The 59,931-nt window shown below is 32.6% G+C and overlaps 4 protein-coding genes and 1 pseudogene across 6 annotated transcripts; 4 read left to right on the top strand and 1 right to left on the bottom strand.

Annotated features, from left to right (window-relative positions):
• The first annotated feature begins 339 nt into the window (after positions 1-339).
• On the top strand, positions 340-2,450 carry LOC114712069 (homeobox-leucine zipper protein ATHB-6-like; annotated as a pseudogene).
• A 17,019-nt stretch (positions 2,451-19,469) lies between these two features.
• On the bottom strand, positions 19,470-27,941 carry LOC114712056 (LMBR1 domain-containing protein 2 homolog A). Its single transcript, XM_028896507.1, has 15 exons — positions 27,620-27,941; positions 27,402-27,481; positions 26,785-26,943; positions 26,295-26,508; positions 25,509-25,595; positions 25,298-25,437; positions 24,564-24,644; positions 24,375-24,439; positions 23,574-23,746; positions 22,648-22,778; positions 22,216-22,303; positions 21,724-21,937; positions 21,480-21,580; positions 20,880-21,356; positions 19,470-19,809 (listed from the first exon to the last, which is right to left on the bottom strand). Exons 1-14 carry the CDS (start codon positions 27,785-27,787, stop codon positions 21,018-21,020), a joined length of 2,040 nt encoding a protein of 679 aa, XP_028752340.1. The 5' UTR covers positions 27,788-27,941; the 3' UTR covers positions 19,470-19,809; positions 20,880-21,017.
• Positions 27,942-42,671: 14,730 nt separating this feature from the next.
• Positions 42,672-48,377, top strand: LOC114712058 (protein SCAI). Of its 3 annotated transcripts, none has more exons than XM_028896508.1 (9): positions 42,674-43,337; positions 44,748-44,951; positions 45,044-45,286; positions 45,642-45,708; positions 45,791-45,982; positions 46,139-46,233; positions 47,010-47,189; positions 47,269-47,408; positions 47,549-48,377. In XM_028896508.1, exons 1-9 carry the CDS (start codon positions 42,840-42,842, stop codon positions 47,733-47,735), a joined length of 1,806 nt encoding a protein of 601 aa, XP_028752341.1. In that variant the 5' UTR covers positions 42,674-42,839; the 3' UTR covers positions 47,736-48,377. The 3 variants fall into 3 exon arrangements, 2 of the variants coding, with proteins under 2 accessions (XP_028752341.1, XP_028752342.1); XM_028896509.1 differs by having other exon boundaries at positions 42,675-43,337; positions 46,142-46,233; positions 47,549-48,315; XR_003737194.1 differs by lacking the exon at positions 47,549-48,377 and having other exon boundaries at positions 42,672-43,337; positions 46,139-46,237; positions 47,269-47,398.
• Positions 48,378-49,508: 1,131 nt separating this feature from the next.
• LOC114712059 (histone H3.3) lies at positions 49,509-51,336 on the top strand. Its single transcript, XM_028896510.1, has 5 exons — positions 49,509-49,611; positions 50,293-50,364; positions 50,460-50,536; positions 50,627-50,717; positions 50,800-51,336. The coding sequence occupies exons 2-5, from the start codon at positions 50,293-50,295 to the stop codon at positions 50,968-50,970; spliced, it is 411 nt and encodes a 136-aa protein (XP_028752343.1). The 5' UTR covers positions 49,509-49,611; the 3' UTR covers positions 50,971-51,336.
• Positions 51,337-55,087: 3,751 nt separating this feature from the next.
• LOC114712060 (histone H3.3) lies at positions 55,088-56,672 on the top strand. The gene is made up of 4 exons (XM_028896512.1): positions 55,088-55,177; positions 55,759-55,907; positions 56,029-56,119; positions 56,206-56,672. Exons 2-4 carry the CDS (start codon positions 55,759-55,761, stop codon positions 56,374-56,376), a joined length of 411 nt encoding a protein of 136 aa, XP_028752345.1. The 5' UTR covers positions 55,088-55,177; the 3' UTR covers positions 56,377-56,672.
• The last annotated feature ends 3,259 nt before the right edge of the window (positions 56,673-59,931 follow it).

Consider the following 59,931-nt stretch of genomic DNA (forward strand, 5'->3'; position numbering starts at 1 on the left):
GAAGGCTGTGAGAAAGCCAAGACAGCAGCCGGCTTAGACGCAGCCGAGCCGTTTTGCGAAATATCTGTGTTCCACGACGAAACGGTCTAAAAACCGGAAGCTCACGGGCTGGAACCGGTTACACTGAAACACAAGAGAAGTTGCATTTGGAGTGCATTTGGGTTCATTTCATTCCGAAACCCCCCAGCCCCTAACCCCAGTCAGTTTCTAACCCTACATCGCACCCCTTGCTTGTCTTATTTATATGCGCCTCGAATCCAAACCCACCAGTGGGCTCGCCTTCTTCCTCCTTCCCCCTCGCTCTCTTCACTCTCTCTCTCTCTCTCTGCTTTTCCGTTGTAACTCCATGGATTCCAAGTTTTGATTTCGTCTTCCTCTTCTTCTTCTTCTAGTTTGATGGGTAAAGAGGGGGAGGAAGTAGTAGTACTCACAGATAGGGAACAGCATGGAGTCTTCGGAGATGTTATTAAGCAGTACTGTATAGATTGGTGCTGTTTAACACAGAATTGTTCCTTTTCATTTTCAATGGCTCCATTTAAGTGAAACCCCTCCCCTGACATCTTTGAGAAGATCGAATTTTAACTCGTTAACCTGTAACTGGATCAAAACGGCCCGATCTTTGTTTAAAGATCTGTGTGCAGAGTTTGTTGTTTTCTTTATCATCATCCGGTCATGAAGAGATCACTTGAAAGCTCCGATTCTTTGGGTGCTTTGATGACTATGTGTCCATCCACAGGTCTAAAGAAACCCCTTTTAATCTTTTTTACTTGCTTTGTTTTATGATTCAGAGTTCAGACACACTCACGGGCTCGCTTGTTTTATTTATTGTCTCGACCTTTTTGTGATCAACCGCACCCACACACATACGAAGTTTTCAAAAGCTTTTATAATTATTCAATTATGTCTGATTCGGTCCGGGTTTTCTAGAATTAGAATTTCTCATGTTCACCTTTTAATTTTCTTTTCTGGGTATTGCAAGGTCATCACTGTTTTGCTGACTATATTTTGTCTGGGTATCTTTATCAGATGAACACAGTCCGAGGAACAATAATCATGTGTATGGGAGGGAGTTCCAAACCATGATGTTGGATGGACTAGACGAGGAAGGGTGTGTGGAAGAATCAGCCCATTTGATGATGTCGGAAAAGAAACGGCGTCTGAGTGTTGATCAAGTCAAGGCTTTAGAGAAGAACTTCGAGGTCGAAAACAAGCTTGAGCCTGAGAGGAAGTTGAAGCTTGCTCAAGAACTTGGGTTACAACCTCGACAAGTGGCAGTTTGGTTCCAAAACCGTCGTGCTCGATGGAAAACCAAGCAATTAGAGAGAGATTACGGCGTTCTCAAAGCCAATTATGAAGCCCTCAAAGTTAACTTCGACACCCTTCAACAGGACAACGAAGCATTGGTCAAAGAGGTAAGAGATTATCATTATCATCACCATCACAGAGCACTTTAAATTGTCAGTTTTTCACAGGAATCCATCATTATTATTACTTTCTGGTTTCTGATATTTGAATTTGGCTGGTATGTTGCAGATTAAGGAGTTGAAATCTAGACTAAAAGAGGAGCACACAGAGAGTGATATTTCAGTGAAGGAGGAGATAACGGGGTCTGATTCCGAGGAGAAAAAGGTGGAACGGAGCAACCCACCACCAGCTGAAGCCTCCATTCTTGAATCAGAGTGCAAGGACTTGAATTATGGGTGCTTCAATGGAGTCGGGGCTGCTTCACTCATAGCCCAGTGGATCATTTCAAAGATGGTGGTTCTGATAGCGACTCTAGCGCAATCTTGAACGAAGATAATAGCCCCAACGCCGCCATTTCGTCGCCCGCAGCTCTTCAGAGCCACCACGTTTTGATGTCTCCGTCGTCGCCGTCGTCCATGAACTGCTTTCAATTCCAGAAAGCATACCAGAGCCAGTATGTTAAGATGGAAGAACACAACTTCTTCAGCGCCGAAGAAGCCTGCAATTTCTTCTCGGAAGAACCAGCACCCACCCTCCAGTGGTACTGTTCTGATCACTGGAGTTAAAAATAATAATTGAAAAGAGGTTTATTTGAGACTAGTTCAGGAGAGTATAGATGAGAGCTCTAGAAAATGGCAGGAAATTGAACTAAGGAGTTTTTAAAAAAAGAAAAAAATTGCATTAGCTGGAGAGTTCTCATTTTTTAAGATCCAAGTTTGAAAAATCTGTGTAAAGCTGGGGAAGGAAGCTCGTACGTGGGGACTGTGAAGTTGGTGCGAAAACGCTGACGAATAAGTCGTCCGGGAAAGGAGGGACCTGTAATGTGAAGAATAATAATGATGAGGATGATGATGATGATTAGGGTGATAAGTGGTAATTGTGAAATATATTTCCTGTACAAATAAAATATATATATTTTAATATTCATGGGTAAAATAATGATGCTTTTATCTGTTAAACCATGAACAACTGCCACTTTATTATCATTTAGCATCATCTCAAATCCTCCAAATTTAATCTTGTTTACGTAAGTAAGGTGATGAATGGAAATAATTTGGCGAGGAGCTTGATGAGGCCAAGTACATTTTCGCTTCTGCTTTCTGGGTTTGTCTTGTAATGTTCCAAGAGGAAAGTTGCAAGAGAAGACAAAATAGTACTTATAATGGCCATATAGGTCCCCTTTCTCTCAAATTGCCCAAGAATTCTTCGCATGTAATTCCCAACTCCAACCAGACTTGGCTTCCTGCCAGTCAAGATTAAAGCAACACTCCATGTTGCAGATCCATTCTAAATTATGCTTGTTTCTTTCCTCCATTTCCACACAACCATGTCGTTTCTTGTATAACAACTTATTACTTATATTAGAAACAATTTAACAATTACTATTATTATAATAATTATACTACTTCTTGTTTTAATTATAAGAGTCAGTTGACTAATTTGAGGAGATTAAGGAAGTAAGTTGAGTTAGTTATTTGTCCTAAATAGGTGTTGTCTTTTCTAAAATATTCTTGCTAATTAAGTGTATTGACTAGAACTATCATTGTTAGAAGAGTTATTTTGCAAAAAAATGTATAAATATGAGAGATAAAGTGGATTAGAATATTATATTTAGAAATAAAATAAAAATCAAACGGGGTCTTATATTAGGGATCGGAGGTAGTATGTTGGAATCATATGTGAGTAACATGCGAGTCAGCACAAAGAAAGTATGTCTCCTACTCGTCTGTTGCTCTTTTTTATAATGCAGGGAGATGAATATTTTGTTATCCTACTAATAAGGCATGTCATCATTTTTTTCATCACTAGTTTCTCATTTTATTCCTCACTATATGGTGGTGTATTTATAGTGCATTTAGCACTTTAAATCATAAAAGAGATGCCCTTTAATTTTTAAATTATTTATGTTTAAATGGAGTAAAGTTGAAAACTTTTTAAATTTTTAGGTTAGGTTTGTGTTTAAGTTTTTTTCCTTTTTGAAAGTGCCTTGATATTATTATACTCCGGTCCTTAATGTAAGACCCATTTAACTAATTTGATTAGATTAAGGAAGTTAGGTAACTTAGTTAATTATAAGAAAAGTGACACATTTTTCCTAAAACACCATAATCATCTTTTTTAATACCTCCTCTCCCTCTTCTATTTGATTATGGTTGAGGGAGTATCTATAGGGGTAATTTAGAGAAAATTGATAAATATGATAAATGAGTCTTATATTTAGGACCAAAACCAACTCAAGAATTGGGTCCTATATTAAGGACCGAAGGAGTATTATAATATATGAATCTACTGGATCAAGGTTGTTGAAGTAGGAAGGTGAAAGGCGAGTGGGATGGTGTTATTTTTACGAGAGGGAGGTGTATGAGAGTGCATGGGGGGAATACTTATCAATTGCTGTTTTACACTTTTACTGATACTAATGGGGGAAGGGTGAAGGAGAAGAATGCATGAAACTTGGGGAACGAGGAAATGGGATTTGAGAAAGGAAACGGAAAGGGGAGAGGAGAGAGAGGAAGGGAGTGAGTTATGAACTTACGATTCATTTAGTAATTAGTACTGCTACACTATTTGATGTTTGCTTTAACCAAATCGGACGCTGGAAAAAGAAAAAGACAAAAGATGATTAAAGAGACCGCGAGATCCAGGGGCCCTCCAAAAGGCGCGCCACATGATTGGCTCATACGTGTCCCTTTGTTTTCCGCCTTTATCTCCTTCCCTTTTTGTTCTCACCCTTTCCCATTACCCCATGCATTTTTTAAGGAGAAAAACAAAAACAAAAACTATTACGAGTATTAATTTCTAAAATAGCTTTAAGACAACAAAAAAAAAATACTAGCATTATACTCTTTCGATCCTTAATATAAGATCTATTTAAATAATTTAATTAGATTAAAAAGTTAGGTAAGTTAGTTAATTATAAAAAATATGACACATTTTTTCTAAAATATCATAATCATCTTTCTTAATACCTTATGTTTCTCTTCTACTTGATTATGGTTGAGGGAGTATCCATAGAGATAATTTAGAGAAAATTGATAAATATGAGAAATGAGTCTTATATTTAGAACTAAAACCAATTTAATAATTGAGTTTTATATTAAGGACCAGAAGAGTACTAATATTAAATTATTTGTCTCTGTAAAAATTGTTCTCTTGACAAGAATAAAAAGAAGCACCATGGAATATTTTCGTTTTCTACGGATTGCTCCTGTCTGGTTCATAATATATAATACTGTTTTGATCTTAATTATAAAATATCATTTGTATTTTATAAACGAACTCTTATAAATATGATCAGAGGTAATATAAATTACTTTCCTACAACTCATTTTGGTCTGAAGTACTACAAGTCTAGTCAACTAATATTGAACTTGAGCTTTTAATTTTTTTTTTTTCCCTGTTTTGCCATTCTACAAGTTAATGAGCCCACCCTTACACCAGTAGTTTTCATTAACTTGACTTGAGTCTGATAAAATAAATTAATCCTCATAATATGATAAATCAAAGTTTAAATTTCTGCTGACAGAGATATCATATTTAATGTTTGATAATAACTCAAACAGAATTGTCTCTAATAACAAAAAATATATATTAGTAGTTTTCAAATATTAATAAAAATACATTTAAAAAGTGTGATGATTTTTTTTTTACTTTTTTTTTTTACAGAGTGAGTTATTCTTTTGCATGCGCATGAGTCAGGAAAACGGGGTGACAGTACATAAATATTTTTAGTTAAAAAATGAAAAGAGAAAAAAGAAAAGCAACCCCACGAACGAACGAAGAACCAGTAGGCCGCGTGTGAAGTCCGAACCTGTCTTAGAACTCCAGTGGTTGCTTTATGGAAAAGCAAATCCGAATCGGCTTTCGTTTCCTCCTATTTTTCTGAAAAAATATACTATTTATTTTTTCCATTTTGGAGTGTACGGCTTGCTTTGCCTTTGCCCAATGCCAGCTTCCCTCTGATAACGGTTGCAGAGCTGCACATGCTCAGTCTCTGCCAATCGGCTTCCACAATATCCACCCTACACGTGTACGTTCATGATGCGTTTCTCTTCTTAAGAGAAAACTCAAAATAAAATTTTAATACTAACTTTAATGCTTAATATAAAAACTAAATAATTAAAATAAAAATTAATTATTTATAATAAATATATTATTTTTTAAAATTGATTTTTATTTAATTATCATATATATTAAAATTATACTTAAATAAAAATATCTAATAACTGATGAGAATAATTTTTAGAACATGTTATAAAATTTGAGTGAAGTGAATAAGAGTATTATATTTATTAAAACAAATATAAAAAGGGAAAATGACAATAAAATACCACTTGAATTCCAAAAAAATAAATAAGGGATCTGAATAAACAAAATGACAAAGAAGGCATCAGGTACCAATATGGGATTTTGATTTTGAATTTTACAAAACACATAGTGGGATTTACAACTTTCATAGTGAGAGTTACTACTTCGTCAATGGGTTTTACAACCTGTTTTGAAGGGCCGAGTAAGTTTTGCCTAATTTTACAAACACATAGTGGGATTTACAACTTTCATAATGAGAATTACTACTTGGTCAATGGCTTTTGCAACCTGTTTTGATGGGTTAGGCAACTTTTCTGTAAAAAACAATACAATTCCACGCTGAATTTTACAAAACACATAGTGGGATTTACAACTTTCATAGTGAGAATTACTACTTTGTCAATGGGTTTTGTAACATGTTTTGACATCAAAAATCAAAATTTCAGATTGGTACCCAGTGTCCTATTTGTCATTTTACTTATTCAGGTCCCTTATTTGTCTTTTTGAAATTCAAGTGGTATTTTATTGTCATTCTCCCTATAAAAAATCGAAGGGAGACTTGGTAAACCCCCGAGGGGCTGAGAGAGGAACAGTAAGGGTGACGGTAGTAGGAAGGAGTAGGTGTGGACTGGGGGGGTGGGACCACAAAGACGACAGAGGGGTGGGGCCGGAGGGGAGGGAAGGGGGAATAGGTAGAGGCCAGCCATGTGAATGTGGGGCCCGGGGGAGTGAAAGGGACGGGAAACACGTCACCTTGGGGTCACGTTGAAATTCCAACAAACCCTCCAAGCAGCCTCGAAAGCGACAATCTCTACAGTTCCCTTCACCGCCCCGCGCTGCCCATTGTCCACAGCTCATGAGCTTGTTTATCCTCACAAAAAATCTCCTCTAATGGGACCCACTTTTTCCATTCCGCCACCTCAGCCTTAGCTCTCTCATACTTTACTTCTCAATATCATTTTCAAAGCTTGAATTTTTTTTTTAAAAAAATAAATTTATTTTATTGGGAAAATGATTTAAAAAAAGGACAACAAAATTTTAGATCAGGTATTCTCATAAAAATATGTCTATTATTTACAAATCAATTATGTTCAAAACCTGTTAAATTGTGATAATGAATCTTAAGTTTAAGATTTAGTAATTTTTACGGTATTTATTTATTATTTTTATTTATTTATTTATTTTGATCTAAATTTTCTCTCTCACGTGTATGATAATTTTTAAAATTATTTTTTTAATTACGTAATTTTTGTTATCTTTATATTTTATATTTTATACTTTTGTCAAAGAAAGAAAACTTTAAAATAGGTGACCCACATGTTTTACACAATAATTATAAAAAATCCACTTAATCATTTTTTTAAAAAATTAATTGACTAAATTTGATATTTAAAATAGAAGAAAATATATTTCTTCTTAATTAGGTATAGGACGTTTTATTTTACGATGATATACTACTCCTAACCTTTAATATAAGATTTAATCTCTAATTCAGTTTGAGTTACAAATTATACCTTATATTAAATATTAAAAGTAATAAATGTGTTTAATTTTAGGTTAGGAATGCTTAAAGCCATAGTTTTAGATTAGAATTTTAATAATTTTTTTATATAAAATCAAGCATGCCCTAAATTATAATTAGTTGGTCCCATTGTTCATAATTTACAAATAGTATAATTTATTTATTTATTTTATATTATAGATGGACATAAATTTATGATAAATAAATATATGAACATTTTTTAATCAACCATAGCGTGCTGTAAACTTAAATTCACTTTCAATTTCAGCCAAGTTTTACAAGAAAAATTTATATTAAATTCTAACATGTTATCTCTGCTCCTGAATATAAAATCTAATTTATAATATAATTTCTATTATAAATTAAATCTTACTAGTATATTTAAGACTCGAGGTATTTTTAATCTTAAAGTAACATTATTTGGTTCGATTTTCAAACCAAAATCGTTTTATTCAGTGTAGCAAGCAATGTGGCCAAACTACATATAACAAAAATAAAACAATATCTTAAACAAAATTAAACCGAAAGTTATGCCCATAACTGGCTTCTTTTTTCATCATGTTTTGTTAGATCAAGATGCACTTTCATACTGTCATTTTCTTTCCACTGATGAGATTCTCTTCTCTCTCTCTCTCTCTATATATAGTCGTTGGAGAATAGAGAAATAAAATTTAGTGAATAGGTATTAGCCTGGCTATTATAATCCCACTAAGTTCATAACCCTATGGAATTTTTGGGAATAAATTAATAAAAGGCCATTATGACGATCACCTTATAGATACTCTTTTTATATTTTTTGGGGATTTAATGTATGTAATCCCAGGCAGGTGGCATGCTCCACTTTCTTGTCACAGCAAATTAATATTATTTTCCTCTTCATGCAACTTCTTTTTTTAACTATAAATAATATATGCTCGTCACAAAGAACAAATCCTATATATCCTATGGTATTGCTCTACTCTCTCTTTTTATTTCCAGGTCTCTTATCAATCCAAATATTTTAACCATATAGCCCTAACCCTATACTCTATAACCTCTACACAATACACGCACCAAATCATATTGTTTTTATCATTTATATACATATGTATATGTATATGTATATTCTTTGCCTATAACATTATTTGGGGGTTATATATAACTACATCAAACCAAAAATTAAGTACATTTTTCATGTATTGCATGAAATTTAAGTGCTCGCTTGGTTAAATGAATCATATGAAATACTCCCTCCATCCCTTATTTTAAGATTAAATTTTTTTGAATAGGTTTGTCCTTTTTATAAGATTATTTTTGAGTTTGTCTAAACATTTAATGTATTATTACCTATTTTAGCCCTAGTTTAATCTATTTAATATATTCTCTTTCTTTATTTATCTCACTATTACTCTCTCACATCTACTCATTTATATATAGGGGTATATTTGAAAAAAAATTACATTTGCTACATATTAATTACTTTTAACTGTTTTCTTAAACCCCGTAATTTACTTAAAATGATCTTATAATAAAGGACGGAGTAGTACAATGGTAGAGAATTAAAATAACGTAATGAAGTGAAGATTATATATAGCATTCTTTTGGTATGTGGTGAAGAAATCATGAAATAAAATTTAGCAATAAGATATTAAATATTCTGAAAATATTCACAACTTAATACCTGAAAGTTTTTTTGACTCCTCTATGATATGAAAGTTTCATGTCGTAACATTTCTGTTATAAACTATTTTTTGCCGATAAGTTTGATCGTTAAATATACCCATCAAATCATATAATTTAATGATTAAACTTAACAATGACTACGAAAACAAACTTCTAAAGGTATAGATTAAAAAAAGCTTTCAAGTATTTGGTACTCTTTCAAATATGTTTCCGGGGCATTTAAGCACTTTATTTCTAAGATTTATATTTTATCTAGAACAAAATAAGGGTAAATATGAAATGATCTTTTAAACCTTATCAATGCAGAACCAGAGGGCATAAATATATAATGGTGATTAATGAAGGGTATGAATGGTCATATATTAATTCATGTATGCTTGAATATCTGAATTACACAGCAAAAGTTATTTAATGCATGTGACTTAATTTGTTGTAATGATAATTAATTACTTTACTGTCTTAACCAAAAACCTTGAACATAACCAAAATATATCATGATTATTGATAATTTTAATATACGGAATTAAACCAAACGTACCATGAAGAATCAGTCATATTGCTGATAAGCATTATTTCGCAATAAAAAAATTTATTAGTTGAAAAATAAAAAAATTATTTTTAAGGAAATTCAAATATAATTTGACCAAATGAGAGTTAGCATAATTTATTTATTTAAACCATACGTTTGTTGTCAATGAAATTTTATTTGAACGCATTAAATTAGCATATATATATTATCAGTATTACTTTGCCAAAAAACATATTAAAGTATTTAGAAAATTTTCTCGTTAAGCACTGACTGTTGTGTGTCGAGGCACATATACTCTCTTATTTTAAATAGTGCTGTCTTCTTTCATTTGAATCTAGATTAGTAGGTGTGTTTCACTCACCAATATTCAGAGAGGGGATTTTGATCAAATAACATTATATTTTTAGAAAAATTGTCCATAGGTCTAAAAAAAAAAATGTAAGTGATTTTCAGAAATATTTTTTCACAAGTTTGACTTATAAATTATGGAAGTTTAACTTGTGACTACGAATTTTCGAAAGTTCTTTATATTCAATTTTCTGATCGGGAACCTATAAGTAATTTGTGTGTCTTGGGGAAACGATAAATGTCACTACAACCTCGTCATAAGTTTAAATCCTAAAAACAACATTTTTACTTATAATAGATATCAATATGTTGAATATGTTGAATGAGACAGAGACGAATGAATTCTCAGTAGGAGAGGACAGTATGGTTTGAGATACACGCATCAATGAATATCAATATTCAATATTATCATTATATTCATCGTAAATCACAAGTAATTAAATTTTAAAATTGGCCATTATATATGTTTTTTCAAAGAAAGTCAATAATTATTTATAAATAGTTGTACTTCTCCGATCCTTAATATAAGACCCATTTAACTAATTTGATTAGATCAAGGAAGTTAGATAAGTTAGTTAATTATAAAAAATATGACACGTTTTTCCTAAAATACCATAATTATTTTTCTTAATACTTCCTCTTCCTCTTCTACTTGATTATGGTTAAAGGAATATCTATAGGGGTAATTTAAAGAAAATTGATAAATATGATGAATGTGTCTTATATTTAGGATCAAAACCAACTCAACAATTAGGTCTTATAAGTATATAATTTTATACGATAGGCGATAAGATGTGTCGTTTAATACTTATTATCCATCTATGGACTGATCAATGTCTTACCAAGAGCCTCATCAAGGGCCCGTTTGGATAACAAGCAAAATCATAGTTTGTGAGATAAAACCATAGTTTAGGAATCTAACCATCCAAATATGTCAATTTTTTGTAAAATAACTTTTTGATAAGAACCATGGTTTGAAAAAATGTAGCCAAACATTATGATTTTTGGCAAAATCACTTTTGAATTAAAAACCATAGTTTGGCGTCTAAAACCATAGTTTTTTATAACGTGAATTTTTTTTTGCTTTTGAAGATATAAAACCATGATTTGTGATATAAAAAATAGATAAATATAGGAAATAAAATAAATTAAGATCTTATATTCAGAATAAAATTAAATATCTAGTAAGCTCTTATATTAAGAACGAGAGATAATATTAATTAATTATATTTGTTATATACAATTTATTGTTTCAAACAAAAATATAATTAAAATCTATTTTTCTATAATTATCATATTATTTTATATCTTTTTTAGTAATTTATACATAAAAAATTATTATTATAACAACTATTCAAACATTTTCATTTTATTAAAATCATTTTTTTCATAAAATCTATTTTTCTAAAATCTATTTTTTTAAAAACTATTTGTCAAAAATTATTTTTTAAACTATGATTTGGCTTCATCTAAACTTGCTAAGTTCAGTTCATAAATGCCACTTAACGCCAACGCCGAAGTGATTTGTGAATTACTCATTTGTTTTGAAAGCTAAGATTAGATTGGCCTTCTAATTAACTCATCATTTCAAGTTCAACGCATGGGGATTTTGAGGTTCAGCCTTCAGACACTGAACTGGCACATGTCTGAAATAGACAAGACATAGCTGTATGGATGAGGGTTATGCATTGCATTCACAATTACTGCTGAATTTATGTTTCCTACAATAAATGTATTAGCATCGTGAATGACCATCTTTCATGGATAAATTAAAACAATAAATTACTCCTCTGATCTTATCCATAAAGTTGGAGTAGGGAAGAGTACTTTTTTTTTTTGTTGCCATTGTATTTTTTCTTAATACGAGTCATCGTATTAAATTTATATATTTATTATATAAATGTATTATTTTACTCTTATTTAATTATTATGTAAATTGTTTTTCTAAGCATAAATTGTACATTTACTTTTGATCTTATTTCTGATTTTTTAATGGTGCAATTTCTTTTTATTTGGTGCATTTGAAAAATAAGATAAAGGTAAAATTGCATTAAAAAAAAAAAGAACACGGATCAAATTATATTGCATTACCAAAAACATTGAAGTGCTGGGTGTATCTAAGAAATTTCAAGATAGGGTTAATGACATTAAAATTTCTCTTGGTTTTGATGAAACATATTGAAAGTATCTTATAAATAAACGTAAAAAATTATATTTTACATATTGAAAAATTCGATATCCTTGTATTATTATTTTTCCTTTAAAATCATCATGTGCATAAAATTTTAATTCACAACATTTTACAAGTCTTGTTGGTCATGGTATCTGTTTGTAAAGAATCAGTAAAATAAGAATTTGATTATTTTTAATGCAGAATTAAATACATGCTTAACCAACTTTTATTAGCATCATCATAATTCATAAGCCTTCTCTCTATTTCCAAAACTAACAAAATATCCTTAGAAATAAAAACTGCATCAAACAGATTTCACCTTGTGTGTAATTTAAGAAATTTAGTGAATGATTATGTAGCTTATTCTTTGTTCTTTTGAGAGAAATTTGAATATATTCCAAAAATTCAGGGGAAATTTTACGTAATCCTCCCTAAATCATTATTTCATGTGATTTGCTAGGTTTATTTTATCACGGATTTACTTAATTTTTAATAATAAAAATGATGTCCGTATAACATCAGCAAACTTGATCAGGTGTATAGTTTATAGACATAAAAATTTGAAGTCGACATTGCTATAAAATTGAAATAACTTGAAGCCAAGATAAATATAATTATTTATGTCATGACGATTAAACAATGTATATTTTCTGGCATTTAAAAATGTTTTTTTAATACATAATTATTACTTAGCTCTTAATATAAGAGTTATTTAATTAATTTAAGTACATTAAAAAAATAAATAAATTGTTTAATTCTAACAAATGTGATGGGATTTTCTTAAAATACCCCTATCATGTAATATTAGATTGGATATATTAGTTTATAAGTTAGATAAATTAGTTTGGATGCAAATTATAAATAACATAGATCAGATAGATTAAAATTTTATATTCAGGATCAAAATCTTTCACATTTATGACATGAGAATTATCATCTTTCTATGTGATGTTACAGCTTTGCTTATTAGCGTTGAGATCTGTTTCCCGCTAAACGTAATCATCATTAAGCGTTGGTAAAAAATGTAATAATTATAACAATTAAAAAACTACTTATAAGTTATAATCATTCTGAATGGGCTCTTAATTACCTTCATCAAATCAACTGAGGTATAAACAACCAAATGAAAAGTAACCATCAATCCGTCATTAAGTTGAATTGAAAGAGACTCAGGATCCCCTAAAACAAGGGCTTGAATTCATGATTTATAATTTGAAAAAGTTAAGGGGAAAAAACTTGATCCCATAAATCAATTATGACCTGAAGATCACTCTTGAACACGGCTTAATTGGCGATATTGGACAATTGACTGGGAGAATATGAGAATTCTAAAACGGTCCTTTAATTAAAATAACACAGCTCATATGAAATTCTGAGGAACTATTTTAGAATTAAGTTCTTTGTGAAATAACTTAATTGCCCTCAGTGAAATTAAGTGTCCCTGCCTTAATTGTTATATATTGTCATTTTATAAGCTGGTACTTGTTATCGTTCTTGATATTTAATACTTCCAATTCTTAATATAAAATCTATTTTGTAAAATTAGTTGTCATTTATCTTGAATCTTGAATTCTTGACTGGTGGCATCATTTGATAGGTTAAAATTGCTACTAAGTAAATTGATAGGTTCAGATTTCAAATCAAGGGCATTTGGGTAATTTGACTACAAAATTTAATCTCCAACAAGTTCTTTAGATTTCATAATGAACAAGTAATTTTGAGATCTGAATTGAGATTTGTAGATTTTGGGGAATATTTTTGTGTCTCTAATCTTCCTAGCTGATTCGTCACAAAAATGAAGCAAATTAAAAGATATGGCAAATAAATAAAAACAATTAAGGGAAGCAACAACCCGGATGCTTAGCTGTTGAGTCGCATGAAAATGCCATTTTAAATGTTCATACCATAAAGAACCGACATTACACGAATCCATGTCTTCCATTCCCAGTTTTGTTTTTACTGCCTCGGGTGCTAAATTTAAAAAAAAAATAGTCGAGTAATTTAAATAAATTAAAAAAATAAGTTAAGTTAGTTATTTGTTGTAAATAAGTGCTGTCTTTCTTAAAATATTTTTACTAATCAAGTGTACTGGTTAAAACTACCATTATTAGAAGGATCACCTTTAAAAAAAACGAATAAATATAACAGACAAAATGAATTAGAGTCTTATATTTAGGATCAAAATAAAAATCAAACGAGATTTTATATTAAGTACCGGAGGTAATATTTTCTTTTCTTTTCTTTTCTTTTTTTTCTTTTCTTCTTGTGTTTTTCTTTTAAATTTTTCTCAGTTATTTCCTCGTTTTCTTTGTTTTCCTCCTTTTAACCATCTTAACATAACATGTGCCTCATTGCTACTATGTCGGCAGGTTTCTTTGTTCAACTTCCTTGTCTTACTATGGATTCTCCAAATGATGTCAACAAACCAAATATCACTTTCTTATTTATTTTTTTACTCAAAAAAATATGCCAATAAAATCTGCCCACAAAGCATAAAATCTCCTATTTTATTCCGATCCACACAATATAAAATTAATTTTACAATATTTTAATGTTGGTATGATTGTTTTTATCTGTCTTGTTAACTTTGTCCATGCATTGTATCTCACCACACATGATTAATTTATTGTCTGTGGAATATCCACAATATTTATCATGTGAAGCTCCGGTTTCGCAGCCTATTTATTTACTTGATTATTTATTGTCATGATGATGACACACAACAACATTTTGACAAAAGTGCTTCCAAAGTCTGAGTATTGTGTTTTGGGGGCTTGTAAGAAGGAAATTTTTTTAAGCCTAAAATTAAATTATATAGTCATATAATTAATCCCCCATTATATTTTATTTTGAAATTTTAACTGAATTACATGTAATATCTTTTTTATTTAACATTATTTAATTATTAATAGAGCCAAATTGCAAATACAATTTTAATTTCATACTAACATTTAGTTGTAATTTATTTGCAATCATTGTCATTTTAAAACTAAAATCATTGTATTACTCTGTCGATAAGGGTGGGAGAGGATGTGGATAAAGGTAAACGGTTTAAACCTCGTGATGTATAAAAAAATTATTTTATCAATATAAACTTTATGGAAAATTACGCTATTTAAAATTCATTTAAAAAATGCAACATATATCAAAACCCTTGATATTGATCCATTTTATATCATACAAATTATCAATATCATCGGTATACACACAAACCAGCAGACGTCGATTCCAATGAAAGAGATTTTGGCCACTTAAGCATAAGGTTTTGAACTGTGTGAATGAAGGAGAGGCTTTTGGAATAAGAGGAAGATGTTGAAATGATAAGCGGTTTCGTTCCTATAAAAAAGAGAATACAAGTTTAAATTTTAAAAAACGTACTTGTTGGGAAGGCTTTAACCTTAACGCTCCCGGCCTGATAGATATTAATCTCAGGGCCAAAATAATTTAAAAATACTCTGAATTATACTTGAAAAAAAAGAGGGAGAGCTGCCCCATTGCACCTAAAAATAGCCAAGTCTAATTCAGTTGGATAATCATGTAAAAACAATAAATATATATATAACAAATCATACTATTAATAAAATTATGAAAATTGTAACTCATTTTGAAATTTTTCATGATGCATATTAAAAATTGAAAGATAAAAATAATAATTTGAAAAAGTGAATTCAAAAGCGGAAGAAAAGTTTTGAGTGTGATTCACTCTTTTGGATTGGTGGAGCCAGGGAAATGAAGTGAAAGTGATTTCGAGGTAAGAGTACTGGCAGTGCATGGATGACGTGGTAGTGAGGTAGTGGGCCAGGCCCAGTCATGAAAGATACCCTTAGAGTGGGGCCCATAAAGAAAGGCGTCTAAGGTAGGTGGGGGCCCAAGTACATAGAAATTGGGGCAAGAAAGGCCCATTGAAAGTAACGGCTAACTTGCCCACTGAAGCCATGTGAGATTCCATCCACTCGCGATTAGAAGCGCGTGCCCCCCATCTCTCAGCTGTACAGAAGGCCGGGGATATAACTAAAACTCCCTATATTGATTAACACACGCTGATAAACGATTAAACTCAATTAAAGTAACCAATAAGTATCTATATTTAGTATCCGATAATTTGAGTTTAATGGAGTTTTAAAGTTGGATTCAATAATTTGGAGTTTTTTTAACAGACCTTTTTGAAAAGCAATATTAAATATCATTGGGGCTGTGCAAAGGGTTGATAATAGAGAATGTTCCCAAAATGAGGCTTATATTTGATAAGTGAGAGAGTGTAAAAGAGAGAGTAGCACACAAGCAAAGTGAAGGGAGGGAAGGATGATGGGAAAGAAGAGAGTAGTGTCACATCAACTGATCAAAGCATTGCAATAAGGGGATGAAAGCGAAAAGTGAGAAAAGAAGTAAACAAAGACTTTGTTGGCTTTTGAAAGTCACCCAATTCTTTCACTCTCAATTTAATTACACTCAGTGTACACCATCTGTCTGAGCTTTAAAGAGAGAAGAAGAGAACTAACAACGAGACCTGCCTGCTATACTACCTCCGGTCCTAATTATAAGACCCAATTAACTAATTTGAGGAGATTAAGAAAGTAAGTTGAGTTAGTTATTTGTCTTAAATAGGTGTTGTCTTTCCTAAAATATCCTTGCTAATCAAGTGTATTGACTAAAACTATCATTGTTAGAAGGGTTACTTTGAAAAAAAATGTGTAAATATGATAGATAAAATGGATTGGGATCTTATATTTAGGACCAAAATAAAAGTCAAACAGGGTCTTATATTAAGGACCGGAGGTAGTACATCCCTATCTCTACTCCTTTTTTTTTTTCCATTTTTTCATGTAGAATTTTCTAATCAAATGTGATCTATGTAAAATATAAAATTTGTAACAAATTACAGTTTTTATCTTTTTCTTTAAAACTATGCAATGTATAAAACGTATATAACTTCTAAATAGTTTGAAAATGAATGTTAGGGTTCAAATCTAGTTACTACTAGTACTTTAATAACAATGTCTTCAAATCTTACAAGGATTCCACTTTTTATTTTACTCAGTGAGAGAAAGGAATCAAACAACCTAGTTGATTACGGAATTATGATTGTTCTACTGTTGATTCACAAACACACGCTTCAACTCCATATCTCATGGTTAATTATGTGATATCTTGTAATATTATCCTTTTTATAAACACTTTTTAACTTGTATAAAATGTAGATGCCATTTTGGAACCAGAAACATGTGAGGAAACTGTGCGCTATAAAGGATGGTTAGTGCTGTCCAAAAGGAGATTAAAAGCATTAGACTATATGATCACACATGGGAGTTGGTAGTATTATCCCATGAAAAGGGCTATAGGCTGTAAATGGATATTCAAAATTATAGATAGGTTTAAGGCCAGATTAGTTGTGAGAGGATATATCCGAAAAGAAGGAATAAACTAGTATGAGACATTTTCTCCAAAATGATAATAATAAGGTTGTCTTGACTTCGGATGTTATAAATAATTAGAGTATAATTCTTACAGAGAGACTTGAAAGCAGTGGTGAGAAAAAGGTATGTAGGCTTCTCAAGTCCTTATATGAGTTTAAGCAAGCATCAAGACAATGGAATGTTCAACTAACAAAAGCTTTAATCCAAGATGGTTTTTTGCAAAGCAAATATGATTATTCCTTGTTTAACAAAAGGAAAGGACACAGAGATAGCAATGATTCTAGCTTATGTAAATGATCTCATTATAACCGGTAATGATGGGGGAATAATTGCATCAACTAAGCAGTACTTACACAGCTGATTTAAGATAAATAAGTCGGGCACATTAAAATATCTTCTTGGGTTATAATTAACTAGGTCTAAGATTGTGATCAATCAACGGAAACTATACTCTGAATTTAACTGCTAATGTTGGCTTAGGAGATGCAGAGCCATACAGCATTCCTATGGAACAAAATAAGAAGCTGTCAGCAGCAGAAGAGGGTGAGGAAGAAAAAAGGATGAGTTGTCGAGAGACTCAGAGTAATAGAAGGTTGAGAGATTCAGTAAAAAGTTACTTCATTTTGTGGGTCGTTTGGTGTTTGGGATGCTAGCTTGTTTTTGTTTGCCAATGTACAAGTTTGTTTTCCTCTTACCTTGGGGCCTTTCGATGCTTCAGTTGTCTTGCCTGTGTAAAGGACAACTCTTGGCTGTGAAAAATTTCTGTCTTCTGTATTTATAATGTTTGTGATCCTGACTGGGATGGTCGTTGTGATGGCAAGATATGGGTTACAGGATGCTACTTTCGCTTGTTAATATAAAACCTAATTAATTAATTTGAAAAGATTAAGAAAATTACTAAATTACTTTAAAGTGTCTATATTTATTATTTTTCTTCAAACTAATTAGCCCCACTTATAAATTGATGTATAATCTAATGATACACCTAAATATTTTAGAGAGATCATGTAACATATGCTATAATTAAACGATTTAATAACCATTTTAATCTCTCAAATTAGTTAATTGGGTTTTATATTAATTACACGATGTAGTATTTGATAAAGATGGGCAGTTCATTGATCACTTGGAAATAATAAAATGCAATCCATGGTTGAGGTCGCTGAAGTCGAATACAGAGCACGAGCAACAGCTATTTCCGAAGTTGTATGGTTTGTGGGTATGCTTAAGGATTCACAGATCACAAATATAGAACACTAAGTGACGCATTGTGATAGCAAAGCAGTGATTTATACCGCAACCAATCAAATATTCCATGAGAAAACCAACCATATTGAGACTGATTGGAGAGAAGTTGAAGCAAGGACTGGCTGAACTTTAGAATGTTAGGCCTAAGTTGGAGAGGGAGATCATGAATAAATATTAATCAAGTCTGAGTGTTTCATTGGGATATGAAGTATTACCATTTACCAGGATGTCTGGATTAACTTTTTAGAAGTGATTTTACAGTATTCAAAATAAGCACATAGAAAATTTTTTATCTTGACTCACGTAAAAATGTTTTTTCTTAAGCTAAGGTTCCAAACTCGCCCGCATATATGAACTATTCGTTACTACGTAAACTGAACCCATTTACATGTACAGTGTTCATTTAACATGGACTCTCCACACTTACAAACTACAGTCATGTTGACACCAAGAGCTTCCCCTTTGGCAACTGCCCAAAACAGGAAAAGAAAAAATCGATTGATTTCGATGTGAAAATAACTACCACAGGCATTACCAATTTCTGTTTCTCCCATTTCCCCCACTTTCCCTCTACTTGACAGATTAGTGTTTACTGATGAACCCTTATATCCAGCATCCTTCCAAATTACAACCCACTCTCGTCTCGCCACAATTTGGATAAAAGCCAGTGCATTATGATAGCTTATTCCAATTATTGCTAAAGCGGTGACTCCAGTGTACTCAAAACAAAGAAAAGAGGGGGGGGGGGGGACATTGTAGTACATTTTCGTGCTTGCCTTCACTTAAGTGGCTAACAGAAAATAAGAATAGCCCACTAATGTATCTCTTTCTTCATTTTTACAATTACATTAAATCCCAAAAATATAATCTTGCACATTTTCATGAGAAAAGCGAGACTTGCCAAAAGGAATAGAAGTAAATGTACTCTTACAGAAGGTTATGCTAGAACTAGAAGCATCATCAATGGAACGGAAATAAGAATTCGTGGCAGGCAAAAGATCACCTCGCTGTCCTCGGCTGTTAGAATCTTCTCCTACGCAAGATTTACAATTTGTACAGACTGATTTATAGAGGACCATCTTTTCGTCTTTATCTTTAGGCTGCATTTGGTTCCAGAAGTAAGCTACTGAAGATTTGCCAGGCACAACAAATAGAGCCGGGAAAACGGGCCGAGCTCATCGGGCCGGCCCGTTTAAGCCTGTTTAAATCGAGGGCCGGGCTTATATTTTGGAGCCTTGAAAAGAAAGTCGGGCTTAAAAGGGCCAGCCCTGTAGGGCCGAAAAATAAACGGGCTGACCCTGTAAGGTCGCGGGCCGGCCCGTTTAGGCCCGCCAAATTATTTTTTTTAATTTCTATCTTTTTTTCTTAACTTAAAAAAAAAAACCCTAACATTTTAAACATATCATACTCTTAGTTTTACTTATCTTGGCAGCTCACATAAATAGCATTCACAAAAAGAAAAAAAGAATCACTATAGCTGTGGGAAAAATAACCAAAGAAACATGAAAATTGCAAAATTTAAAACTAGGTATATTCATAAAAATATATTGTTATTTATAAGTTGTCAAAACCTATTAAAATACTGTATCTATAATTTTTACAGTCTTTATTTATCATTCTCCCATATTTTTTATACTTGAAATATAATTGATCAAAAAATCTTTTAAACTAAAATAAAGATCTATATTATTTTTATAGTAGAAACAAATTTAGAACTAAGAATGATGGACTCTTTTCTTTTTGTCGGTATGATAAATGATTATTCTTTATGTATACTATGTTTGTTAGTTAAACTTTTTTGTTAATTATTTATAATCAAACTAGATCATCCGTATTGTAATTATCTACTGAACTTAATGCTTATTTAGTTGTTTATGTCTGTCCTCTATTTAGTTTGTTTATTCAATAGACTTTATTATACTGTAATATATGTTTAGACATGATAATGTTTATATTGTGACTCAATTTTATTTATATTTATACTTTTTATTAGTAATTTTTATTGTTTCATTTTTATTATTTTGATAAAATATACAAAAAAATAAAAATAATTATTTTAATTAAAAAGACCAGAAGCCCGCAGGCTAACCCGAACCCGTCATCTCAAGGGCCGGGCTTGAAAAAATGACTTATTTTTAAAACTCGGGCTTAAACAGGCCGGCCCGTTTAAGCCCGAGCCTGTCACGGGCCGGCCCGTTTTCCCAATACTCCGCACAACACGTCAAACATTCCCATTACCGTAGTAATCGTCTCCGTATCAATCATTACTACTGTGAATTGGCCAAGATAAGGCGGATTTCGTCTTCGAAATATCTCACCACAGACTCTCATACGGGTAATCACGAGATGTTACCTTCCTGTATCAGTAACGTTAGCCTTGAAACTCTCGAAGCCCGATTTCATAGTTTGCCATGTTGAAGCCAAACCTGAAGTTGACCCCCCTGAGGTATTGCCAGAATCAGTATTGCCTCTATCAAGCAACGGAACCTTAGTGGAGGCTATATTGTTGTCTTTGGGCCTAAATCTGGATGCTTGTCCACTTTTCTCTCTTACAGCAGCATACTTGTTGCTGATCGCTTCCTTGCTCAAACTATATTTTCTTATCTCATCCTTCCTGGTTCTGGATGGATTTCCATTCATTTTTTCAAGTAAATTGGAATTTACTCTCATTTCTGCAATATTGCTCTCCTGGAAACGAACAGTTATGAGTAAACTAAGCACTATGCTAGACATGTCACAAAGCGGATTAAAAATGTGAAAGCTCCAGTACCCTGAAAAAAAAAAAGAAAAAAAAGCGAAAGCTCCACGTACCATGAGACTGTTGCCAGATTCAATATCTATACCGTTGAGAGTCCTTGTCAATGGAACAATTTGCTCACCTACTTTGGACCCATGTTCAAGCAAAAACCTCTCTGAAAATAATAAAATTTAACAATCAAGCACGAATCAATACCTGAAATTACTAGAATGTTGATCGATTCATGCATGATGCGATTCTGACCAGGTAATATCATAAACCAAGTCAGCCGAGCTTGTAAAGTGTTGGCTTGAATACCTTTTTGTAAGATAAGTAATCCTGTTGGATTAAAACCATCCATATCTTCAGCTTCAGTTTCAAAAATATATCTCTTCCAGCTCCCCAGAAAATCAAGTACTCGATTGAAGAAATTGCTTGCAACCAAAAGGGTGTATATAACCATTATCAGTGGATAGATTTTGTTAAACTTATCCCCAAAGAAAGGCACAGCATTGTTGATGTTCCCCATTTGCTGCAATCATAAGTCCCATGACACAACAATTTAATATAAATAATTTTAAGACGAGAAAAGGTCATATTCTGATGAAAAATTTCCATGTTGAAATGTTGTGCTCAGAGTCAAGCAACCAGACATGAATGCATATAGAGACGACAAATAGACCCGTGACAATAAACCTTAAAGTGGGTAGAAAATAATGGACTATCTACTGCCTAGGACAATAAAATAAAAAAGAAACGAATAAAGAAAACCACTACATATGTGAACTGGGAAAAAAAAAAAAAAAAAACCTGTTCAAACACGGTGGTTTTATCAGAACCAAGGGAACTGAGATTGAGGAAGTTATATGAAACAGGGGGAGCATACCGAGCAACCATCCTGCAAGGAAGCAAAGATAAAATATAATACTTCCGGTCCTAATTATAAGAGCTAGTTGACTAATTTGAAGAGATTAAGGAAGTAAGTTGAGTTAGTTATTTGTCCTAAATAGGTGTTGTCTTTCCTAAAACATCCTTACTAATCAAATGTATTAACTAGAACTATAATTATTAGAAGGACTATCTTGAAAAAAATTGAGTAAATATGAGAGATAAAATGGATTGGGGTCTTATATTTAGAACCAAAATAAAAGTCAAACAGGGTCTTATATTAAGGATCGAAGGTAGTATATTTCATTCTCAAGATAGCATTAGTGATTCAAAAAGCAAAAAAGAAAAACTTACGAGCATATCATAAGCAAGCTAACTGAGCTGGTCTGTCTGGGTGTCAACGAGTAGAACATTAACCTCCCAATTCTGAATAAGGAGTAGTACGTGCAGATGCACATATACATGAGAGGGACAAACGAACATGCCTAGTGAAAAAAAAAGGATATTTTAGTACATGCACTATCTGTACCTTAATGTATGGATGCTGTATGGAAAGGGCAACATTAAAGTGAGATTCAAAGCGAGACTTGCATTTGTTCTAATTACATTCAAAGCAAATCATTTCATCCATCAAAGATGGATTATCTGAAATTTTAAGAGGAATTTGATGGAGTTAATTAGGATGAAATTTCTTCTGCTCAAGAAACATGGGAGAACAGGCAGCCACCAATACTAGAAGAAATGTACACATGCAATTCACCAATACACACATAAAATGCATATAATCCTTGTGATATCATATACTACCTCCGGTCGAGCTAGTTGACTGATTTGAGGAGATTAAGAAAATAAGTTAAGTTAGTTATTTGTAATAAATAGGTGTTGTCTTTCCTAAAATATCCTTACTAATGAAGTGTGTTGGCTAGAACTATCATTATTAAAAGGACTATCTAAGAAAAAAATATATAAATATTAGAGACAAAGTAGATTGAGGTCTTATATTTAGGATCAAAATAAAATTCAAACAAGATCTTATAATAAGGACCGGAGGTAGTATTAAATCAAAGATATTAAATACACTCACACTTAAATATATTGAAATCAAAGCATTTTAATCATGTCCAAGGGCAAAACAACATAGTCGTGCTAGGTAAGAGGGGAAATGGGAAGCAGGAAAATGGGATATTAATAAGTTATAATATGCAGAGAAGATAACCATTTTCCACCAGCCTATCTCACGCTTACTAAGAAAAACACGAGTCTAAGGAAGTTAGGTTCACCTGCACAAACACCTCACGTGTTCCCACGGATTTTATAAGAAATGAGAAAAGAGATAGATCAACACCAGGCAGAAGAGTTGCCTCAGCTAAAAGAATTGCGACAGACAGAGTACCAAGTGAAGCAGCCAGCCCTTTCTCAACGTGCTTTCTTAAAATGCATCGCCAGAAATATTCTGCAAAGAAGTGCAATTAATTCCTCAACCCAAAGTGCTTCTAGATTAAATTATTTCATATTTGATTATTCATTGAACGAAGGAGGAATGGAATAAACCTTGCAGAAGAAGTAATACATTACTTGACACAATAAAAATGTAGACATAAGAAAGATGATAATGAAGAACATTTTTAAACCCAATAAAGGCACAAGTATGTAGGCATTTGATTACAAGAAAAAATAGAAAAATATAATACATAATTGCTATTTAGAAGTCCTTCCCATAGGAACCAACAAACAGAAAGAATATGAAGGATTATGATGCTCGTGAGTGTGGTAGCTGGAAATATACAAGTGGCCTGATAATATTTCAGGCACAGTTACACGAGAAGCATAGGAAAAATACTGAAATACTGAATTCAACAAAAACCTCCATGTAAAAGTCTGCTCTTATTTTGTCAGGTAGCTACTCTAAAACCATCTAATCATTTCTCAATATCTCACTATGCAGAATAAGTACAATGTGGATGTGCGTGGGACCTTGAAGAAAATTACTTGATACAAGTTAAGAAACAAAGTCTAAAACATTCACTCGAAATATTATTCCTGATGCAGCAGAGCAAACGGACCAGTAATCTGCCTATTACCTAAAGAATCAAAGAGGTTCCCCAACTTGCCAGGCCGAGAAGGTCTCATGCTTGAAATATATCTCCTGAAAGCAGAGGGCAAAACATTAAAGCGAGCTGGGACAACCTGTAATATATGATTGAGCTGGCCCTCCAAAAACCAAACCAAAATGAAACGAGGAAAAAAAAAGGCAATCATTAGAAGCATACCATCCTGTTAAGCTGTGGCGTTCATAACTCTTTATTGTATCCTCCAATTCAAGAGCTTCCCGTACATAAGCTGAATACTCACTGCAAATAAACTTTAATTATGGCTATAAAGAAATTCTAAGCAGTCATCATCGTAAGACAAGACACATACAAGACCTTTAACTAAACCAAACATTCATATAATCACTAGAAGGTAGCACTGGTTGGGACACCACCAATGACAAGAACTTCATGTTACGATTGTCATAGGTTAAATGGATGATGTAAGCATTAAAATATTCTAGTTATCTGACAGAATTTCTCTCAACAATTTATCTCTTCGATCATCATATAAGAGACAACAAATCTATTGCCTCATTTGATAAAATTTTAGAGACAGTTGGCTAAGAAGCGAAGCTGAAACTCTTCTTGGTTCAAGTCAATTTTATTACCAGAGTTGTAAAATTCGTTGGTTTATATAGAAGATAAAAATTATCTTTGAAAAGAAAAGAACTGAATAAATAAAATTATGGGTATATGCAATGTGGGGGAAAAAAAAAACAACGAATGAAAATGTCAACATTCTTTCATCAGTTTGATAAAAATCTATTACCTTAACATGACGACGAGAGAGAACGAGGGTTTCAATTCCATAAGAATATAACCATAAAAATGCTGTAGGGAATTTAAGATTACGAACAAATTTGTTTGGTGAATAAAATTAACCCCTAAAAGACTAACTGATTATTGCTTACCTTTTATACCTGTAGTACCTCTCTCGAGCTAACCTAAGATGACGCCTCAGGGTTGCCATTGACTTTTCATCAGTATCATAATCCATATCGTTTTCTGCCAATCTGCTACCCTGTGGTTTGAAGGATGGGTCTTGCCGAAACTGAAATTGAAATTTATATCTAAATCATTACAAAGAAAATCTGGTTCTACAAGCAAAGTCAAGCTCCTTACCATCTGAGTCAAGAAATTATCAATAACATCCATATAAGGTCTCAAAGGATCACGCTTGGACATCTGACTTGATGTAGCTTGGGCAATCTATAAAAATTAAACCATAATTAGGCTCTCTGAGGTATTTTTTAGGATACATTGAAAAACAGAGTAACAAGATTCTCCCCTAGCAAAATGAGCAAAACAGTAATATGAAATCTTCTATGCAAAGTAAAACAGATCAAATCGAAATTAGCGCAATGTACTTTAAGAATATACTAATAACTAGAGGTCTGTTTGGCATACAAAGGGAACCAATTTCCAATGCACCAAAAATAAGATATGCAATATCTATTGTACCCTTGTTATCATTACTCGACAGTATCTATTCTTCTTTATTACTCTTTCCATCCAGAGACATGAGACTGATGTTCATTCACTTTCATTCTTTCCCTTTCCATGCCTAGCACTATACCAAATGGCCCATAATAGTTCCAGATAGTACATTAAAACTGCCAAAACATCTCTAAAATTGCGTTTTCTACTAGAAATTTAAAATTCACTGTCACAAATTCACTTGAAGACTTGCCATTACTGAACAAATATGATTAATTTGGCATTAACTATGAAGAACGATGCCTAGACAATCAATAGTTCAGCACATAATTACTCTTAAAATGCAAGTAATAAATTTTAGAGCAACTAAAAGTTGAACAAAATTTGAGAGCTTCCACATGCAGAATGTAAAACCAATAAGGGCGAAAATTGTAAAAGAAATTTAACTGACAACTTCAGTAAATTTCTTACAGCAATAGCATTTGAAAGTTCTTGGTGAGCATCATCAAGTTTGACAGTCATTTTTGCAATTTTATGGGAAAGAACTTTCTGGCGAGTGCTCCAGTCAGCATTTCTCCATATGCTTTTAGGAATTTCACTTAAACCATACCCAAGAAGAAATGCACCAGTAACAAGTCCAAAAGTATTAGAGCAAGCCATGGCCAGTCCCAGAAGATCACCACTCCTGTATATAAAAAAAAATGAAGAAAATTATTTAGATGGAGAGAGATGCTTCATTTGAAAACAATATGAAAAGTTCCCACACACAAAAGAAAAGGGTATAACACGTGCCCACAACGTCTGCATAATAAGGAAATCATGGTGCTCTTCAAATGAAGATCAAAAGCTTTACCCAAAAACAATTGAAAATTTCCAGGTATCAATAACTTAGAGCTAATATCAGGCAAACAAAACAAAATATGCACCAAAACAAATCATGGTTCAAGGTATGTATACAAACCAGGTCTTGTGCATGATAATGAGAAAAATGACTCCAATCAGGCCAACAGCACCAACAAGTAGATAGAATACCAAGTTAACATGTAAACTACTCTTCAATCTTTCTGATACAGTAAAGTCACCAGCGTCTTCATAACCCTGAATAAGGGGCACCACAGCCCTGCTTAGGATGACACAATTCAAATAGATGAGGAAATGCATCTGCAATCTGTTAGCATCAGTTAAAAGAATCTCCATGTAACAATCACGAAGCATATGAGTGTGTGTGTGTGCGGTGTGTGTGTAAGAGCACAAACAAGGAAATCAATCAAATTACCATGGTGCTTGTGGCACATATAGAAAGTCACCTGAATTTTGAAAATATGTGTAACAAACAGAGATATAGACTACCGTATGGTATAACATGTTCTGCAGTACTTATTCAAACACAGTTGAATTTAATGGTTTTCAACGTAGGATAATGAAAAAAAGCATGAATGCTTTGTGTCACTGTGTGCTGTTGAAATTCAGCATTTGATCATAACCGTCCTGTTTAAACTCGACCAATTTTGATAAGTTTTATACTGTGATGAGGAAGTAATACTGATGCAAACATATAATGATACAGAGCAAGCATACCAAGTGAGTAAAAACGTACTCCAATAAGACCAGCTCCAAAGGAATGAAATACTTCCATTCTTATGGCGAGAAGAGATCGTCTGTATGTATGAAATTAAAAAATATATATCACGGCTCAAATCGCAAGAATTAAATCAAGTGTATGGTTTTAAGCTTCAAATTGCAGCATAAAACAAGCAAGAAACCGAAGAGAATTAAAAGAAGAGAGAAAATAGTACCTCCCAGATGTCAGCAGGCACAAGGATGATAATGGAGAGGGAGCAGAACCAGGCATATCCAACGGTGAAGAGCACAAAGCGAGGAACGTGTGGACCGGAGAAATACCTGAGGGTGAATAGGACCAAGCCTAGTGTCAGAGGAAGCGATATCAGGTAAAACACCCACATCTCTTCCTCCGGAATCACCAGACGCAGCTCGAGAATCCAAGACGAAAATGGAGAACTTGGAACTCTGATTTACAGGTAAAGATTCTTCTTCAGACTTCACGGCCACAGCAGGCAAGTCACAAAAGACATCCCTCAGGGACTTTGAATGTTTGGTTTGTTTTTTGCGGGCTGCAGCACAGATCCCGTACGCGACAAGTTTAATAAAATTACTTTTTTATTTTATTTTTAATACTAAAATAGAAATGTGTTGACATCTGCTGTGGCCATGCCCAGGTGTCAATGTTAGCTGGTGGCATCATTTTTTTTTCCAACAATGAGAAGCCCCATACCATACACGTTGAGCTCAAATGGCCCAACTCAGGTAGGCCCAAAGTTTTTTCAGGGGTCCGCGATATTAGGCTACAAAGGTTGTATATTTGTACTTCTTTTCTTGGGACCGGAGGGTTAAAAACTAAAATACTAACAAGTTATTTATTGATGTGGTAAGCCATTTCATTCCTATAAGGACGTGAACATAAATTCAAACCACATGAAGCAGTAGCTTGAGGATATTCTGAGTTATGCCAAAAACAAAAAAAAACATGTGGCAGACCAACGGGAGTTGGTCTAAGTGGTAAACGGTTTGGTACCGCTTTAAGTAAGGTCTCGAGTTCGAGTCTCTGCGTATGCAGAAATCCTGTTAGGAGACTCACCCACCACAGCCAGGTACGCGACGCGGGTCGGATCCAGATGTAATAAGAGCAAAACTTCGATAAACTGAGTGGGCAACCCAAAAATAAAAACGTGGCAGTTATAAATTTTTATATTCGTAGAAAATGCGCATGGCACATCATGTGTAGGATTTTTAACTTAGTAGGTAAATAATAACTTGGCAGAGGAAGACGGATTCTAACCTGGGATTTTCATAATAATCTGGATCATTTAAATTAATATTAAAATATCCAAATTATTATGTATTTTTAGTTTAATATTGAAATTTTTTAAATAAAAATATTCCCTAAACATCTCTTTAGAAAAATTATAATTTTAAATTTTAAATATGATGTAAACAATCGCATCCAAATGTCAATATTTAAAAACAACATCATGACCATTGAACCAATATAGTGTAATTTGGTATAGCAACATCAAGAAAGCGAAGCTCCCATATGGCTATATCTTGATGCTGACGTCAATATCGGCATCATGAGTGCCATAACAAGTGGAGCATGTGAAAACTTATCAAGTATTAAACAGTGCCTAAAAAAGTCAAGGAGATGTTAACTATAATTAGCTTAGGATGACTCAAATAATCAATCATGAATGTCAAAATCATGACATTCTTAAAATAAAAATCAAATAGTTTGATAAATGTCAAAATTAAGGGCTCGTTTGGAATTACAATAGGGTCGTTCAAAAGCAACTTTTCAATTGTAATTTACTAAATACGAGAAAAGTATGTGAAGAGAGCTTTGTCTTGACTTACATAAAAATATTTGTAAGCACTTATTATAAGTAGATCCAACCAGGCCTTATGAATCCAAAACTGCTCTTTTCACCAAGAGTGAACTTGATGCAAGTTCAGGACTTGTTTGAATTTGCTTATGATAAGTATGTTCACATAAATTCAGGTAAAAAAATTTTTATATATATTTAGTTCATATATCATAAAATCATGATAAAAAAAATCAGTAAAAGTGATGCCATGAACGACAAGTGGAGATACATGGGATGAGGGTTGATCTAGTGAGGTCAACCTCGTTGTTAAATTTAGTGTCCAAGAAGTAGGCTATAATCTTATCTTTGATTTTAAATATAAAATCTAATTTGTAGTGCAAATAAGTTAAATCTTATATTTAAAACTGAATGTGGTATATTGAATACGGAATTAACGTTGAAGTTAAGATTCCAGTAAAATATACCTACCAGTGGCACATTCCAAGATGATCCCATTTTTTCATGTGAGACGCTGAAAAAGAGACTCCTAAATCAAGATAACAATTTAATATCGGGTGTTGGATGCTCCAACAGGCTTCCATATAACTACCTCATAAAAGCTTAAAATGCTAGACGATGAATTGAAATTCACACCGTGAGTGTTTGTTTTATCTGTAAGAGACTTTTAAATGGAAGGCCCACGAGCTAGGTACGTACATTTAAATCCTTAGAACACTAAATGACGAAATTCGAAGCTTCATGTCATTCCCTTTCTTCATCATTACATTCATTCAGGTATACTCATTTCGTGAGCTTTTCTCCTTTTTTGTAATTTTACTTTAGGCCTTTCCTTCCTTCTGCTTTTGACTCCCAAGCGCATGAATATGCACTATAGAAGATTCTCAATCTATATCTATCCTTCCACTATATATGATCTCAATCCTCCCACGGCTGCTTTGCTCTATTTTGTGACATGATGTCCTTTGTGTGCTTTCACTTTCTTTTCCTCAAAGCCAGATGTTTCTTTCAGGCCAAAAAACAAGGGCCAAATGTTTCCTTCTCACACTTGTCAAGCCGATAAAGACGAATTTATTAAAAATAATTACTCCTTTGATCCTAAATGTATGAGCTAGTTAGAGAGTTGGTTTTGATTCTAAAAATAAAACAGTAATCCATTTTATCTTTTATGTTTATTAATTTTTTTCAAGCTAATTTATCTAACTTATAAACTGATATATAATCTCATGTTACAGAAGAGTATTTAATTTGGAGAGATCATATCAATTTTGTTAGAATTAAGTAATTTATTTTATTCCCTTAATTTGCCCGAATTAGCTAAACAGCTCAAAAGCAGAGGGTATTAAAGCAAAACCTCTAGCTAAATGTCAGCCACTATATATTAGTTGACTTGCAGCAAGATTTCAAAAGCAATGCTTGTATCTTTATTCTTCTGGCTAGACATACGACAGGTCTTCTATTTTGAATACCTTATAGCTTACGCTAACAAGATGTGAATCCAGAAATGGATCGCACTATTTATTATTTTTATATATTTTTGGGTTAAACTGTGTCTCATAGATTAATGTGAAGTAACTAAGGAGAGCGATGGAAATCCAAGGCGGTGGTTCTAGTGAAGTGTTTTGTTGGCGATTATAAGATGAAGAAGGACCCAACAGTGCAATGGAATTTGTTTTTGCTTGTTAGCCGCGTCTACTTTGATTTTCACTTCTTAGGATGCATTTGGATATCTACACAATTACTTTTTAAAAGTATTTTTCGCAACTCGAGACAAACTCCTCTATATATTTATTTCATATATCGTAAGATCACTTTTAAAACTATAATTTGGTTTCTATCCAAACACCTTCTTAGTACAATTTCATTATTGTTGGATGATTCATCAGAGATGTTTCTTTTTTCTTTTTTTAAGCTGGTTGTGTGTTAGTGTTTTGATTGTGGTTATTGTTGGAGATTTGATCATGGTTATAAATTTGGATGTTTCTAGCTTGAGTCATATAGAGTGATATAGTTTAGGGGTTCCACCTTATTACGACTAAGGTAGAGAGAATACACATACATATGAGAAACAAGTTAAGAAATGATTTAAAAGTTAAAATGGATCAAAGATCAAGGCCAAAAAAATGGATCAAAGATCAGATCATTCCACAAGTGATTAATTATATACTAGCCATGGTTCTTAATATAAGAACTAATTGACTAATTTGAGTTGATTAAGAAAGTCTGTTGAATTAGTTATTTGTAATAACTAGACGTTGTTTTTTTTAAAATACCCATGCTAATCATGTATTACCTCCGATCTTTAATATAAGAGCCAGTTGACTAATTTGAGTAGATTAAGAAAACTAGTTAAATTAGTTATTTGTAATAAATAAGTGTTGTCTTTTCTAAGATGTCTTTACTAATTAAATGTATTGACCAAAACTATCATTATTATAAAAATTATCTTGAAAAAATAGATAAACATAAGAGATAAAATGGATTGGGATCTTATATTTAAGATCAAAATAAAAGTTAATCAGTTCTTATATTAAGGATCGAAGGTAGTATTAGCTAACTATCATTTGATTGCGTATTTAACATGTGTAACTATTACAAAGAATACTTTAAAAAAAATAGATAAATATGAAAGATAAAGTGAACTGTAATATTATATTTAAGACTAAATTAAAAGGTTGCCAGAACTATTAATGGCTGAAAAGAACTTGGTGAGCTAAAGGCCAACAACGCTACTAGATAATTAAAGGCTTCAAAAGAACAACAAAAGCATACAGACAGGATAGTAGAGGTAAGAATGTTGATATGAAAGTATAATCACATAAGAAAAAAATTTGATTTGTGATGAGAATATACAAAACCAGTTGGTGTGATATTTATTAAGGAAAAATGGCAAAAAAATCATTTTATGTGACCCACGTTTTTTTTTTTTTTCATACAGCCCTTTGCTACCCTCCACAAGTTCTATAATTAGTCAAAAGAACATGAGGGGGAAAACATTAACAAAAAGGTTAAAAGTCTCTGATTAAAAAATTAATTATGCGAAAATATCTACGGACCCAAGTTTTTAAATAAGTGCAACTTTCTTAACTATGTGCAACATATCTTTAACTATATACAAGTGCTTTTTATTACACACATAGTTGAATATACATCATATGTAGTTGAGGAAAAGTTTGTACTTGCTCAAAAATATAGATCCTTAAGTACCTTTAGATAATTAATTTTCTAATCAAGGGCTTTAAAATAATTTTCTCCAAAAAAAGTCCTCGATGAATCGATTTCAAATGGCTTCATGTATCGAACCATTATAATTTAAAACCAAGCTTGACGAAGTCAAACAAATAATCCTAGTCTCATCTTACCCTCCAACTACACAAAACCGAAATTAAATCCATTGGAAAAGGAGGATACAGGATAACTTACTTTATTCACTTGAGTATTATTATAAATTATAAAATAGGAAATAAATCTGCACCAATAACTCTTGAAAAGAATCCTATAAAAAATTTAAAATTATTAAATCCCAAATCATATTTGGTAACAACATTTTAATAGATTTTGACAATATTAAACTTACAAATAACAACACATTTTTGTAAAACTTACTTATTTAGAATTTAGTAATTTTAATTATTTTTTTTATTTTTCAGAATTCTCCCTGGCTCTTCAACCATAATTGCATATTGTCTTCCATATGACTAAGGGCCCAAAAGAACTAATTTCCACTGAGGGAAGAAAGAAGACATTTGAGGAGGAGAATGAAATCATAAGGGTTAAGTTTTTGAATGCCGTCATGCCCTATTCTTCTTCTTTTTTTCTTTTTTTTTTCATTTGGTGAAAAAGGTTGTTGAATGTCATTGAGAGGAGTAAACATGGAAATTGATGAGGTTGACTTCAAGGTCCAGGAGTTTGTTTCAAAATCAAATAGAGTAATAAAAAGGAGGATGAAACTGTGGCATATTATTTATAAATTATTATTTAATTAATAAAAAATTATAGAAGATCATTGCCAAATCCTTGTATGTCGGCATTGTGTAACAAGTAGCTTTTTTAATCTTTACATAGGGTTTGAAGTTAAGTTTTGTTGTTAAATTATTTATGAATAATGTAAATTTTTAGAAATTTCATATTGTATACATATATATATTGATAATTACAAATTAATACTCCTCGTCTAAGCCTTCCCACACATACATATATCATGTGAACACTTGTCCGAACCTAGTCCAACTATCAATATAATAACTAGTTAGTGGTTCGATTTAATCTTAAATATAAAATTTTAATTTATTTTATTATGTTTATCATTTTTTTAAACTAATTTAGCTAACTTATATTGATTTAATATTATATATGAACATTTTAAACAAATTATATTACATTTGTTATAATTAACTAATTTATTTGATTTTATGAATATATCCAAATTAATTATTAAGTAACTCTTATATTTAGAATAAGAGGACATATATTGATATTGACACTAATAATGCTCCACAATCATGTTCATAATTCATAAAAATATTGTCAATAATTTATTTTGGATCGTCACACGACTGGACGTGTCCCATAAAAGGCACACAAAATTGGTGAGTAGAGGGGGGAAAGCTTCTACCTACTAAAGCAAAAGAAAATGACTTGTATTGAAACTTGGAAAAGAAAACACGAATTGGTGGACCAAACTGTGCGACTTTATTTGCACTGACCTTCCGCTAATGAGCCTTTTATTTTAAGCCCTTTTTATATTAATAAAATAAGTTGCAAATAATTGGCTTAATTATGAGTACACAGCTTGTCCAAGAAATCAGTCACTTATAGCAATAAACAAAAAAAATAAAATTAATTTACTTAGCTTTTTCTAATATCAAAGAGTTTAGACGAGTTGGGTTTCAAAAGTTTATCATAACTAGACATGCATCCCGACTTAAAGAGTGTTTACAGACATACTTGTTAAAGTTTTAAAAAAATCATTATGTAGTTCTACATAAGCAATTGTTTAACTACTAAAAGGTCTCATAATTAATGAGCAATATATGCTTCTTAACATTTCTTGCCTCATAACTTGTTATTGTGCACTGATTACTCGTAAAACTTTTCAGTTACTAAATTGCTTATGTACTACTCATTAGTCTGTAGTTTTAATAATATAACAAAACAAAAAATATTATTTATAGATTATTTAAAATTCAAGAAATTATTCATCACACAATCTAAAGATGATGGAGCTAGATTATTTATTAAAGAATATAATTTAATATTTCATTTTGTGAAACAACACATTAAATTGTCAATCTTATTTTTCATTAGTGAAATCAAATATTAATTAACAATAGTAGAGTTATTTACATAAATTAAAAATTTAGCACTAAATTTCTATTAATTTTTAGTATTTGCATATAATTCAAAGTTAAATTAGTAAGTGACTATTATGACTTTCGTTAAAAGAATTTAGCTACTTAATTCAGAAAAATAGTAAGCAGCAGCGTTAAAGCTTTGGATCAGTCTGAAATGGTAAAAAGAAGGACCAAAGTTATATAGAACAAAAAATTATGGAACAAAGAGAAATGAGCCAATTTTTGCGAGACAAAACATATATGTTTTCTGTCTCATGCTTTAATCAATCTTTACAATATATAGACACAAATTAATGAACAGAAGGGGCCAATGATGTGGATAGGTTAAATCTAAAAAAGAAAAAAATAATAATGGAAAAGTGCATTATTTTGTGTGGGGCACAAATGTGCATATATGGTGCGAATTTGAGGTTCAAAATCATTTCACTTTTTTATCAAAGTCAACCCAATCCATTGACAAATGCTCATCAACTACGCCCAAGAATTTCTTGGATCCCATTTGCCTGATCAATTTTCAGTCTTTTGGAATTTTGAGCCATGGTTAATTTATTAGTGTGCTTGGAAAGTAGGTTGATGAGCAAATACTTTTTGAAAAACTTTGATATAGTAATTTATCATATATTTATTATATATATATATATGACAATATTTTTCATGAAAAAGGGTGAAATTATTTTTAATTAATTGTGTTGAAATATATTTCTAATAGAGATTAATTCACTTGCAAGCTTTTAAGAAACATTAAATAACAAATACAAGGAGAAGATGATTTACTTTTTTTTTTTTTGAAAAAAAAAAGTGACTTTGGTATTGACATGATGATATCTTTTAAAAAGGGAAAAAGTATTATCGAATAATAATTGCAATTGTTATAAATGTCAGAGAGAACATGTTTAAAAAATAGCAAATATTTGCTTCGATCCTATTTTTAAGATCATCACTAAACCTCTTTAGTACAAATATACTCTTTATAAATTTTATAAAAATATTCATGACTGATTTTTAACCTTTTTTTTTTTTAAATACCCACCCACAATTTCATACATAATGAGAAAATATAAAGTATGGAGGATTACAGTGAGATCTCAGGTAAGAAAAATAATTATTAAAAAGTCTCAATAACAGCCTAAATAGTCTGTAATGACAAGTTTTAAAGTAAAAGATATAACGTCTGAGACTTATTTTGTAATTTTTTTTAACCTCATTGTAATTCTCCATATAAAGTAAAAAGAATTTTCAATTATTATTAATAAATTTTTTAATATGTGTAAGTGGTCCCTCTCATGCCTAATATAAGAGATATTTTAGGTGTTAGATTTATTCTAATTACAATTATAATATCTTAATCCACTTTATTTTTCATATTTATTATTTTTTCTAAACTAATCTACCTAATATACAAATTAATATATATAATTACTCACTTGAGTGTTGATTTTAGTAGAAGGAGCCTTGACTGTCTTAAGACGAGGTCTCAACTACGTATGAATACATTAACCATTCTTGGAAGAGTTACTCCCAATTAGGTCCAAGAATGCTCGAATATAAATCATATGAAAAAATTGATATATAACTAGAGAGGGTAATTGATACTCCTCTTATCCTAAATATAAGATCCTCATACATAAATTTTTTTTGTATAAGAGTAATATTGTCCTGAAAATATATTAAAAACAAGGAATAATGTCAAATTTAACAGCAAAACAAAAAATTGAATATTTTAAACATGATTTTGCATGTTTCAATTTTAAAAAAAAAAGTAAGGATATAAAATACTTTACATTATTGAACTTTAAACACAAGTTATTCTTTCATGAATATTTTAGAAGCAAAATGCTCTTTTTTAAAGTCAATATGAAGTTAACAATCAGCTTTTTCCAACAAAAAAAATTAAAGAAACAAATATTGACTACTTGTAATGACTGGCAGCATCAAATCTACAATCTTCTACTTACACGAGAGAATTTATATCAAGGCATTAGTAAGGTTCAACTTCAATGTCCATTGCTTAAAAGTAAAATTGCAATGATTTTAAGTTTTAACAATTAAAAGAGTAACCTTGCCTCAAATTTCAATACTCTTTGCTAAATAGTTCAAAAATTAAAAAGACTTTTCAGAAAAATTATTATAAAATATCTACTGAATTTTAAAATGATAAATTAAGTGATGCCGACTATTTTTGTAAAAATTTTGACATATTAAAATAACATATTTATTATTTTGAAATTCAACAGTTTTTGAAACTTTTTAATTATTTTGAATAAAATATTTCTATGCCCCGTGGAAGTAGCAAAAGGAATAGCATATCGTATTGTGTCCAGCATGCACGCACAACAGCAACCTCAAGTGACAAATTAGAAAAGTACAGATTGGAAGCATGCGATGGCGGTCACATGGTAACACCCAATACGTTTGTTTGAGTTACCTAATTTTGGTTGTACTACCCAGCCAATGGGATCATGCGAAGTAACACTCACATGCATCGACCTTGTTGAATTGAAATTTCTTTGGCATCCACAAATGATTTCTCCCTGAAATTTTAAAATTAACTCCAATTCAATGAACTAGTGTCCAGTTAAAAAATTAATGTAAGTGGAAATAAAGTTAAATACTACCTCCGGTCCTTAATATAAGATCTTGTTTGACTTTTATTTTAGTCCTAATTATAAAACCACAATCTATTTTGTCTCTCATATTTATACATTTTTTCTCAAAGTAGTCCTTATAACAATTATAGTTCTAATCAATACACTTGATTAGTAAGGATATTTTAGGAAAGACAACACCTATTTAGGACAAATAACTAATTCAACTTATTTCCTTAATCTCCTCAAATTAGTCAACTGGCTCTTATAATTAGGATTGGAGGTAGTATGTATTAAAATTCACTCTTTTTACTCACTTTTACCCCGCTTTTTTCAATATTATGAGTATACTCTATTAATAAAACATAAGGCTGATACATAAGGCTTGTTTGTACCTGGTCATGCTGAGTGCTTGTAAGCATTCTCATCTAAACCAAGATAAAACCCCCTAATATATGTTGTTATGAGTCCTATATTAGAAATTTTCATAAGTATTGTGAGGTTTATAAGTTCAAGAAACTTTTTTTCCCCCTAATAAGGTAATCTTTTGGGATGGGTTCTTTTTTTAGGTTTATACTCATCACATTGATACTTTCATTAAAAGTTGACCAACCAGAGAGAGCTACTTGTGGAGGGTTCTGATTGGTAAGAAGATCAAGTTAAATGTCGCAGAATGAAGCCGCTGGGGATGTTAGCTCTCAAGGAAAGTGCTCTGTTATGAGTCCCGCATTGAGAAATTTCATAAGTGTTGTGGAGTTTATAAATTCAAATGGCCCTCCTTTTTAATAGATTAGTCTTTTAGAATAGGCTATCTCCCTTGAGCTTATGCTTATCACATATGTATTTCATAAATCACAATTTAAAAGTTACTTTTAAAGGTTCTTATCATTTCCAAACAAACCCATTAATTGTTACAAATTGAAACTCGGACTACTTGATTAAAAGGATGAAAGCTCCCAAATATTGATGCCAACCTATCTTGGTTTGCTTTAATATTGTTATCTTATAATTTGGACTTTAGGAAACACACATCTATACATCATTTTTATATTTATTAAGATAAATCAAATTTTGTAACTTTGAAAACCAAAACTAAGCTATATTGAAAAGTTGTAATGAATTCTTTACGTATTAATTACAAACAATCATTTTAATTTTTTTTTACTCTTATGAATTAATTAAAATGACTTTATCCTCCTTTTATCTATAATATAGTAAGTTACATTTTAGGAGAATTTTATATTCTTAATTTCACTTTACAAGAGTCGGTGTAGCATTAAGTTCTCTATTTTAATTATGTCCTCTCCAAGTTCCATTGAGAGTTATATATTTTTTAAATTTATGGTAACATGAAAGTAAGAATAATTTTCAGACAAACTTATCATTGCAACTAACTTTTTATTAGTTGAATGACTTATTATAAATGACTTATATTATGAATAAGAAGAAGTGCTTTGCGTGATTAAAAATATAAAATTCAAATAATCATTTTATGCTTATATAAAGCATATACTTTTTTAAATATGTCCTTATTTATAAAAGAATAAGTGAGGGAGATTGTGAGCGGGAAAATAGAATATCCAAGGAAAAAATAATGAGTGTAGAAAAAAAATTAGAAAAAAAAAGCTCATTAAATAATCAGACAAATCAAACTATGAAATTTAAAACTTATATTATTTATTCTAAATTTTATGCTGTGAACGATGAAAAAGCTCATTTTAAACTTTACTATCCTACACCGACCATCATCACCAACATGATCATAAGTGAAAAGGGAGAAAAAGGAAAGAAATGATTTCCCAGAATCCAAAGTAGAATGTTGAAATGCATTCCTCTGTTACTCAAGACACTCCACGTCTGTCCATATTGGATGAAGCATCTAAGCACACAACAAGACAATATAGGATTCATGATGTTGCTCATCAACTTATGGGGTTGTCTCATAATTAATTCCGCCCAAATTCTTTAATTGTTATCAGCAATTTAATTATATGATCAGGCGAGAAATTTGAGAATGATTAGTAATAATATAATTATTATATTATTTAATCATTGACCATATTATGCACAAATCTTCATGCACCAACCCATTAGCTTGGGGTTGCCATTATGCATAAAATTAAAATATACCAACCTGAGTGTTCACATGCATTTACCCTCTGGCATTGTTCTTCAATTTTTTTGTTTTTGTTTTTTGTTTAGTGTATATCCTTGTAGGAATAAATTAGTGGAATGTATGTCTTGAGTTTATTTTCATCATCATGTACTATTTTATTATTATTATTTATTTTCAATAATTTTAAAAAAATCAATGCAGGTTTATGTAATAAAGATTATATGTAATCAACGCTAAATTGTCTTAGTAGTAATGTCACGTGTCACTTTTAGATATTTACCTCTAAATTGATCCTGATATTGATATGTTTATGCATTTGAGTGTGTTTAATTTGATAAAATTAAGAAAAAAATGTAAGATTATAAGCAACAACTTCATGCACTGAAATAAAGTTTTCAACTAATTATGAAAACAAATACCGTAGGTGCTTCTCAAAATCATTACTACCTATATATACAATTTAAAATTTTTAAGTTGGTATCTAACTATTGCGAATGTATTCTTAATTCCGAGATAATAACAAATTGACGATGTTTTTTTATAATATCAATAATGTTAAATTGTAATTTTAAGGAAGAGAAATGATAATTTTGAAAACACCTATAGTATTTTAATTTTATGTTATATGAACAAATTTTAATTTTTTTTCATAAAATTACTTGTTAACATGCGAACTATTCTAAACATGGGCGTTAATAGTTGCCTTAGACAAGGGATGGTTTCTCAACTTTTTTTTTTATTTTTTCAAACCACCATTAGTCCATCACCATAAGTCGCATGATCATAAATTTCCTTGTCAATTATATTTCTTACAATCTTAGATGTAAAAATTAGCAAAAGAGTTATTTTAATCTTAAATACTACATTTTATTTTGCTAACTTCTTACAATCACCTGTAGTATAAGACTTCATTTTATTTTATTTTTTAAATTTGTAATTTTTTTTAAACCCTTCTTTATCAGACGTGTATATTAAGGGAATTTTTTTTTTGCGTGAAGAAAATAGTTTCCATTACAAATAATCAAAAGGAACATTATAGGAAAACTAATTCATATTTTTTTTTCACAAATAATCTTACTGATATTTTTTTTGGGTAGAATCTCACTAATATTTTTAATCTTCATGAATTAATCATCTAATTTTTATAGTTATACTCCTTCGGTCCTTAATATAAGACCAATTTAACTAATTTGATTAGATTAAGGATGTTAGGTAAGTTAGTTAATTATAAGAAAAGTGACATATTTTTCCTAAAACACCATAATCATTTTTCTTAATACTCCCTCTCCCTCTTCTACTTGATTATGGTTGAGGGAGTATCCATAGGTAATTTAAAGAAAACCGATAAATATGAGAAATGAGTATTATATTTAGGACTAAAATCAATTCAAGAATTGGGTCCTATATTAAGGACCAAAGGAGGATCAGTTTAGATAGGGAGCATATATTTACCATTGCTAGTTATGTGAAGTTTTCTAAGCAAAAAAAGAGGATAATTGGTATTGGATTTATCTACATCCTTAGCATGATCTCTAACTTTATTTAATTTTGGATATGAGCGTGGTCACTAACTTTTAGTGAACCATCTCCATCCCTAATGTCAACTTTCTTTAAACTTTGATAATCCAAAGACGAAAACAAATAGTCTTTTCTTTTCTTTTTCTGTCCTTTATTTTTTTCCTTCCTTATTTTTCCTTTTATGCGGGAGAAAAATAATAGTGCATTATGTGAAGTTTCTTTCAATTGAGAAATGCATGTGTGAAAATGACATATAACTAAAATCCATATTAATTGATTGCGCGATGAATTATTTTAAGGACCACATTCACCTAGAAAAAATATATACATTTATTTATTTGTGGCGTAATGAATGGATGGTGGACCAATCAAACTAATTTAGCATTGAAAATAAAATAAAATAAAATAAAATGTATGGGCCTTGCAGTCCTTTTGAAAATTTGTCCAGTATAGTGGTTAAATTTAAAATGATTTGCCATTAAATAATTATACAATGATTTTGCTTTTTGTTGTTGTTGTTGTGATATTTGTATCATTAGTTTTTCGAATATAAATGGGTATTTGAATGGAAATCAAATCATAATTTTAAAAATAATTTTACAGTATAAGAAATAAAATATGTGATAGAAGTTTTGCCTCAACTTATATAAAAATACTTGTATTTTTAGATACGTCTAAACACTTCCTAAATATAATAAAGAGTCTGAACAATGTAAATGGAAAAGATCCCTTCAAGATAAGTACTCTTTGATTTTAGATATAAGAATTAATATAAATATTTGATTTGGTTTAAAATATAAGATTATAGCTCACTTTTTTTTTTTAAACTCTCGCTGTTAATTGCCCACAAATTAAAGAACTTTTCATTTCTAACAAGAAAAACTAATGGATATAAAGAACTTGAGTAAGTATTGTCATTTTAGAAAAACATATTTTCTTTGTTGTGAATAACTAATTTATTCAATTTTTAATTTAGTTTGATGTGATTTTTTGGATATCATATAATTAAAAAAAAAAGTACATGAGGTAAATGATCTAGTTTGTTTTAGACTAACTTGGATTTGTCTTGTATGAAAAAATTGCTTCAGTTGGTCCCATTTGTTGAAAGAATGAATTCCAACATAACGTTAAGTCTGTCTATTTCACTAGGTAACGTTCTTTTTTTTTTTTTTTTTGCTTTTCTGAAATTCACTTAATTCGTGGAAAATTAATTTAGAATAAAATGATGTGTAAACTTAAGTATTTTGTAAAACTATGCATGATGTATGCTTTTCACTTATACAATTTTTTTGAAAGCAAGAAAAAAGTCAGGCTGGTAAAATTATTTTATTTATATTTAAGTTTAAACTAGCTATATTAGCTATATTTAATAAAGCTCAACCAGAGCCATTAGAGATTTGTCTGGTGGCAAATGATGAAGAAAATCTTATAAAGAAAAAGAGATTTGTCTGGTTAACTAGGGAGAAAAAACTGAAAAGGTTAGTGAGAAAAAAAGAAAATTATAAATAAATTTAGAAATATCTAAACTAGCAACTTTTCCAAAGCTCATTGATACCTTTTATAAAAATTGATAAGAAGATTTAGAAAATTCAACAATAATTTTGATGTCTGAACATAATTGTATTATCTATTTATAATATTTCTAGTTTTTAATTAATTTTCTAAAATAATTTTTTGGCCAAAAAGTCTCCCTCCCTTTCCCCCTCTCCCTCTTCTTCTTCTTCTTCACCGGCGTCAACCGTCATTACATTTTATTCTGTAATTCTACTAAAATAAAATTAAAAAGAAGTAGAAAAAGCAAATAATAATTATTATTATAATATAGTCGCCACCATTAAAATAAAACTGCAGTCCACAACATTCAGAGCAAGAAGTCCAACTGCTCCTCCGACCCTCTTTCCCACTCTTCTTTCGTTGTTCATGCTATTAAATATTAAATCCTTTTTTTAATTCCCCGCTGATTTTCTTCCTTGCAATTACCCAACATCGTTTTCCGATGACCTCCGGCGGTAGCTGCTTCTGGTCGGAGAAGTGATACCTCCGGCATGTCTGACAACGACCTTGTCTTCCAGACTTTCCGAGCTCTGGTGGAGAGCGCTGACCGCAAGTTCGCTAGGGTCCGCGACGTGCCAGCCTATGGGCGTGTTAGCCAGAACCATTTCTATCAGAAGGTTTTCAGAGCATATACTCGACTTTGGAAGTACCAGCAGGAGAACCGGTCCAAGCTGGTTCAGTGCGGTCTAAAACGCTGGGAAATCGGCGAGATCGCCAGCCGAATCGGGCAGCTTTACTTCGGGCAGTATATGAGGAGTAGTGAGTGCAGGTACTTGGTTGAAGCATATGTGTTCTATGAAGCGATACTCAACAGAAGGTATTTTGAAGGATCCGAAGGTTCGCCGAAAGATCCGGGAATCAGGTTCAAGGAATTGAGGTTTTATGCACGGTTTTTGTTGGTGTCGGTGATTTTGAACAGAACGGAGATGGTGAAGCATCTTATGGACCGTTTCATGGCTTTGCTTGACGATTGTAAGAGCAGCACCCGGGTAAACAAGATTTCTTTTTTTCTCCCCCTGATTTCAGCTAAACCGCTATAACGCTTTGAGTAGTGAATTGCTCGGAAAATGTTTTCTTCGGCTGTACACTTGTTAGTTGTTACCCTTTTCCTTTCATAGGTTCCTACCTTTAAGGTTGACATGCTGTTTTAATTATTATGAAGCTGCTGTGTGTTTATCAACCACTTCCCGGTTATCCTATCAGAAATGATCAGTAGACAAGTTTCTTTTGAGAGGAACGATGAAAATAACATCTCCTATTGTTTGATGCATTGGGCTATGTAACTGTAGCTCAATTGCATATAAAATTCCTAATTTCCCCCTATAATTAGCACAGGAACTCTTGTAAGTCTTATTTTGATCTGGATATGTTTTCGGTTAACATCTGAATCTACTCGAGGCTGTACATGGATGGAATTTGATAGAGCAGATCGGGTTTATAAAGAGTCACTTCTGGGAGTGACCAAATCGATAAGATTCCAGAGATTGCGTCATGTTGTTGGGCATGATATTCCTTAATCTTCACTTTTAAGTTTTGTGAATGGGGAAAAAGTTGCCACTGGAAGAACTTTACACTTATAGATTTAGCATGGCAGTCGGGACGAATGCTATTCACAAAAAGGAAAGAAGGGAAAAAAAGAAGAAGAAAAGATTAAATAATGGGTGATGATTTTTTAAGCTAAGTGCTTAATTACTGCATCTAAAAAATATCCGTGATTCTTTATGACGTGTCTGATTATTTTCATTGGTATATCTTCAACTTCTTTCTTAATTAATAGTGGTGTTCTAAGCTTGATCAAGGTTGTTGAACCTACTCAATTTTACTTTACTAAAGAAAACCAAATGGTGTTACTTCGAAGTAGTCCTTGGTTCTAGACCTGATGCAATTTCCCTTTTTTTGGGTGGGGGGTTGACATGATGTAATGCTTGAAATATCAGATTTGAATAGAAACTTCTGTATTATATACTTGTAGTGGGGGATATTACCAAGCTTTCCAAAGGGAAAGTGGCAGTCTATAAAAACAAGTTTTTCGTATTATACTGATAACCAGTAGAGTGTTTTAACTGTCTAGATTTGTGCAACTGTAAGATGAACTTCAAATATTGGTCTGAAATTTTAGTCATCCTTTGAATGCTCTGCTGGTATTTCTTATTTCCAAACCTATCGCATGCCATAATTGACATGCTTCATCATTGATTTTTCCAATTCAAACTCGATAGTTTTTTCTATCTGCCCATACACGCTTCATTATTAGTATTAAAATCGAAATTTTCTGGATTCATATAAAACATTCAGAATACTTACATATAAACCAGTTTTTCTCATTATACCGTTAACCAATAGAATGTAAGTTATGCATTGCATCTGTAATTTGATGAATGTGATCTACTATTTCTCAGGAAACTAACTTAAAGGAATGGAGGCAAGTGGTGCAAGAAATTGTCCGCTTTACAAAAGCAGAGAATGGCTTTGCTATCAGGCCTTTGCGTTATTGTGTCATAACTGATACTCATCAGGCTTCTCTTCCATATGTAGCTCGTTTTCATGCTAAGAGGGTTCTAAAATTTCGAGATGCCCTGTTGACAAGCTACCATCGGAATGAGGTTAGTCAATACTACTTCATGTCAACCTTGTGGTTCTCAAATGTGAGTAGCATACCTATAATTGCTGGAGCATTATATATTCTCTTTTTCAGGTCAAATTTGCTGAGCTTACATTAGACACCTACAGAATGATGCAATGTTTAGAATGGGAGCCTAGTGGACCCTCCTACCAAAAACCTATTGTTAAACCGATTGAGAATGGGGACTCCATTGATCATTCAGGAACTTCTGGGTTGATAAATATGAACCTAGCCGCAGATATGACAGATCCGAATGTGCCTCCTAATCCCAGAAAGGCTGTTCTTTATCGTCCATCTGTAACACATCTGATAGCGGTGAGTTTTCAATCCTGTTACAGAGCCACTGTAATAATGCTATTCAGTTTCCCGGGGCCAAGCAAACAGCATTTTTGCTTCCTGCTGGGGAAGAGTTTTCATCACATACTTATTTCCCCTCAACTTGATATTTGGATTTGCCTATTCTTTATTCTCTGCTTTTAGTGTATTAAATTGATTTAGTGTACATTTTTATCTCGTAAGTTCGTTTTATTTCCTCAATGCTGGAGTGCCTAAACTAATAATCACTTTTTCACTAATTAAAATGAAGTCAATTATGTCTTGCTGATGTATAATCTTTCAATGGCGTTGGATATGTAATTAGTCTGATGTTGAGCTTCATGATGCTACACAGGTTATGGCAGCAATTTGTGAGGAACTGCCGCCAGATAGTGTTGTGCTTGTATATCTATCAGCCTCAGGTATTTGATTTTTTTTAGTGTAAAAAATCATTCTATTGGTCTTGTCATGTTAGGTTATTTACCATGGTTATTGCTTATACAGGGAAGGCTGGTTATAATAATATCCATCAATTGGAGAATTCTGGAGGGTCATCAAAACATTCGAGGCACAAGGTCCTTTCTCAGACTTCCCAAGAGCAGAGCAGTGGACCTTCTGACTCTCAGATCAATGGCAAGAGAGAATCCAACTCCTACTACGAGAACTATCTGTGGTTTGGTCCCAAGGGCATTGATGGTGGGTATTTGCAGTGGGTCTCTTCACTATGTTCCTGTTGAGAGCATGTGTTCCCAGTCGTGTTACAAGATTTAATTTTAGTAGTCTTGATTTATGTTACAGAAGAAACATGCACGTTTTTCATCTTCACTCACTTCTGTTTTTTTCTTGGAATAGCAGGTTCAAACAATCTTTACCCTGGCGATCTTATTCCTTTCACCCGCAAACCTCTTTTCTTCATTATTGATAGTGATAACAGCCATGCATTCAAGGCAGGTTTGTCAAAACTTGTGCAAGGCTTGCCGGGGGAATTTGTTGGGTTGAGCTATTCTCTATATTTCTTGAATCTAATTTTAATTTTTAAAAGGAAAAATTACCCACAGGTTCCAGTTCAAATAAATTAAATATACAGAGAGGTCCCAGGAAATTCAATTTTTTTACAAGTTTGACTTGTAAATATGGAAGTTCGACTTGTAAACATAAATTGTCAAATTTAACTTGTAAATGTGCAAGTATGACATGTAAATATGATTTTTTTTTTTTGGGGATTTTCTGCATTTAGTTTTCTTACCGGGACCTATGAGTAATTTTCCCCTCTCCAACAGACAATAAAATTTGTATTTTTTTTTTCCTGCCTATGATCAGGTTTTGTCTTAGCATTTCAAAGGAAAAATGCCATGTTGATTTGCATAGATTTTTCTCTCAGTAGAGTTAGAGGAGCGAAATAGACAGATACTTGAGTTAAATGTTTTAGTGTAAATTCCTGGCTAAGTTTAGTGTAAATTCCTGGCTAAGTTACAACTGCTAGAATGTCAAAGCAGCATCTTTGTGGATTAGGGATGAGGAATGCTTTTGACGCTATCTTGATGGAGCTAGTACATCTTGAACATTGAATTAGACTATTTTGTGTGTCTTGAGTCCTGATGTATTGTTGGGGTGTGGGTGTGCATGCATGGGCATCTCGAGACCTGATGTATTGTTGGTCCTTTGTGTATTTCTGTAGGAGAATCCTTTACAGAGTTATCCTGATAGACATAATTGATTGCAGGTTTTACGTGGTGCAGAAAGGGGGGAGACAGCTGCTCTTTTTCTTTCACCTTTATTGCCAGTTTTCAAGAATCCATCTGATGTGCATTTGCATAACGGAAGCCAGTTTACGTTCTTCTTGACTGCTCCTCTGTCAGCATTTTGCCAGATGGTTGGCCTGTCCCCGAGTGAGGTTGACAAGGTTGGTTGATCTGAGTAGTCCTTGATGTCTCTTAGCGCACCTTGATTCTTGGCATACTCATTGTTGTGTTTAACATTAGGATGTCTATAATCAAGCGGAGACCATTCTTGCTAATGCCTTTGCTGAGTGGGAAATAATTCTATGCTCATCAACCACTAACTTGGATTTAGTATGGGCTCAAATGATAACCGATCCATTTTTGCGGCGGCTCATTTTAAGGTATCTTGGTTTTAGCTTCTGGTGGATCAGTGGGTTTTTTTTTAAAAAAAAAAAAAATAATTTGAATTTTTGCAAAACTTCAATTTTGACTATTTTATGTGCGGGTGAACCAACTTCTGTGTGATGTGTATTATCTACAGATTCATCTTCTGCCGGTCAGCAATCTCTTTTTACTGCCCACCTGAAGAAAGTGAGCAGTGTATGCCGCTCTGCTTGCCTCACCTGCCCACATCTGTTGCACCGGCTTCTGGAGCCGTTCGTACTGCCGTTGTTCAGATTGCTACGCACTTCGTAGTGGCTGACTCCTTTCACTTTAGTGATACCTAATATTAGAAAGAAGTTAAAAAAATTCATGCTTTGGGCAGGGGAGCCGAGGATTCTCAGCTTGACAGGGAAAGTTGACAAAAATACCGGTGGACTTTTATAGTCATCATCACAGGAAGTCCTTGGTGGGGCTTTGGCTGGCACTAGATGGACCAAATTTGTTGGTTATAGGTGCCTCTGCTTGGTCTATTGCCATGATTCAAGTTCGATTCCTCTGATCCATTGGTCTATGCTGTATTTGTTGGTTGTTTATACTTTTGTTCTTATAGTTGGTCTCGGGTCAGTGCCTGATGAGTATTTTTTGGTGTTTGGGCGTGGCAAGCTAATATTTAGTTTCAAATTATATGTATCTGTTCATATCAATGTAAAAGAGGAGTCAGGAAAGTTTTATTTCCCCCCCTTTTCGAGCAGAATCGGACGGCACAGAAATAACATTGAAGAAAGAAGGAAATGCAGTGATGAATTTCAAGGTGGCATTGGATGGTAAAAGATGCCTCTGATGATGTAAATTGTTGTCAGAATATTTTGACTATTTATTTTCGTTTAAAAAATGCAATATAAAGTGGCAAAATTTCTAGACATAGATCCGAGTTTCGTTTGTATGGAGTCCAAGAAATAAATATGAATAGTATAATTTCATCTAAATTTCGCATATACATATTGATTAATGATATTGATGAAGATTTATATTGAGGTTGAACTGGGTCGTTGTTAATTAAATTGCTTCTTCTTTACAGTTAAGGTTAAGATGCAAGTATTTTCTCGGGTTCATTAAGTATTTTTGGCGCTTTGATACTGGATGTACTAGATAATATTTCTGGGTGTTAGACGCACTTAAAAAATATTTTAAGTTATTAGATGTATTAAAAAATATTTTAAGGTGTTGGCGTATTTAAAAAATATTTTAATTAAATACTTTAAAATACTGAATGTATGATAAAATATTTTAAAGTATTGAATTTATCCTAATTCTTTGATAATCTCGGTATAATGGGAAGTGAGGAATTTCTTGCAGCCTGTACTTTCACTTTATGGTGCACAATTAGGCAGTGATATGGCACTTCTTTGTTTGGAATTACTTTTAAAAAGTACTAATAAGCACACTTATCTAAGTAAAATAAAACCATTGTCGTATGCTTATATGATATTTTCAAAATTATAATTGAAAAACTACTTCTGCTATTCCACCAAACAGGCTCTTGAATGGCAAACATTCGCCTTTTTGTTTTTGCTATTAGCTTTTAGATGAACTGGGTTAACCAATGCTCCTAAATCCTAATGTCAGAACCAATTTACATGCATTCAATGCACTTTTCCTGTTTTGGGCTTATGGGCGTCGTGTATGAGCCAGCCCAATGAAAAACAGAAGAAGGAAAATAAGAAAAGGAAAAACGCAATACGATGTTGGAGGCGTATGCTGGAAAAAATTCCTGACGTGCTGGCCTTTTAGAAGCGCCCACTGTAAGTTACGCTAATTAAAAAGTCAATGCAGCGTTATTTCATACCACCCCTCGCTTGTTTTACGGAGCAAGGCGGGATTATTATAATCATATTTTTACCAATTCTAACGGTGACGAGGGAAGCAACCAATGGGGAGCGAGCAATGATAAATCACGATCCGTGTCTTATCTCTGTAATGAAATCGCGGCCGTTTATCTAGCTCCAGAAAACACAGCGAAGCACTGTAGCGACCGTCCGATTCTTGCGAAAGGAAACACACGGATACTGATTTCTACCCGTCCGATCATTCCGTGTCCCCTTTATCACACGCTATTTATAGCTCATCGGTTGCAGCCCGTTGGAAACTTTTGATTCTTCTCACGCAGGTTCAGCGAGGGACGCAGGAAGGAAGAGACAAGGAAGACGCTTGTTGCACGAGGTGAGATTATTTCTGCAGTTGAGGAATTTAGGGTTTAAGGTTGCCGTTGTTTGGCAACAATTTTAGGAGTTTCCTTTTCCTTGCAATCTACTATTAAGTAGCTCGATTCTTGGATTACGTTGAAGAGATCCGCGCGCGGATGTTGAGTAGATTAGAGCATTTAGTTGAACGGTGGAATTTTCTTCGCTCAATCGCTTTTCTTTTCATATCTTACTAGTGTGCGTGCCTTAGAATTATGCACGTTTCTTGTCTTTAGGTCATCTGCACTGAATGAACTTAATCTTTATATATATGTATATACGTATTTAATTCTTCTTCTGGCTCAAGGGAGAAATAGCATTAATCAAGGTTCAAGTTTTGACGAGATCCGTCTTACCAATTTGTAATATGTGATTCTGTGGGCGTGTTTGTGTTTGACGTGGACTTACGGTTGCTTTTGTCTATTCCTTCTTGCGATTTTGCCCCGTTCCTTTTCGTTTTTCTTCTCATAGGGTTTAAAATCATGTGATGCATGATTTATTTGGGGTTTCTGCTTCTGTAGTCTCCCTTGTGGTTGGCTTCTCTTGCATTATTCGTATTGACTCCCCCCCCCCCCCGGGTAGCTGGAATCTTGAATATTTATGGATAATTTCGGTTTGAATTTAATTTAGTTTCATAACTTGTTGATCGTATTTCTTCCAGATGGCTCGTACTAAGCAAACTGCTCGTAAGTCTACTGGTGGAAAGGCCCCCAGGAAGCAACTTGCCACCAAGGTTTGTTTACATCAGTATTATTATCTAGAAAATTTCCGATAGTTTTACATGTTGTATTACAGTCTTCTTATCCAATGTATTCATCATGGTTTTAGGCTGCTCGTAAGTCTGCACCAACCACTGGTGGTGTCAAGAAGCCCCATCGTTATCGCCCTGGAACAGTTGCTCTTCGGTGGGTGAAGGGAATTTTTTTGGGGTTATGTCGTTTTATTTTAAGTTTGGTATTTTCCAGGGCTGATAATCGTGCTTTTTGTGATGACAGTGAGATTAGGAAATACCAGAAGAGCACTGAGCTTTTGATTAGGAAACTCCCCTTTCAGAGGCTTGTGCGTGAAATTGCTCAAGACTTTAAGGTATGGTGGTTATTTTTTGTTATTGTTCTTTAAATATTCGGCGTCCAGTGAAGATATTGATCGTATTTGGTTGTGGTGGCAGACTGACCTTCGTTTCCAGAGCCATGCTGTGCTTGCATTGCAAGAAGCAGCTGAGGCATACCTGGTTGGGCTATTTGAGGACACTAACCTCTGTGCCATTCATGCCAAACGGGTCACAATCATGCCTAAGGATATTCAGCTGGCTAGAAGGATCCGTGGGGAGCGTGCTTGAGTTGTTGTGCTAGTTGTGAAGATAGGATGGCTGCTAAGTGTTTATTCGTCTGTTATATTTGATTGAAACAAATTTTAGCTGTGCCTTACTGCCTTTTGAAGGCATTCACTGTTGGGTTAGATGATTTGTGATAGGCAGATATTGTATTAAAGATACAATGGTTAAAGGGATCGTGTTTTGCTTAATGTTAGAACTCGGTAGATGTGTTAAAATTGGACTTTCTGGTTCTTATGTGTGCGGCCACGCTAAATTGTATTTGGTTAACATTTTGTTGCCATCTAATCTTAGTGTAGCTTGTTCCAAACCCACTCTCCAGCAATAGTTCTATTCTGTACACTATGAATTTATTCTGTTGCGCACCTAAAATGGCTGAGAATAAACTACGAATTGTCGTTATTTGTATTATTCGTGGATGAGCGTTTTATAATGTAGCGACAACCCTCTTAGGAGTAATGTGGCCGATGTATCTTATCGTCTGTTCGATCAGGTGTATCGAATTATAGGAAACCAAACCTAGAATTAATTAGCTGGCAGCTAAGGGCTTAGCGCTCGTTTGAGTTGCCGTTATTTGTGTTGCGAGGTTTTGGGTGCGAAATCGATTTGGCATCTTAATTTTTACTTCCGTTTCTTTCGCTCAAATGTGACGACGGATTTGCTGCCTGTGAGATTTAAATTGAGGAAGCCAGATTAATCATTAATCATTTAATTATGACATATCAATCATTTAAAATTAAATAAATGTGACATGATTTTTTAAAATATTTCTTTATAACATCAATACTTTTGAATAGTATTGTATTATATATCAGTTTGTAAGTTAAATAAATTAGTTAGGAATAAGCTAAAATGAATTTGAAAAAATAATTGATGAAAAAATAAATTGGGGTTTTATATTTATAATTAGATAATTTTCCAACAAGCTGTTAAAACTAAAAAAATGGATTTGACTTGTTAAAAGAATTTGGTATATTTTTTATGTGAAAAAGACTAAAATGCCTTTGTAAATTAAAAACAAGCCCTAAGCAGCAAATAACACGGCTAATCGAAAGTTCGAAACCAGAAGAGCAAAAATAATCAAAACCACTGTAATCCTCCAGGAAATCAATGGTCCTTAGTGTCGCTTTATTGCGGAGTAATTTTATCCGAAGAGCCAACAATTCAGTCCAGATAATTTAAAAAAGTGTTTGGCAACTCTTAAAGTGTTTTTAAAAAGTATTTTTTTATATAAAATGAGATAAATTTTTTTATATATTTATTTTATAAATCATAAAAATATTTTTAAAATCAAGATTTAGTTTCTATCCAAATAATGGGCAAATAAAATACAACGAAACCAGATCTAAAAGCCCAAAAAGCATGTGGCCAAGGAGGACTTTGTCAAAGACCAAAACAGGAAGATGCATTTCAGGCACGTTGGCTTATAGACTAATTTAAATAAATTAAAAAAATTTATTAAGTTAATTATTTAGAATAAATAGATATTTTTTTTCTAAAATATTATTAATAATCATTTGTATGAGTTAGAATTATTATTAGATAAAACCTTAAACATTTGTAATTATTATAAGGACTACTTTGAGAAAAAATAGATAAATATGAAAAATAAATTAGATTAGAGTCTTATATTTAAAATTGGATTATATTTTAAATTACCTTTTATATTAAATACCAAAGATGATATTTAAGATTAAATTAAATGTTAAACTAACTTCTATATTAAGTAGTTATACATAGTATTTTGCATGAATTTCCAGATAGCGTGGTCTTTTGCTGGCATTGCAATTTGAATGGCAAATACTACCTTCGGTCCTAATTATAAGACTCGGTTGACTAATTTGAAGAGATTAAGAAACTTAGTTAAGTTAGTTATTTGTAATGAATATGTTATTTTTTCTAAAATATCTTTGCTAATCAAGTTTCTTATCTACAACTACCATTATTAGAAAGACTATCTTAGAAAAAGTAGATAAATATGAAAGACAAAGTGGATTGAGGTCTTATATTTAGGACCAAAATAAAAGTCAAATAGGATTTTATATTAAGGACCGGTACAAGCTTCGCGCATTTATTCGGGCAATAACCATAATTGTTAACCGAAAAAAAAAAAAGCACTGTACAGTATATACTCAGAGGAATACACTATAAAACCCTTTTATTAGCGGCCTCATTGATTGGTGCCTCCGATAAACCAAATGATCCCTATAATTAATACCAACATGATTATGAATATAACAAAAATTAATCATCATAAAATTGTTACAAACATTTTATACATCATAAAATCATTGTAATTGTTATTGCTATTTACTGCTATCTTCTGTCTTTAATATAAAACCTGTTTGATTTTTATTTTGGTCATAAATATAGAATCTCAATCTATTTTGTTTATCATATTCATGCATTTTTTTAAAGTAGTCCTTTTAATAATAATAATTCTAGCCAATACATTTGATTAGCAAGGATATTTTAGGAAAGACAACACCTATTTATTACAAATAACTAACTTAACTTATTTCCTTAATCTTTTTAAATTAGTCAACTAACTTTTATAATTAGGACCGGAGATAGTATCACATAGGGGTGTTCAATTTGTCCCGTCTCGGTCGTCCCGTCCCGGTTCCGGTGAGTTCGGGACGGGACGGGACGGGACAAAAAAAAATTCGGGACGGGACAAGTACGGGACGGGACGGGACGGGAGTGACCAGGACGGGACGAGACGCGGGACGGGGTTGTCCCGTCCCGTCCCGGGATATTTTTTTTTAAAAAATTATTTATTAATAATTATTATTAGATTATTCAATTTACTTATTAATAATAATAATTATTATTATAGTGATTTTTAACTCTTAAGTTGTAATATTATCTGAACAATATCTCCTTCCTCAATAAAATAATTCATAAAGCCATTATATAGTGTTTTTTTAATCGTATTTTTTTTACAGTATTGTTTTTACACCTTTTTTATACTATATAATTGAGTTTTCTACCTAATATTTTTTATAATGTTTTTATCTTTAAAAGCCTAACAAAAAATAAGCATTATAACATAAAAAAATTTCATATAAAAAATTATAGTATTTTTTAAAAAAAAAAAAGAAGAGGGAACGGGACGTCCCGTCCCGTCCCGGTCCCGACGGGACCGGGACAAAACCAGGACGGGACGGGACACGGGACTAAAACCCTGTCCCGTCCCGTTCACCGGGACGGGCCTGTCCCGGTCCCGTCCCGTCCCGTGAACACCCTTAATCACATAGGTAGAGTTATTCTATGGATTATGTAAAAAATTCTTTTATAGTAGATAATATTATCTCTTCATCATAATCATTCAATAGTTTTAATTAAAAAAATAAACTCACCCCAAACTGGATATATTTATAATTTATTGAGTTAGACACTGGTATTTATAATTTATGCGAAAGTATATGTTTAATCCTTTAACTTTATGTAAGGCTTCAGTTTGGTTTCTTAACTTTAAAAAGTATACTTTTAGTCCTTTAACTCTAAAATTATTAGTTTTAAATGATGATTTTTTTGTAATAATTATGTTGTTTTGAATATTAAACTTAATATGTTAGTATTTAGTAATGTTTATCAGTATTCAAAAGCTTAATATCATTATTTTTTATTAACAGTTTTAGGGTTCCAAGACTAAAAGTTTTATTTTTTTAAAGTTAAGAAAACAAAATGAATCTTGTGTAAAGTTAAATGACTAAAAATATACTTTAGCTTATAATTTATTATAAATTTTGAATATTGTAAGTTCCCTATTAAATCTTTTTTGTAAATTTTTGCCACCGATAGATATGTGGATGTATAATGTATTGAAATTGCGGATCGTAGATAAATATATACAATAACGATAAAAAGGTGACGGCCAAATAATAATAATAATTTTTCCGATTCTAAAAAGTGTCACTAGAATAACCAATAAGAAGCGAGTAATCCTAAATCACGATCCGCGTCTGATCTCTTTAATGAAATCGCAGCCGTTAATTTAGCCCCAGAAAACACAGAAGAGCACTGTAGTTACCGTCGGATTCTTGATAAATAAAACACACGGATAATGATTTTTATCCGTCCGATCATTCTATTGCCCTTGTTAACACGCTATTAATACCCTGCAGCTAGGCGGCCGTTGGAAACTTTTGATTTTTCTCATACCGACTCAGCAAAGAAGGAGGAGAGAGAGAGGGTAAGCGCGCTCGAGGTAAGATTTCTTTTGGGATTAAGGAAATTAGGGTTTAGAATTAGCGTTTGTATTAGTTATAATCTTAAGTTCCTTTTTGTTGAAATTGAATCTTTAATAATCTGGTTTCGGAATTACTGTGAAGAAGTCGGCGTACGTGTTTCGAGGAGGTTCTATGAATTTCTTCTCCAATCTCTTCTCATGTCATCTTCTTCGTAGATGTTCCTAGAAATTTTGTGGTTTGCTTGCTTTGTTGGTCTGGTCGTTGACTCAGTTATGAGATCCGTCTAATTAACCTGTGTTCGGTAATTGGGCGCGCGAGTTTGTGTTTGATTTAGACTTACGATTGGTCGGGTCCATGCCTTGTGGTTATCGTTTCGCTTCTCATTCGTCCCTTCTTCTCTTCTATTAGTGCTTCAGTCGTATGATTGCTCCATCATTTGTTCTTTGGGGTTAGGCTTCAAGCATTAATTTTCGGGTTTCTTTGCTGTGTTGATTGCTTCATTTTGGTTGAATGGAATATCATCTCTTTATTCTAATGGCTTGTTGTTCATTGTTATTAGCGTAACAATTCGATGATTTCATTGCTCTAATTTATATAGATGGCCCGTACGAAGCAAACTGCTCGCAAGTCAACCGGTGGAAAAGCGCCCCGGAAGCAACTTGCTACCAAAGCTGCCCGTAAGTCGGCACCGACCACTGGTGGTGTGAAGAAGCCTCACCGTTATCGCCCTGGAACAGTTGCTCTTCGGTGAGTTGTTCGTGGATACATGTGTTTCGTCATGCGAGAGCACGCGCACACATGATGAGTGAAGCTGTTTGTTGTACTAGGTTTGTTGTATGTGTCTGAATTGTTTTTTTTGTGATGACAGTGAGATTAGGAAGTACCAGAAAAGTACTGAGCTTTTGATCAGGAAACTCCCTTTCCAGAGGCTTGTTCGTGAAATTGCTCAAGACTTCAAGGTATCGTGAATATTTCTCTCGTTGGCATTCCTAAGATGTTATCTCTTCTTGGAAGGTATTGACAGTTCCGCGTTCTGCGATGGCAGACTGACCTCCGTTTCCAGAGCCATGCGGTGCTTGCATTGCAAGAAGCAGCTGAGGCTTACCTAGTTGGGCTTTTTGAGGACACTAACCTTTGTGCCATCCATGCCAAACGTGTCACAATTATGCCTAAGGATATCCAGCTGGCTAGAAGGATTCGTGGGGAACGTGCTTGAATTGTTCTGTATCTTTCTGGGAAGGAGGATGGCTGCTGTTAAGAGTTTATTATTCAGTTTTATTTCATTTAGAAACAAATTTTAGTTGTCTTCTTAGATTAATTATGATAGGCAAATACTATGGAACAGATGTGCCGTTTAAATGATTGTGTTTTGGTTTTAGAATTGGGTAAATGTGTCAAGCTTGCAATGTCTAGCTCTTATTCTTGTGCGCGGCCACGCTAATTTGTATTTGGCTAACATTTTGTTGCCATTAAATATAAGTGTAGTTCGTCCTAAAGTTTTCGCCCATGATATTTGGCCAGTTCTTCACCTTGCCACGTACTTGTCAGGCTTGGTTACAATGTAGATTGTGAATTGTTGCGCACTTGTGAATTCCTGTGCATCGCGATCAAATTGCCTTTGGTTTTTGATTTGTTAAGCTCGGGCGTGTGTAAGTAAGAATGTTGTCTAATGTGAGGGGATGTAACTGTTGTATGTTTGTGCGTTCCTTAAAAGACGCTTATGAATCTCTAAATAATGTCAGGTCTGCTTCAGTTAACCAAAAAGCGTTAAACGTTAGGTAGTCCGATGGGAATTAATTGCACGGCGCTCTTCCGAGTTCAACCTCAGGATCGCCTCGTTATTGGGCATTAGTTGAGTGAACACGGTTTGCTTGATGTTTTACATTCGCGTCTCTTGATGATGCTTATGTTTGAAGTCTGGACGATGGGAGAGGGCTTTGAGGATGCTTATTTTCACGGCACCATCATTTGTGTGGTTTTAATTTTCCTGCGTAGTCCTCGGATATTAACATCCTTTTCCAAGTTGGATCTTTGGTGTTTTCAAAATTAATGTTGGTAGTGAAAAGGGAAGGTCGAAGAAAAATGAATGGCTTCTCAAAAGGGAAGAAGCTAGATATTGTCACCAGTAAGTGAAAACCAAAGGCATGAGTTGATTGTCAGGTGGCATTGGGGGAATTTTGATGAATATGGTGTTAACGAAGAAAGGAACAAAAGCCAAATGCGATGGGAGCAAACTGTTAAAAAAGGAAAAACAGTAGTATCTTCCATCTTGGTTAAAGAAACGAGATCAACTACACGGCAAATGTCCTATGCTTCTATTAAAAACAGTGACAAATTACGGCCCAGGAATTTGCCTCAATTCGCCTCTAGGGTTTCCCTCTTGGGAATCAAATCAAAATGGAACGCATCATAGAATTAAAGTTATATATAAGAAGAAAATCACTTACATCATTTATCATTCATTTGAGGTAAATCTAGTAGGAAGTAAATGTTTTCGCCCCTCGTTTTCCCCTCCAGGCCATAATATTATCTCATCTCATCATGTCGCGGCTGTTGCTTTTAATAAAATTCATAAACCAATCGTGCATTTTCTGTTTTATTCTGATTCTTTCAATAGGATATTGAGATTATTTGACTCATTTTCTTAGGACTCCTTTGGTTGATGAATATTGAATGTGACATTTTTAACCCCATCCATTTAATCATAGCCTCCCCATTCTCATCGCAAGGAGACAAGACAGCCATTATGCGTTCCAGCAACTTCTCCAAATCCTCAACCTTCCATCTTACCGCATCAGATGAGTCCTGGCTTTTTTGCCAGGATACTATAAACAGTACAAGATATTATCGAAATGCTACATGGTGCGAAGTATTTCCAGAAATATGTCACTGGAAGTCGTTCACGGTGAGAATGATTTTAAATTTCTAGAGAAGTCGTTCACGCCAAGAACAGCTTTGGGAATGTGACATTACAAAAATTGGAAGTCGTTCACCGCGTAAACAACTTCAGTTTTGTCCTCATTCAAAAAGTGCTCCAGCGTGCCTTCTCCTGATATTTCCATCACTTGTATTGTAGCTTGGTCAAATCAATCTATAAGATTCGCCATGTGTTGTTTGTTCGGTCCTCTCAGCTTGTGAAGGCATAGTGTAAAGCTGAAACTTGAAGTGATAAAAGAAGAAAAAGGGTATGTGGGAGTAATAAGTGCATGGTTCATATAATTGTTGCATGGTCTATATAATTGTTGCATGCTCCGATTTTTTTCACTATGGTTGCTTTCTTTCCTCATTCCACTCTTTCCTCTTCCTTAGTCCATTCTTCCTCTTCCATAGATATTGGCCATTTCTTCTTCTTTCTCAGTTGTTTCCTTCCTCTTCCAGTAAGATATTGGTGGTGTGTGCTGTATTGTGGTGTACTGCATTTTATTCCAACTTGAAGGTTGATTATTGATCTGATTAAGGTGCATTCTCTTACTTAATTTCTTTTTTAATTTTTATAGCAACGTTAGTATATTTAGTTAGGAATTTTTTGATATGTTGAGTTTGTTATTAAAGATGAAGACATGTTGCTAATTTTCTTATAATAAAGAATAGAGTAGTACTAGTTAAGTATATTATATTACGTAATTGTATTCACAGTAGATATAACAACCTAAAAAGAAACTAACTCTAATGTGTTTAATGGACCTGCAATAATTTTCATGAAAATGCAGAGAGGGCATACCTTTAACCAGAAAATATATATATAAATATATATATCCATTAACATTATGGATGAAAATATGAAAATTGAAATGTTGCAGACGTAATTTTTTTGGCTAACTACGTAGTTAATATTTGGTTTTTGTAATAAAGGATTAAAAGGGGACGGGTATAAATGATTTGGAAGAAAAAAGTAATTAAAATATAAATCTTTTAAGACTCAATTCTTTTAGAGCAAATTCCCAAATTAAAAGTTCATTAATAAAAAAATCATGATATAAAATTACATTTTATTTATGTTTTGACGATGTTGAAATCCCAAAGGGCAATAATATTAAATATATAATAGTTATTAAAAAGAAATAAATATTCCCTCAGAATTCATGTATTTTAAAAAATAATGCTAATTTATATTAGTTAAATTTCTTTAGCTAAAAATATGAAATATTGATTTTTTTTAATAAAAGAATGCATGTTTCATGTTCTTCTTGAAAGGCTTTGAATATATTTAAGGGTTAAGGTGCACCAGCATCCCCAAATATTTTGCCAGGTGCACCCAGTGGCCTAAAGTAATTTATGGTGCAATTTTGCCCTCAAAGTAATTAAAATGGTGCACCGGTATCCCATGCTAACAGATATGTTACTTTGACCTTTAAATTGATGAGTCAGCACAAGTTTGACCAAAATAATCTGACGTGGCATGTCTAATAAGCAGGTGATGTGGAATTTTTTTGGGGTTAAGGTGCATTCAGCACCCCCAAGTATTTTCCAGGTGCACCCAGTGACCTAAAGTAATTTATGGTACAATTTTGCCATCAAAGTAATTAAAATGGTGCACCAGTATCCTATGCTAACAGATCTGTTACTTTGACTGTGAAATTGATGAGTCAGCACAAGTTTGACCAAAATAATCTGATCTAGCATGTCTAATAAGCAGGTGACATGGCTTTTCTTGTTAATTCCATTGTTTTGTCTGAATATTACTCCTTTGGTCCTATTTATAAGGCACTTTTAGGATGTTTCACACAGACCAAGGAAAACCTTAAAATTCATTAACTCTCATTTAATTTTA

This window comes from Neltuma alba, unplaced genomic scaffold (assembly GCF_004799145.2).
Source record: "Neltuma alba isolate B1F8T4 unplaced genomic scaffold, ASM479914v2 tig00011331_pilon, whole genome shotgun sequence".
Lineage (NCBI taxonomy): Eukaryota > Viridiplantae > Streptophyta > Magnoliopsida > Fabales > Fabaceae > Neltuma > Neltuma alba.

Coding starts and splice junctions, on each gene's coding strand:
- LOC114712056 (XM_028896507.1), bottom strand. CDS start 27,787: ATGTGGGTGTTTTACCTGATATCGCTTCCTCTGACACTAGGCTTGGTC. Junction 25,438..25,508: donor ATAATTTCTTGACTCAGATG/GTAAGGAGCTTG, acceptor TTTCAATTTCAG/TTTCGGCAAGACCCATCCTT. Junction 24,440..24,563: donor CGCCACAGCTTAACAGGATG/GTATGCTTCTAA, acceptor CTCTGCTTTCAG/GAGATATATTTCAAGCATGA.
- LOC114712058 (XM_028896508.1), top strand. CDS start 42,840: ATGTCTGACAACGACCTTGTCTTCCAGACTTTCCGAGCTCTGGTGGAG. Junction 43,338..44,747: donor ATTGTAAGAGCAGCACCCGG/GTAAACAAGATT, acceptor ACTATTTCTCAG/GAAACTAACTTAAAGGAATG. Junction 45,709..45,790: donor TGTATATCTATCAGCCTCAG/GTATTTGATTTT, acceptor TTGCTTATACAG/GGAAGGCTGGTTATAATAAT.
- LOC114712059 (XM_028896510.1), top strand. CDS start 50,293: ATGGCTCGTACTAAGCAAACTGCTCGTAAGTCTACTGGTGGAAAGGCC. Junction 50,365..50,459: donor GGAAGCAACTTGCCACCAAG/GTTTGTTTACAT, acceptor TCATGGTTTTAG/GCTGCTCGTAAGTCTGCACC. Junction 50,537..50,626: donor CCTGGAACAGTTGCTCTTCG/GTGGGTGAAGGG, acceptor TTGTGATGACAG/TGAGATTAGGAAATACCAGA.
- LOC114712060 (XM_028896512.1), top strand. CDS start 55,759: ATGGCCCGTACGAAGCAAACTGCTCGCAAGTCAACCGGTGGAAAAGCG. Junction 55,908..56,028: donor CCTGGAACAGTTGCTCTTCG/GTGAGTTGTTCG, acceptor TTGTGATGACAG/TGAGATTAGGAAGTACCAGA. Junction 56,120..56,205: donor AAATTGCTCAAGACTTCAAG/GTATCGTGAATA, acceptor CTGCGATGGCAG/ACTGACCTCCGTTTCCAGAG.